General features: G+C 45.4%; 1 protein-coding gene across 3 annotated transcripts; it reads right to left on the minus strand.

Moving 5' to 3' along the window:
• Positions 1-10,784: 10,784 nt before the first annotated feature.
• On the minus strand, positions 10,785-48,051 carry Tgm6 (transglutaminase 6). Of its 3 annotated transcripts, XM_074074468.1 has the most exons (13): positions 47,883-48,050; positions 37,038-37,211; positions 36,315-36,557; positions 35,476-35,594; positions 33,715-33,843; positions 31,999-32,176; positions 31,355-31,493; positions 30,281-30,384; positions 29,964-30,206; positions 27,787-28,128; positions 23,819-23,973; positions 23,448-23,581; positions 10,785-21,768 (listed from the first exon to the last, which is right to left on the minus strand). In XM_074074468.1, exons 1-13 carry the CDS (start codon positions 47,887-47,889, stop codon positions 21,615-21,617), a joined length of 2,121 nt encoding a protein of 706 aa, XP_073930569.1. In that variant the 5' UTR covers positions 47,890-48,050; the 3' UTR covers positions 10,785-21,614. The 3 variants fall into 3 exon arrangements, 1 of the variants encoding a protein (XP_073930569.1); XR_012448195.1 differs by lacking the exon at positions 10,785-21,768 and having other exon boundaries at positions 23,819-23,938; positions 47,883-48,051; XR_012448196.1 differs by lacking the exons at positions 10,785-21,768; positions 23,448-23,581 and adding an exon at positions 24,070-24,155 and having other exon boundaries at positions 23,849-23,973; positions 47,883-48,051.
• Positions 48,052-62,863: the final 14,812 nt, after the last annotated feature.

Below are 62,863 nucleotides of genomic sequence, written 5' to 3' on the forward strand. Positions count from 1 at the left end.
TGAGTGGGGAGGGGCATGGGTGGTTCCCAGCCAGGTGATGGCGGTTCTTGAGCCAGAGAACATGGGTAGTCTGAGATGTAATATTTTTCTATGAGTCCTGAACTTTCCCTAATTTTAGCATACTTCAATTTGACTTATTTCTTTGCCAAAGGAAGACCCTAAACACTAGTGTACTTGAAACATGAAAAGCAATGAACATTGTAACTGAAATATTTAACAGATAAATATAAACCTGATTGGCTAGCAGCTTAGGCCAAAATGTAACAATTTTGAAGCTATCTTTACTTTTGTTTTACCAACAAATTTAAATTATTTAAATTAGATCACATGATAGCATGTGATCTAAAAGGCATTTAGGCTAATCTAACTTTTAATTTTCATGAGCACTCACTTATCTATAAGCCAATTAGGTATCATACAAACACAATATGAACATAAGCGTATGTATAGATATTGTGTAATACACGTATGCACGTGAACACACAGAAAAATACTCAAAACTCCAAAGACTTTATACCTTTATATAGATTCATCATTTGCTGGTTTTCAAAAGATAAGATTGTTGATCTGATTATGTTCTCCTTAACCCTGAGCAATGCTTGAGCTTTCAAATCTGTTTCTCTCAGTTGAGACAAGGTAGAAAATTTATATCTCAAAGATGCAGCTCTGAAACTAACCTTCACTAACCTTCATTGAGAAGGGCTTAAGGAAAAGCTGAGCGAAAGCAAAAGATCAAAAGATGAGGCTTGTTATGTTGACACCTTTCTGTTTTATGAGCTAATCAGCAGAGAGGGAGCTGCCCTTACAAACAAAGATTTCTTTTATAGAATTTTAAAATGGTCAACCAAAATGTCAGTCATAAAGATTTATCTAGGCAAATCCTTTTCATCCAAGGAGTAGGGCAAGGAGACTTTCTATGCCCATTCAGCTGGAGAAGCTTCCCTTCACTTTCTTTTTTCAGTACTGAGAATCAAACCCAGGACTTCAATTTTGCTAGGTAAGTGCTCGACCACTTGAAGTGTGACCTTCACTCCCTCCCTTGACTTTTTGCAGCTTTTCCTTCCTGTTTTTAATCAAATCAGAGCCCAAGCAGATATCCCCCAAAATATGCAAGTCCATAGGTTGGGTGTGGCCTGGCAAATCAAGGAGGCCTCCAGTCTTACAACACAAAGAATTTCTCAGCTGGAATATCTACTGTGGACTTTTACCCCACAGATGCCATCTAAGAATGCTCTTCTGCCCCCTTTTTTCTACGAGAATGGGTTAAGATAGTATAACCAGAGGGCTGGGCATGGTGGAGTATTTCTGAAACTCCGGAGGCCACAGGGTTGTATTAGGAGGCTGGCCCTGAGCAAAAACCTGAGGCCCTGAGCAAAAAACTAGTCGAAAAATAATGAAAGCAAAGGAAGGGCTGGGGTGTGACCCAAGTGGTATGGAGCCACTGCTTACCAAATGCAAGGCCCTGAGTTCAAACCCCAGTACCGCCCACTCCGCCCCCCACCTACTGCCAAAACCCAAAACACCCAACACAGAAAAATCATAGGCACACTGGCTTTTGACAGCCACTGATCAAGACAAAGAACAAAAGGAAAAGTCTTCCATCAGACACCTGGGCCGTCAGACCATTGTGTCTTTATGATGACTCCCAAGGCCCTGTGGTGAAAGAGGTTTGAGTAGAGAATTCGAATGTGCGCTGCCATTCTAGTTTTCCCAGGCCTCTAGAGCAAATCATCTCAGGGATTTGCTCTGTGGCTGGGAGAAATCATAAAGACTAGATCTGCTGTTGGATTTACATCTAACTTGTACTTGGTCAAACCCACGCACATGCTATTCCAATTTATGTATTTTGCTTGTTCCTTTAAAAAATATTTTATTACATAAACATGCTCATTAAAGAATGAGAATGGGGAGTTGGGAGTCCCTAATACCCCAAATAGTCAGTACTCACTTTTTGTCTGCTTGTTGCGTTTTGGGATCTTACTCAACTTTCCATTTCTTTTCTTTTTTTGGCAGTTCTGGGGCTGAACTCAGGACCTTGTGCTTGCTAGGCAAGTGTTCTGCCACCTGAACCATTCTGCCAGTCCTTAACTTTCTATTTCTTTTAATGTCAAAAACATATCCCCCAATCTTTACAAATGTAATGACTTAAGTCATTAAGTCTCATTAAGTGAACATATCACTTGATATGTATTAAGCCTGTTTACTTACCGTTAGTATTTAGTTAACATATTAACCCATTCTCTGTACTGGACATTTAGCTCAGTTTTTTTCACTAATAATGTGATGACCATATTTTTTGCATAAATATTCTATATTTAGATAATTAAAAATGGAATTTGTGAGTCAAAGGCTGTAAACATTTTAATTAACAAGAAAGTTGATTAAAGTTAATTAACTTAAAAGCTCAAGTCAATTTGCCCTGTTGCAAATCAGATGCAACTTACACTTTTTACAAAGTGCTCTTCAGAACTGGTAATTATCAGGAAAAAATGCTTTTTTTCTACTCTTACAGGTGAAAAGTGGTATATCATTGTTATATATACACTGTGTTTTTATCAGAAGTAACAAATTGTTTTTTTTTTTTTCCTTTGGCAGTGATGGAGTTTGAACTCAGGTCCTCACGTTTGCTAGGCAGGCACTCTACCTCTTGAGCCACTCCATCAGCCCTTTTTTTGTAATGGGTTTTTTTAAGATAGGGTCTCTTAAACTATTTGCCTGGGATTGACTTCAAACATTGATCCTCCTGATCTCTGCCTCCTGAGTAGCTAGGATTACAGGAGTGAGCCACCGACTCTGGGCTTAACGAATTGCTATTTTTACCTATTTCTTCTTTTGAGTATTATCTTTAAAAAAGAAAAAATAACTCATGATTGACATTTCCTGTGTTGCTAGAAAATTTCTCATAATGATTTCTAGTGTGAAAACCTAACTTGATCATTTCTCCATTGTGGGAATTGGTATTATTTTTGATTTTCCATGATTACAAATCAGAAGGTAATGAATTAATTTGTGTAGAAATATTTTTCTTTGGACTTTTCTGAGCCTGTATTTTTGGCAGTTCTGAGGTTTGAACTCAGGGCCTTGCACTTGTTAGGGCAGGCGATCTACCACTTGAGCTATGCTACTAGCCCTGGATTCTTCTAAGTTTTTAGGATTCATAACATAAAGGCAGGAGCTAAAAAGGAGGAAACTGTCACTAAATCCAGGTGCCTATGTCAAATCCCTCTGAAAGGCTTTGTCCAAAGAATTGGCCCATTTGGTTGCCTATGGGGAAAGAAGTCTGGTTTGAAGGGAACAGGAAGGAAAGGGAGAGTTTTCACTGAATACCACTTCGAACCTTTTAAATATCGAATGTGTAAGTGCATTATATACTTCGAAAAATTAAATACATTAAAAAAAAAAAAAGGTGAAATAACAAAAAAGAAGTTAAGAAGGCCTGGATCCACCAGGAGGCAGCATTGCTCTGTAGGAAGGAAGTTGAACCACAAATTCATGGGCTGCTGAGACTAGGAGTCAGTTTTTCTTTCTCCTCACTTTCTATGTTGTCCTGGTTTTGTACAAAGACGCATATAGAAATAAATACATTTTGTATAAGGAAAGAAGGCAGTGGCAGGCCCTGCCCTGCTTCAGCTGTAGGGTCATACCTCTTTATACATCTGTAAAAGTACAGTTACCGAGGAAGACGGGAATTACATTTAAAATGTTGATATGGGACTGGGGAGGGCTCAGTGGTGAGTGCTTGCCTAGCAGACCTTGACTTCAATCCCCAGCACTGAAAAAAACCAAACAACACAACAAAAGTCCTCCAACTGTATTTTCCTGCACCACCAATAACAGTATGCCTACTGCTCTGTCATTCCACACATGATGTCGAACGAGCGAGTGAGAAATAACTTTTCTGCACTCCAGTTTCTGCATCATTAAATGGGAAAGTGTCTTGCAGTTGTCTCCTGGGCTGTGTGTGGGTGAGGGTCTCATTAGCGAGTCAGTGCTTGACTGTTGTCTAGGGAGGGAGCCTACAAGCTTTCTTAGGGGCTTGCCCAGACATGTGACAAGAGAGGCAAGGGGCAAGGTGGTGCTTGAAGACTGACAAGAGTCAAACATAAAAAATGAAGTCAGGCTGGGCATGGTGGTACATGTCTGTAATTCTAGTTACTCAAGAGGCAGAGATTAGGAGGATTGTGCTTTGAGGCCACTCTGGGCAAGAAGTATTGAGACTCCATCACAACAAATAAATCAGGTGTGATGGGGCGCCTCTCATCCCAGCTACGTGGGAGGCATAGTGGCCTGAGGCTGGCCCTGGGCAAAAATGTGAGACCCTACCTGAAAAATAACTAAAGTAAAAAGGGCAAGGAGGTGTGCTTCAAGTGGTAGAGTGTCTGCCTAGCAAGCACAACGTCCTGACTTCCAACCCCAGTATTGCCAAAAAAGAAAAGAAAAAAAACCGAAGTCATATTTTTTATTACAAGATCAAAGCCCTTCATTTCATTAAAGATTCAGCAAGGCAGTGCAGGCAATTTGTCGTTTGTCATCCCTAAGTCTTTCAACTCTAATTTTTTTGGCAGCACTGGGGTTTGAACTCAGGGCCTCATGCTTGCTGGGCAGGCACTCTTACCACTACAACCACTCCACCAGGCCTTTTTTGTGACTTTTTTTTTTTTTTTTTTTTTGAGATAGGGTCTCTTGAACTATTTGCTTGGGCTGGCTTTGAACCATGATCCTCCATATCTCTGCCTCCTGAGTAGTTAGGATTACAGGCATGAGCCACTGGCCTGGCTTTCAATTCTAATTTTGTAGAGAGTTTTCTTTTAAACCTTGCCTTATTCAGTTTTCTGTTTTTTTTTTTTTTTTTTGAGTGAGATCTAGGGTTTGGCTATTCTTAGGCATGACGTATTCGTCTTTGTTTTTCCCCACTGAGCCACGGAGAGTGTTTAGCAGGGAGGCAAAGAAAGAATGTGTCCATTTCCAGAATGCCTTGTGTGGAGGGCCATGCTCAGTGCTGGGGCTGCCCCTGTCACATCGGGAAGTGCTAAGTGACATGAGTAGAAGTCTGTCTTTGGAGCGGCGACTTGTTTGGTAAGGCTGGACACACACATATCCTAGGATCTAGCAATTCCATGCCGACATACATACCCAATATAAATGCTGATATGATCGCATAGGTCACGTCCATAATAACCCCAAACGACATACCACCCAAACACCTATCAGTAGTGAAGTGGACAAGTTTAGTGCATCCTCACAGTGGAATATTACACACTGGAGTAGTGCCTCAGGTCTTTCGAAACACACAGCAATTTGGATGAATCTTCTATAGAGACTGTCGAGTGACTGAAGCCAAACACCAAACACAAAAAGGACACACTATGTAGTTCCTTTCACATGAAGGATAAGAAGTAACTTTGCTACGTAGTTTAGGGTAGTGGGTACCCTGGGAGGGGCGCAGAGGTAGCGTCTGGTGATGTTTTATTACTTTATTTTGCAGTGCTGGGGATCAAACCTGAGACCTTATGCATATAGGCGAGCTCTCTTTCACTGGGCTACATCCCAGCCCCTTGTTTTATTTTCTCTTTTGTTTTTGGTGGTACTGGAGTTTAAACTCAGGGCTTCACTTCCCGTTTGCTAGGCAGGCCCTCTACTGCTTGAACCACACCTCCAGACCTTTGTTTTCTGGTGAGTTTTGAGATAGGGTCCCACTTTTTGCCCAGGCCTGCTTTAGACCACAATCCTCCTATTTTACGCTTCCTGCCATAGCTGACATGATAGGTGCACAACACCACACCCAGGCCTTTTTTTTTCCTGTTAAGATGGGGGTCTTCCAAACTTTATTTGCTTGGGCTAGGCTTGAACCATGATCCTCCCAACCTCAGCCTCCTAAGTAACTGGGATTACAGGGAGGAGCCACCAGTGCCCAGCTCAGCCCTTGTTTTTTTGACACAAGATTTCATTATGGAGCTCAGGCTGGCCTTATTTAAGATCCTTCCGTCTGTCTCTTGAATGCTGGGATTATAGGCATGAACCACCAAGCGCAGCTTGTTTTATTCTCGATTTGGGTGCTGGTTGCCTGGGTAAGCTTAATTTGCAAAACAATTCAGTGAGCTGCACACTTTTGATACAAATAAATTTCTCTGTGTTAAGTCCCTATAAAAGTTGAAATACAAAACAAAATTAAAAACTTCTGTTAGGTAGCTAGTAAGAAATAGAGAATACCAAAGAACACAGAAACTTCAGATCTAAGGATCCCCTAAGATTGACACAGAATACTCTCCCCTGCCCACTTCTGACAAGGTGGAGACCCAGACCTTAATGGCAAGGGCATGCTGTGGCTTGGTGGATGGAAGAGAAGTCTCTGTGGTGCTTCACTAGTAGAAACTGCTAGAAATCTGCCCTCTAGGGTTCCAGGGAAAGCCACTCATGAATTATCTATCTTCCCAGAGGCACCGTTAGAAAACCACTCAAAAAGGTGCCAGAGAGAGCTGCTGGGTGCTGAGGCAGAAGCAGGTTGCCTGGGGTGGTGTCTGGCTATAAGACCGGCTTGTGTTTCCCCTTGTCTTCCTGCATGCTCCTAATAAGAATTTATTGAGCACCTACTGTGTGCAATGAACCTTTTTATTCTATTCAACTCAGCTGCCTATACAAGAGTGAACAAAATAAAATTCCCTGTACTCAGTGAGCTTACATTCTAGAAAGAGAAGACGAACAATAAAAAAATAAAATAAATGTGTAGCTGGGTGCTGATGGCTCATGCCTGTAATCCTAGCTACTTGGGAGGCTGAGATCAAGAGGATTGTGGTTTTAGGGCAGCCTGGGCAAACAGTTCTCAAGAGCCCATCTCCAAAATAACCAGAGCAAAAATAGACTGGAAGTATGGCTCAAGTGTTAGAGCACCTGCTTTGCAAGAATGAAGTCCTGAGTTCAAAGTCCAGTCCCACCCCCCAAAAAGATAAACAAAAATAAAAAATAAGCAACATGTAAATGAATGATGTCAAATGGTAATAGTTGCTATGGAGAAGAATAAATCAGGGAGAAGATGGAATTCGCCAGGAGTATATTCCTACTGAGAGTGGTTAGGAAAGGCCCATTCCTATAAGGGTGTGATTGGGAATTGAGAAAAAGATTTCCAGCTAGAGGCACAGCAGTTGCAAAGGCACTGGGGCAGGACTGTTTTCTTTTTCAGAGAATATCAACAAAGTCACAGTCAGTTATCAGTTTATTGCATCTCCACTGGCCTGTGGGGTTTTTTTGTTGTTGCTGTTAGCTGGCATGATATTCAGGTTTGTCAGTAGAGGGCACTGCAGAGGCATTGCTGGAGGAGAGGCTTGCTTTCCCTGTTCTGATGTGGTCTCTCAGGAGGCTTTCTTAAGGCTCAGCTCACATCCTGGGTGATTCCTCTGGCACCAGGCTTCTGCAGATGGCTGCAGATGGCTTTTGCAATGCACAGTGGCCATCAGCACTCAGCAGCTCCCTCTGGCATCTTTTTGGGTGCCTTTCTAATGGTGCCTCTGGGGAGATACCTCTTGAGTGTCTTTCCCTGTAACCCTAGAGTGCAGGTTCCAGCAAATTCCACTAGTGAGGTGCCACAGAGGCTTCTCTGCCATCCACGGAGCCACAGCGCGCCCTGGGTCTTGTTGGGAGTGAGCAGGGAGAGTGCTCTTCCTTAGGCAGTCTTTCTGAACCCTATGGGTAGTCGGGGCTCCTGAAACCTGCAATTCCTGTGTTCTTTGGTGTTTTCTATTTTTAACTAGTTCACCTGTAATTGTTCCAGCCTCCACTTATAGCAAACACTTCTTTTTTTTCAGGGCCTACACCTTGAGCCACTCCACCAGCTATTTTTTTGTGATGAGTTTTTTTGAGATAGGGTCTGATGGACTATTTGCCCAGGCTGTCTTTGAACCGTGATCCTCCTGAATTACAGGTATGAGCCACAGTGCCCGGTCAAACTCTCCTTTGTAGTACACTTTCCCATACAAATGACAGCATAGTTTCTGTCTTATAAATAGACCCTGACTGATACAGCTACCCTGGCTATAAAGGAATAAGTAAGATAGTATAAGATGAAGTCAGAGTAGCTGGGGTCCCTGAGGGATATTTGCTTTCACTCTGAAGGGGATTTGAGCAAAGGAATGACATGTTGTGACTCTGAATGATTCTGAAAGGCTCTGACTGGCTGCCTAGAGAAGGGACAGGGGAGGGAGGGCCAGAGCAGAAGCAGGGAGAGCAGTGAGGAGGCTGCTGCAATATTCCAAACTAGAGATGATGGTGGCGTGGATCAGGGTGGGGTTGGTGGTGGGAATGGAAGGCAGATGGATTCTGGGTATCTTTTGAAGGTAGAACAGATGGCATTTACAATTGGATTTAGTAAGAGGAGGAAGAAAAATAGGAACAAAGGGTAAATCCAAGTATTTTGTCTTGAGCTGTAAGGAGAGTTTCCAGTTCTACTGGGAGGGGACAGGAAACGGGGATTTGGTTTGGATGTACAGTGGTCCATGACTTAAGATGGTTTGACATATGATTTTTCAACTTTACAATGGTGCAAAAGCTATTCTGTACTTCCAAATTTGAGTTTTGACTTGTTCTTAGGCTAGTGACATATTGGGTGATCCTCTCTCGAGATGTAGACAGAACTGCAGCTCCCAGGTGGAGTAGGAACAGGGAACAGGAATGACAGAGACTCCACAGTGTACTGTGTTGCTAAGCTACCGTGTTCAGTAGGTTAGGGCAGTAAAAGGCATTTTTTTCTTTTTTCGGAACTGGGGTTTGAACTCAGGACCTCATGCAGGCTAGACAGACACTCTTGACCACTCCTCCAGCTCAGCTTTGTGATGGGTTTTTACAAGATAGGATCTCAGGAACTGTTTGCTCTGGGCTGGCTTCAACCCTCCTGATCTCTGCCTCCTGAGTAGCTAGGATTATAGGTGTGAGCCACTGGCGCTCAGCTAAAAGGCATTTTCAACTTGTGATATTTGCAACTTTGTTTGTTGAAATGTGCTGATGAGTATCTGTATGAAGTTAGACAGATGAATGGGAAAAAAGCACTAATTTAATAAAATCTACCAAGCCTCAGTAAAACAGCAGGAATCTAGGTGGTCTGGGCCGCACCCAGCTCTGTTGTCCTGCCAGCACAGGGCAGGCTATGAGGACTGCAGCTCTGCAATGAAGAGACTGTTTTTGTTTGGAGAACATTACATATTCAGGGTTGTTAAAACAATAGCAGTAGCCATGGCAAACAGCCAGAGAAGGCCAATGTCACAGCTAGCCTGTCTCCATACTGTTGGGGTAAATAACAGTTAGACCAGTCAGAAATTTAATCAGGCGTATCTAGAAAGTGACAGCAGAGAATTTTTTTTTTGGGGGGGAGGGTTGGGGATTGAACCCAGGGCCTCAATGCACGACCTGTATTCTATCACTGAGTTATATCCCAGGCCTAGAGTAGATCTTGGATAAGATCCTACCTATCCCTGGTAGATGGCTGTGCTCATGCCCAAATCTGTAGGTAACTAGGGAGAGATGAGAGAGGACACCAGCTAGCTAATTCTTCTTGGATGAATGTGAGGTTTTGAAATCAGTAAAGATGGCGCCCACTTGTCAGTCACCTGGACTTTGACTGCCTTCTTAAAACCAGGCATAGATTTCTTAACAAAGATGGGAGATTTGCTAGCTCCAGGTGTTTAAGGGCAACCTCTGACCAACTACATGTTGACCTGGGAGTTAATAATAAAAGAGAGAGAAAAAAAAAAAAAGCCCTAAGTAGAGAAATCAGCTACCACAAAGTAGGAAGGAAATGGATTCTATAGGAATAAATAAACAGTATAAACAACCACCCCCTTGGTGGACCAGAATTTCATATCATATGAAATACCTTGTCCTCAACAAAAAATTATGAGACATACAACACATGCTAGTACACGCACACACTAATGTATACTCACAAACCAGTAGTATGGTTGGGAGTGGTGGACCCTTTAAGAGGTAGGGCCTAGTGGAAGGAAGTTAGCTCACTGGGGCCTGCCCTTGAAGGTGATATTGGGACCCTGGCCCCTTCCTGTTTTTCTTTTTGCTTCCTGGCCACTATGAGTTCAGAGATCTCTGTCATGCACTCCTGTCATGATGTGCTGTTCTGCCACAGACACAAAGTGATGGGGCCAAGGACCCTTGACTGAAGCCTCTGAATCTGTGAGCCAAAATAAATCTTATCTCATCATAGGTTGAATGTCTCAGGTATTTTGTCACAGAGACGGAGAGCTGACTAACTCTAAAGTCACTACTCAAAATCTCTGAGTGGGCCCAGATGTCTTAGCAAAGACTTCAGAGCAGTTTTTGTGACTCTGTTGAACTATCAAATCTATAGAACCCAACAACAGAATACACTTTCCTCCAAGCATGTGCGGGATGTCCTGAGGCTAGACCTTATGCTAGGCAGTAAAACAAATCTCAAAGAATTATTTTAAAATTAACCTTTTTATTTTGAGAAAACTATGGAATCACATGCAGTTATGAGAAACAATATGGCAATCCTCTGTACCCCTTACCCAGTTCGCCCCAATGGTGACATCCTGCAAGACCCAGTGCAGTATCACGACAGAATGTTGTCATCGACTCAGTCAAGACACAGCACATTCCAACACAGCAAGGACCCTGTTGGCTTTCTTTCTTTCTTTCTTTTTCTTTTTCTTTCTTTCTTTCTTCTTTCCTTCCTTCCTTATTTCCTTCCTTCCTTCTCTTTCTTTCTCTCTCTCTCCCTCCCTCTCTCCCTCCCTCCTTCCTTCCTTCCTTCTGTCTCACTTTCTTTTTATATTTTATGTGCAGGATTTCTTTATGTTCAAGCATATATATAAAATGGACTTTGATCCTATTCATCCCATCACAGACTCTATTTCCCTTCCCCCTTTTATTGGTCCTCCCCACAAGATAGTCCCCTGTTATAATCATATCATTAATATTACTGTTTTTGCTGTTGTAGGCCTAGATTCCATAAATGGGAGAAAATGCATGATACTTGTCTTGCTGAGCTTGGCTTCTTTTGTTCAACCTGATGATCTCCAGTTCCATCCATTTTCCAGCCAATGACCTAAGATCATTCTTTTTATGGCTGAATAATAATCCACTGTGCCTATGTGCCATATTTTCTTTATCCACTTATCAGTTGTTAGACACTTAGGCTGTGATTCCATAGCTTGACTGTTGTGAGTAGAGCTGCAATAAATATGGGTGTGCAGGTGTCTCTATTGTATACTGACTTACAGATATATGCCCAAAAGTGATATGGCAGGGTCATAAGGTAGGTCTGTTTTTGGTTTTTGAAGAACCTCCATACTGATTTCCATAGTGGTTGCACCGGTTTACCTTCCCACCAACAGTGTATGAGGGTTCCTTCCCCCCGCCCCATCTTCACCAGCATTTGTTGTTTTTCTTGATTGACATTCTGACTGGGGTGAGATGAAATCTCAATATAATTTTGAGTTGCATTTCCTTTATAGCTAAAGATGTTGAGCATTGCCTCATGTGTTAATTGGCCATTTGCACTTCTTCTTTTGAGAACTATCTGTTCAATCCATTTGCCCATTTATTAATTGGATTGTTACTCTTGGCGCTTAGTTTTCTGAGTTCTTTATATATTCTGAATGTTAATCCTTTGATGAATAGCTTGCAAAGATTTTCTCCCATTCTGTGGGTGGTCTCTTCGTTCTGGAAATTGTTTCCTTTGATGTACAGAAGATTTATAACTCTTTTTTAATTTTATTTTTAATAAAATTTTGGCAGTACTGGGGTTTGAACTCAGAGCCTCACACTTGCTAGGCAAGTTTTCTACCACTTGAGCCACTCCACCAGCCCTGAGCCTTGTGTTTGCTAGGCAGCCACTCTACCCCTTGAGCCAAGCCTCCAGCAGCTCCAGCTGTTGTGTGTGTGTGTGTGTGGTACTAGGATTTGAACTCAGGGCCTACACCTTGAGCCACTCCACGAGCCCCTCTCACCCCCTTATTTTTTGTGATGAGTTTTTTTGAGATAGGGAACTATTTGCCTGGGCTGGCTTCGAACCATGATCCTCCTGATCTCTGCCTCCTGGGTAGCTAGGACTACAGGTGAGAGGCAACCCCATTTATCAATTCTTAATTTTTTTTTTTTATCCCCAGCATCACTGGGGTTTGAGCTCAGGGCCTCATGCTTGGTATGCAGGCACTCTTATCACTTGAGACATTGCCAGTCCTTTTTCTTGTGATGGGTTTTTTTCAAGAGAGTGTCTTCTGAACTATTTGCCAGGGCTGGCTTCGAAACACAATCCTCCTCATCTCTGCCTCCTGAATAGCTAGGATTATAGGCCTGAGCCACTGTCTCCTACCTAGCTCAATTCTTGCTCTTATTTCCTGAGCAATTGGAGGGCTATTCAGAAAGTCATTGCTTGTGACTATGTCTTCAAATAGTAGTTTCAATGATTTTCTATAGTAGTTTCAAAGTTTCAGGTCTTAGATTAAGATTTTCGATCCATTTTGACTTTTGTACAGGGTAAGAGATAGGGATCTAGTTTTAGTCTTCTATAAGTGGGTGTCTAGTTTTCCCAGCACCATTTGTTGAAGAGTCTGTCTTTCCTTTAATGTATGTTTTTGGTACTTTTGTTGTAGCTGTGTGGATTTATTTCTGGGTCTTCTATTCTAATCCACTGGTCTACATGTCTCTTTTTGTGCCAGTACCATGCTGTTTTTGTTACTATTACTCTGAGTATAACTTGAAATCAAGTATTGTGATACCTCCAGTATTTGCTCATTTTTCTCAGGATTGCTTTGGCCATTTGGGGTCTTTTGTGCCTCCATATGAATTTTAGGATCAATTTTTCTATTTTTGTGATGAATGATGCTGGGATTTTGATGGGACTTGCATGGGGTTTGTACATTGCTTTGGGTAGTATGGCCATTTTCACAGTATTAACTCAGCTGCTCCATGAACATGGACGATTGTTCCAGCTTCTAGTTCTTCAATTGCTGTTTTCAGCATTTTATAGTTTTCATTGTAGAGGCCTTTCACCTCCTTGGTCAAGTTTATTCCTAGGTGCTTTATTTTATTTATTTATTTTTTTGTGAATGAGATTGTTTTCCTGATTTCTTTCTCAGTCTGCTCATTGTTGGTATATAGAAAGACTACTGAGTTTTGTATGTTGATTTTGTATCCTGATGCTTTGCTGAAAGTGTATGACTTGCTTTTGTGTGTTTTTTTTTTTTTTTGGGTGGTACTGGGACTTGAACTCAGGGTCTCATGCTCACTAGGTAGGCACTCTACCATGTGAGCTACTCCACCAGCCCTTTTTTATGTTGGGTATTTTCCAGATAGGGTCTCTCAAACTATTTGCCCAGGCTGGCTTCGAGCATGGATCCTCCTGATTTCTGCTTCCTGAGTAGCTAGGGTTATAGACGCAAGCCACTGGTGCCCAGCTATGACTGGCTTTCTTAACTCAGTGTGATTCCGTGGAGACTCTTCTAGGTGCTTTTGTGTGTTTTAGTTCTTCCACAGTATGGTTGTGCTACAGTGTGTTTAATTAGTGACAAGATGGAGGATATCTAAGTTGTTTGTTGTTTTGGGTTATTGTCAATAAAATCTATATATACATTCTTGTATAGGTTTTTGTGTGGACACAAGCTTCATCTCTGGGTTAAATAAGCAGGGGTACAATTGCTGGGGTGGGTGTGAGGAGACAGACCTCTTCCAGGGTCCTGGCTGGGCCTGTGAATTAGATTGGCATAAGGTAGACAGATGATCAGGAGTTAAGCATGCACTTTATGAAACATGAGCTGCACAGGGAGCCCTCAGGAGGAAATGACGGCCCTAACAGTCTGATTCTATCCTCTGCCAGCTTAGATCTGCTGTTGAGCCCCTCCAGGAAGGTTTTCATTATGTGTAATTATGTTTCAACTCCAGAATTTCTGTCTAACCCTCTCCCCGGATGTCCATTCCTCAGTGGTACTGTTCTCATCCTTGTTTAGTTTTCTATGCCTTGTTTCTTTTAGTTCTTTGATCATATGTACATATACATATACATGTATACATGTACACATGTGTGTGTGTGTGTGTATATATATATATATATATATATATATATATGGTTTTTCTTTTTTTTTTTTTTTTTTGTGGTACTAGGGTTTGAATTCAGGGCCTACACCTTGAGCCACTCCACCAGCCATTTTTTGTGATGGGTTTTTTTGAGATAGGGTCTCTTGAACTATTTTCCCGGGCTGGCTTTAAACCCGATCCTCCTGATCTCTGCTTCCTGGGTAGTTAGGATTACAGGTGCGAGCCACCATAGCCTGGCTCTTTGATCATATTAAAGCAGCTGAGTGAAACTTTTTGATTTTAAACTCTATGTCTATGCTTCCTTGGGGACACTTTGAGTTCTTTTTTTCTTGGACATGGGCCATGTTTTCTTGTTTATGTCTCATATATATATATTTAAAACAGACATTTTAAATAAATAAGTATCTCCATAATCTGGAAACGAAGTTCCTCTCCCTCCCCAGTGTTTGTTGCTGTGCCTTTTTTTCTGTTTTTTGGTTGTACTGGGGTTTGAACTCAGGGCCTCGAGCTCGCTAGGCAGATACTCTTACCATTTGAGCCACTCCACCACCCCAATTGCTGTGACTTTTTGTTGTTTGTTTAGTCTATTTCTTGTACTAATTCTGTAAACTTGTGATAGTCACTGAAGTCTCTGCTGGGTTAGCTTATTAGTTGGCAAATAATTGGACAGAGAGTCTCTTAAATGCCTTGAATGATAAGTCCCCCGGGCCTTGTGGAAGGGCTCTTTCTGTGTGTTGGTGCATACCTTCGATTCGCAGGCAGGAAGCTTGCAAGTCTTCTCATCCGTCACTTCTTGTGTATGCAGACTCCAGGTCAGCGGAGGTGAGAGTTTCCTACATCTTTCCTGCGCATGCGCGTGCCTCCCTAGCTTTCCAGGTAGAAGTCGCAGCTTCTCAGAGACCCCTATGAGCATTGCAATTCCACCTTATAAGATTTTTGGTCAGTTTTTTGTTGTAGGTAGCCATGCTGTTTTCTTCCTTTATTGCCCTGGAGGTCTCCAGTACAATGCTGAAGAGAGGTAATGATAATGTGCATCTGCCCCGATTGCTGAACGCATCACAGCTCCTCCATTTACCCAAGAAGCATAAATAATGCAAATGCATCACCAGGGCATCTTTGTCTATCCAGACCAGCCCTGTGGCTCTGGAAGGACTTGGAGCTCTGCCTTGCCTAGAGTAGAAAATGGCCAAGCTGAGCTTCCCCTCAGCATAACCTCCCTTGTTCACACAGCTCTCAGGGCTGCAGCTGTTCCCTATGGGCACCTTGGTCTATGACCTCTCCAGGGAGAGGACAGTGTGAAAAAGGGCTGATTTTTAGGCTGGGCAGTATGCCTTGCCCCAATCCTAGTGAGGAAGATGTTAAAACCTACCCCAGTTCCACAGCCATCCTAAAATTGGGGATTCTTGGGAGGTCTTGATCCAAGTAAGTTCCATTGCTGAAACTCACTCCACTAATCTAGAGTAAGTCTTGCCCTCTCCAGTTGTCTTTCTAACAATGCAAATGCCTTTGAAAGTGGGAAGGAATGAGGCCATTGTCACATAGTGAAAGTGGCCACTGTTGCTGTAAAACCAGCAAAACACATGCACATACATACACACAAACGCATGCCCACCCAGGGGAGCCCCTCTTTCATTACAGAGAGATACTGGGGAAAAATCCCAGGGGAAGATAAAGAAATAGGCCCTTTGATGGTCCCCATGGCTCTGGAGCTGGGTTGCCTGAATTCACAGTCTGCCCAACCGTTACCAGTTATTAACCTCTGAGAAGCTGCACAACATTCAGAGATGGTAAAATAGAGATAAGAATATTGTGTATCCCCGAGGCACATATAAACAATCATTATGTGTCATTGTTGTTATTAGTCAATATTGACTCCTATACCTATGTTTGATGAGCACCAACTTTACAAATGGCAATAGCCAAGCTGTGTAACACTGCTTCCTGAGGGCCATGCAGTAGCTGACTGGGATGGTTCATTTTGTGTTCACTTGCCCAAACATTTGGCCAAACATTCTGGATGTTTCTGGATGAGATTAACATTTGAATCAGTAGACTGAGTTAAAACAGATTGCCTTCCTTAATGTGGGTGGGCCTCATCCAACCAGTTGAAGATCTGAATATGACAAAAAGGTTGACCTTCCTTTGAGTAAGCTGGACACCCCTTGCATGACTGCCTTTAAGCTGTGCTTTCTCCTGCCTTTGGCCTTATACTGAAGCATTGTTTCTTCCTGGGTCCCACCATATCAGCCTCCATAATCACATGAGCAAATTTCTCATAGTAAAACCTATTCCCTCAGTGTGTGAAGCCTTTTGGATCTGTGTCTCTGGAGAAGGCTGATAGAAGCTCCACCATTACCACGATGACCCATCACTGTGCTTGTTTCAACTTAGGAAACACTCTATAACCCACTCTGCCTGACCACCAAAGGAGAGGCCAGGGATCTCTCTGAGAGACAGCCTCTAAGACCTGCAGAGACTGCAGAGAGGCCTCAAGTGAGAGGCTACTGGAGGGGTCAGGGTCACGGTACCAGCCTCAGACTTTGTTGATTGCCACCTTGGAGGTCAGGGCTGCTGACCAATGTCAAGAAGATGGCCATGAATGTGGTGAAACAGGAACCCTTGGAGCTCTTGGTGGGAATGCAAATCAATACAACCATGGGGGAAAGCAGAATGGAGATTCCTTAAAAAACTAAGAATAGAACTGCCGTATGATCAAGTGATGCCACTCCTGGGCATCTACCCAAAGGAACATAAGTCAGGACACAACAGAGACACCTGTGCACTGATATTTGCCATAGTACTATTCACAATAGCCAAGCTATGAAAACAACCCAGGCACCCTACAACTGATGAATGGATCAAGAAAATGTGGCATATATACAATGGAATTTTATTCAGCCATAAGGAAGAATGAAAAGACATGGTTTGAAGGTAAATGAATACAGCAGAGGACATCATGTTAAGTGAAGTAAGCCAAGTTCAGAAAGACAAAGGCAGCGTGTTTTCTCTCCTATGTGGAAGACAGATGCAAAAGACAAACGTATACACAAAAACGAATGTGTTCACATGCAAACTCATATGGAAAACATGTCTGTAACAGTGGAACTTCTCTGTGGAACTTAGGCAAGGGGGGAAAGGAAAAGAGAATGACAGAGTGTCAGCGATATTGAAATACATAACATCTGAGCAGGCAGAGGATGTAACAATCCATAATGAAAGCTGTAGAATAATGGGTGGGAGGGAGAGGGTAAGGGAGAGTGACAGAAGGGCTGAATGGACCAAAGTAAAGAATGGTCACAGTGGAGACACATCGAGAAACCCCTTTGAGCATTGACCTTGGAATTAATAATGAAGGACAGGACTGTAAAATGGGCACAGTGTGTGGGGGCATGTGGGAGGGGAGGGTGAACGGAGGAAGTGAAGGTGAGGGAATATGGGTGATGGGCTTCATCTACATGCATGGAAAAGAACGATGAAACTTCTTACAATTGCTTTAAGTGGTGACCTAACCAATGTACAATATAAGCCTATTTGGAATCGTCACAATGAGATCCTCCTGTGCAACGAATATATCCTAATAAAAATGGGGAAAAGGAAGAGAGCCATGAGCCCCAGGACACTTGGGCCACTTTGACTCCCCTCCATGCCTTAGACGCATCAAGCTCACCTCTTCAGGGTCTGCATGTAGTAGGGTTCCTGGCTGCAATCAAAAGAACCCCCTTTCACTGGCTTAAGCAAAAGTGCAGAGAGAAGAAATTAAGTACAAAATGCAGAGGATGCTGAGAGACAGAGCGGATCCAGGGGAAAGTGGAATCTCATGATATCCAGAGGGTCAAGACCCAGGCAGCAGTGGACAGTATGGCAGACTGTCTATTTCCAAAAACAGCTAAAGCATTCTGGTCCCTCAGGTTCCTCTGCAACCTTCCCATGCCTTGTCATAAATTGGAGTCTACTTCCCCTCTTCTTGAACCTGGGAAGTTGATAAGTAGATGAGGTAGATATGACACTAGGTGACTTCCTATGCTCAGCCATGAAGGCAGTATGTCTTCTTTGGCACTTGCTCTTTTGAGATGCTCACGTGGCAATGAGCTGCCCTGACTGGAGAGAAGTCCAGGCCATGTGGAGAGATTGTGGGCAGTTGTTCCAATCAACAGTGCCAGCACAGGGCTCTGTCAACACCCAGTAGCCACCAGCATGGTGAGTAAAGGATGATTCCAGGCCGGAGTCCCTGAGATGGTCCAGTGGTTGCTGAGTTGAGCAGGAAGGAGCTATGCCCACCAAGCCCTGCCCCAATTGCAGATTCACAAGCAAAATGATGGTTGTCGTTATTTTGAGCCTTAAGTTATGGGACGGTTTGTTATATAGCTGTTGGTAAGAGGAACACAGCAACTCTATCATGGAAGAACTCGCCTGGTTAGGATGCTGCCTAGGGCTCTGCCACCACTGCCACCCCTTTCATGCCCTTAGCACTTTCCCTCCATACTAATCTCTAGGAGGCGATGTCCCAGAAGGCAGCCTGGACTGTGCTGGAGGCAGACTGAAAAAGGCATGGTATTCCACAGCCTGAGGAAGAAGAAGGGGCTGTTGGGGATGGGAGCCAGGAATTGATCGCCCCACAAGACTGCGTGAGAAAGGGGACCTCCTATAAGGGCTATTGAGAGTGCTATAGTTTGGGTCAATGTCCCCCAAAGGCCCATGTGTTAAAGGCTTGTCCCTGCCCAGGTCAATATTGGAAAGTAATGGAGCTTTAAGATGTGTGGCCTAGTTGGAAGACTTCTGGTCCTAAGGGGGTATGCCCTTTGAGGAGGATATTGAGACTCTAGCCCCACCGTCTTACTCTCTATTCCACTTCCAGGCCACCAGGAGGTGAGAAACTGTTCCATCATGGGCTCCCCACCCTGATGTGCTGCCTCACCACAGGCCCAAGAGCAAAGAGGCCAATTGATCATGGCTGAAACCTCCAAAACTGTGAGCCAGAATAAACCTTTCCTCTTCATAAGTTGATTACCTCAGGTATTTTGTTATAGTAACAGAAAACTGATTAATGCAAGCCCCAAACTAGCATATCTATTTCTATGTCTGGAACACAGTTTCCAAGACTTTTGCACAGCTGGTCCTTCATGTAAACAGTGTCTGAGAAAGCTATCACTGATGGCCTGACTTCAAATGCCACATATACCACTCAAATACTGTGCAACTATATGTAAGAGACTTAATGTTTTTGTACCCTGGCTTCTTCATTTGGAAAGAAGACAGAATAATAGTACCTACTTCATAGAGTTATTATGAGGATTAAATAAAGTAATAAATAAATAAATTAATATGAGCAAAGCACCTGAAACAGTTCCTGTTATGCACACTAATTTAATCATTACTTTTATTGTTACTATGAACATTTCAGCCTTCTTAGATCTTTCTCTCTCTAAAGTAGGGCTATCCTAACCTCACCCTTCAGGGAGAAGAGTCCGTCACTTTTTCTTTTTGGCATGTATCACTAAATTTAATAGCTTATTTACTGAAAAGTTTATTTACTTGTTTACTTTTATCTCTCATTTTGCTTTCATGTCTTTTAAAATGTTGTTATTGAACACCTGTCTTCACCAGCTAGAGGTTAATCCCCGTGAGCACAGGTATGGAGACCTTATGCCACTGTCCTGTCCTTGGGGCTGAACAGAATGCAGGGTGGGAATGTGGAGATGCAGCCCAGACCCTCAGCAGTGTGTGTGTGTGTGGAGGGGGGGGTCCTTGCTCCACTTGATGTAGTGCAGCCAGCAGATGCCCCTCAAGCTGCCCTCCAATTCAGGGATGTCCCAGCCATGGAGCACTCCCCTCCCTACAGTCACACCTTCTTCTGGGTGAATCAGTGACAGATGCCAGCATAGAAAGGCCCAGCCATCTTGGCCTAGCCTGGGCAGCTCTGACAGGCCATTCCAGCTTCAGAGCTGCCTGTGAGGTCCCTGAGGCAACCACGGGGATGCATCATGGTTTGACTTTCCCTCTGCCTACTCCTGCTTCTCCCATCCCCTGCTACAGTGGTTGGTCCCCAGTCAACATTGGACATCCTGAACTCCAGCTTGGAATTGGGTTCCTGGGAAACTCAACCTGTGGCAGGTGGAGCTTGAGGAAGACAGGCAGCTGCACTTACTGGAAGAGCGAGGAGTGGGGGGCAGCACCAGGGGAGACCCCTCCTGGCTGTCCTGCAGAGCCTCCCTTCTGAGATGACCCCTTTTACTGAGTGGTGCCTGGCTTCCTCTAACTTTAACCCTGAAAAAATGGTTGCCCACCCTGTACCTCCAGCTGCTCCTCTTACATGGGACCCACATAAAAAGCCTGGGTGTGGAAAGGGGGTTCTGGAGCCGAGGCAGCCCAAGGACCCGACTCTAAACACATCTGCTCATCCAGTCTGCAAGGCCCATCTGCACACTCTGTGGAATCATCAGAGGCAGGCCTGCACAGAGAGCTCAAGGACCATGTATTGCACATGTCCGTGCCTTTGCCTGATCCCCTTTCTTGGCAAAGACCCTGTACATAAATTACTCTCATCTGAATTGGTGTCCAAGAGGCGTCTTGGCTCAGATGGGCCTGTTTTGTTGCTGTTGTCCGGATTTCTTAAATTATAGGATTAATTTTAATTCCCTTGGCTGGCTAGAAGGTTTTAGAGCTGAATTACACATCCAGTGCACATCACCTTGGCCTAGTGGTGTCTCCTGTGGCCCCTGTCCCAGGGGTCTGTGTCCTGTATTGATGCCAAGTGCATGATTGATTTGCATAGTGCAAGCTGCTGGGGTGTTTCCCAAAGTCAGTGTAGCTGGTTCCAGAGAAAGAGGCATCGGGTGAATGGGGATGGTCGTTGTGAGCTCTGTGATGATCTTAACCAGATTAGATCAAGGCTGTGGATTTTAGAGAAATGCAACCTGATTTGATGTCCCTTCTTCATCTTCAGTTGCTTTCAGGCAGCCATAGTCACTTGAATACAGAGCTTTCATCTCCATTGGGAGAAAATCTCCCATCGCTTAAAATTGAATAATTTTAAGAACCTGATATTGGGGTAACACTTAGATGGGGGTGAATGGCCTGCACATGGTCCCTGACTCTGCCTATCACTTGCCTATGGCCTTAGCAAACCCCTCCTTCTCTGTCATGGGGGTGCTCAGGGATGTTTAGGTTCCAGATCTAATATTCTGGGTCCTCAGTCAGGCCTCAGGGAGGATTTTTTGGGTCTGGATGTAGCCAGAGCACTTGAAGAACCAAGAGAGAAGTGAGGAGAGGTTAGCTGGCTGGACAGATGGCAGAGCCAGATGGTCCAGGGCTCCTGTGATGCTCGGCGCACAGGCCTCGTAGCTGCGAGGTAGAGGGTAGAGGATCTCTAGGTTCCTACATTGTCCATTTGTCCAAAAGGTTAAGCATGACTGGCCCAGGAGGGAAGGGAATTGCCTAAACTCACAAAGTAGGGAAGCAGGACTAACCCAGGCCTCTTGGCTCTCCACATGGATAAGACAAAGAGATGGACAGGAGGGCAAGGGGGCTCCACCCCCCCCTCAGCTCCTCCTGACCCATCACTTGGCTGTGGCCACGTGGACCATCACGAAGCCCTTGATGTCTGGGAAGTGGGGGCTGACAAGGTCCACCTGCAGCTGCCTTGGGCCACTCTTGGAGGGAGTGATGTTGAACTGGACCAATGCTCTCTCTTGGGACTCCAGGCTGGGGACCCTGGAGGCAAGAGCAGGGGGAAAGGCCTAGCATCAGTCCTCTCTTCTTCCTGAATCTGGCTGTCTAGTCCGTGGCTTCCCAGCACCCTCAGGATCAAGGTCACTTCATGGCTTAACAGTCAAGCTTCATCTCATGTTTCCAGCTCACTCTTCCCAGCTACCACTCACACTCTTCACCTCCGGTGAGTTCCACGAACATACCTTACACTTCTTCCCCCCAGAGTGCCCTTCGTAAAGGTAGATCAGTTTCTTTTCTTCAGGACACCTTCTCTGACTACCCCAGCCACAGAGACGCTGTCCTCCTTCCCTCTTGATGCCAGAAAAGCTCCTCATTTCATCACCTAAGGCCTAGCTCAAATATCAGCGCCACCTTCTCCCTGGCCTCACCCTGCCCTCACTCAAGAGCTGCCTCTGATCCCCTGGACTTTAGAGAGCCATCCCGGTTTGCACAAATCACACTCCTCTCCTGGGAAAGGCCATTGGTCCCTGAGAGTACTCCAAGCAGAGCCCCATCTGCTTATCTTAGTGTTCTTAACAACTTACGCGGGACTCAGAACATGGGTTGGCATGATCAAAGACTAGATGTTAGAGGTGAATGGAGGGAAGAATGAATGAGTGAATGACTGATGAACAAGTAAATGAGTTCATGAGTGAATGGAATGTGAGTGAGTGAGTGAATGAATGATTTGGTGAGCAAATTAAAGAATAAGTGGCCAGGTGCTGGTGGCTCAAACCTGTAATCCTAGCTACTCAGGAGGCAGAGATCAGGAGGATCGTGGTTCAAGGCCAGCAGGGCAAATAGTTTGAGAGACCCTATCTCAAAAATACCCAACCCAAAAAAGGTCTGGTGGAGTAGCTCATGTGGTAGAGCACATGCCTAACAAGTGTGAGACCCTGAGTTCCTGAGTTCAAGCCCCAGTACTACAAAAAAAAAAAAAAAAAAAAAAAGAGTGATGTTGGAACCAGTAGTGAGGCAAGGAGGAACAATTGGGGGACTAGAGGTATGGCTCAAGCAGAGTGCCTGCTTTGCAAGCACAAAGACCTAAGTTCAAACTCCAGTACTGCCTGGTGAGGGGGGTAGAGAGAAGAAAGAATGATGGAGGTAAATGTGATTGAAGTACATTGTATACATGTACAAAATACAAAAATGTCATAATGTAACCCATTATTTTGTAAAAGTAAAATGAGTGGATGAATGACCAATCAAAACTGAATCAAGTAGATGAATAAGTGAAGGAATGAGTGAGTGAAAAATGTGAATAAAAGTTTGGATGAAGCTGGGCATGTTGGTACATTTCTATAATCCCAGCAGGAGGATCATGAGTTATAGGCCAGCCTGGGCTACCATGTAGGGAGACCCTGTCTTCAAAAACCAAACCAAACAAACCAAAACAAATTAAAAGATTGTGTGAATGAATAAATGAACGAGCAAGTGATGACCAAGTCAATGGGAAGTGAGTGGAAACACGAGTCAATGCTATGAGTGGGAGCAGAGTTGCTGTGAGTTTGAGCAAATTATTGATTAACAGATCAAAGGCTGCCATGCTGGGCAGTGGGCTTATTCCCAGGGATCCAGACAGAACCTCTCCTGTGCCCAGCCCAAGCTGCTTCTCTCTGGCCCATCCCATGGGGAAGGGGAAGGCAGCCCCTCTCCTTCCCAGCCCCCAGGCTGCCACTTACTCAATGTTGAGCTGTCCTTGGAGCAGGCCACTGCCCTCCACCATCAGCACACAGTCCTTCACGCTCTCCGAGAGCGGGTTGACCACTGTCACCTCCACCATAACCGCCAGTCCCACCACGGCTGGGCCCAGGACCTGGGGAGAGCACCGTGAGCCACCTCTTGTCCTCCCCATCACCCCAGGGAGCCTGTGGTCCTGGCTGGGCCAGAGGATGGCGCATTGCTCATGTGCTACAGAGTGCTACTGTCATACCCATCCCCCTGCACCCACATCCTCCCCTCCCTTGAGAGACAAAGCCTGTGCCCAAGGCACTGGCTTCTGGTGCCCTCTCCAGCTCTGCTAGGAATGGGCTGTGGATGTGGATGGAGTCACCTTGATGGTGATGAAGTCTTCCAGAGTGATGTCCTTTTCCACCAGGAGCTTCTCTCCTTTGGTGACAAGACACATGGCAGCCAGCAGGATCTTCTTGTCCTCAGTCAGGTCTTCTTTGTACTGAGAATAAGATATTGCAACTGGGATCTTTTTCTCTGAAAGGGAAAGCAGAGGTGAGACTTGGGGGTTCGATGTTCTTTTTCAGTGGCACCCAGGGGGAGGGAAGAAATGCCCAACTAATAGATGTATACCCTGTGTACTTGCAGTCATCCTGAGATGGGCATTATTCTCCTCAGTTCATAGATGAAGGAGCCAATGGCTCAGAGAGGGTAATTTCCTGTCCAAAGTCACACAGCAATTACATTAAGGAGCCAAGATGAGGTGGGATTCAAACTCAGGCCAGTAAGATACCATGGCACCAGATGGGCTCCCCAAAAGCTCCCGGTGATCTGTCTCAATTTTCCCTAATTATTCAGGAAACCTTTAATCCACTGATAATTCATCTCATCAGGAATTGACTCACTCCAGCCACAGAGAAGAGGGAGACCAAAGGACCACCTCAGGCTTCCAGTTCAACGAGGCCAGCTTCCTGGCAATGTCTCCAAATTCCCCTTCTCTGTGGATCCTGGTCAGCCCATGGGCTGTGGGAAGGCTTCACTGATACCCCAGCTTTTGTGATTTCTGAGCATCCTACCTCCCGCTCACCAACCCTAAATCTCTTTTCTTTATAAAGTTAGCCTGCCTCAGGTATTTCCTTGGAGTAGCACAAAAGGGACTAATACAGGTCTTTAAAGTAGCCTTATTTATAAGTGCCCCAAATTGAAGGCAGCCAGGATGCCTTCACTACATGAATGGATAAATAAATTGCATTTATAAATAAACTGTATATATGTCTATATTTATGTATATAAAAATAAGTTGTATTTATATACACTAGCATACAACACACATATATGTATATACTATACATACATTCTTCAGTGGTAAAAGGAAATGAAAAAACAAAACAAAACATGGAGGAGCCTTAAATACCTATTGCTAAGAAACCAACCTAAATGGCCTACCATCTGTATGATTCCAACCATGGTTCTGGAAAAGGCAAAGCCGTGAGAGGGTTAATACAGCAGTGGAGGCTGGGATCTAGGGACAGGAAGGGAGGGAGGGATGAGCAGTGAAGTTCCAGAGTTTCAGGATAGTGAAACTATTTTGTATGATTCTCAAACAGTGGATGCATTCTAGGATGCATTTCTCAAAACCCACAGGCTGTATATCATGAAGAGTGAGCCCCGATGTCAACCATCGACTTTGTTAAAAGTAATGCGTTACAGTGGCTCACCAATTGTACCAAATGTACCACACCAACGCACAGCACGTCATTAACAAGAGGAGGGAGGGGAAGTGGTGAAGAGATGGGAACTCTCTGTACTTCCATTCAACTTTTCTGTAACCCTGTAACTGTTAAAAAAAGTCTATTAACTTAAAATATAAGTTATGTATTCTAGTGAAGTGTATATTTTGATAATCAAACCACTGGGTTCAAGAATTCCACTTACAATAATGTATTCTAACAAAATAGTACAAAATCCAGAAAAAAAAATGGAATGTTTTTGTAGCAAGATATTTATTTTAGTGTTTTTGTTTTAATTGAGGTTTGAACTCAGGACCTGTGCTTGCTAGGCAGGCATCTACCCACTGAGATTTTTAATAGCAATAAGCTGATAACTTTAAGTGTTATTTTTAATAGCAATAAGCCGATAACTACCAAAAGATAAAATAAATCACCATTACGTATCTATCAAATGATATTTATAAGGAATTATACAATATTTAAATTACGATATGAAAAGGGCAAGGAACTAATGAGTACTTGCAATATTTAATTAGAACCATGTTTTTCAAAACGCAAGCAGGCATTCAAACTTGGAAGGAAACTTGTTAACAGTTCGTAGGTGGTGGTGAGATCGTAGGCAATTTTTCTCTTTTGCTCTTGAAGTCTTTAATGAATATGTATTACTTTTAAGATGAAAAAATCATTAAAAGCCAGGGGAAAGTGGATGTTAATTAATATTTCATTATGAAGTGTTATTTTATGATTTAGATTTTGTGACACAAAGAGCTAAAAAAATGTGTGACACCTCCTTCATGTGTTTTTGTGCCTGTCAAAACTCACAAGGTGCACTCGCCAGGAAATGGTCTAGAGGAGCGACAGTAATTAAACTTTGTTCAATTGAATTTTCAGAGTTCAGATGGCATGTGAGAGGAGAGAGAGAGAGAGAGAGACAGAGACAGAGACAGAGAGAAAGCTTGATAGATGGATAGATAAGTATATATATATAGAGAGAGAGAGAAAGAGAGAGAGGAGAAGCACACATAGAGAGACAGAGAGAGGACAGACACACATGTGTGTACAATGGACTCTGCATCTGTGAGCACCCGCTTCCAAGGACAACCGTTGAGGATAACCGTGTAAGCTCAGGGCGCACAGACACTGGTGCTGTACTGAGTGCCTGATTCATTTCCCCAAAACACTGCCCACCTTTCGCTAGGGACAAGCCTCCTTTCAGCAAATCTCAAATTTTCACTTCGTCACTTCAATTAAGCACATTCGTTTTCACCTTGCTTTCTGGGGACCAAAAGTAAGGGCAGAGAGACACCCAGAAGATCATGCAATTATTTAAATACAACAGGCCATAATGCGGGATGGACTGAGAGCTTTTTTAAATTTATTTTTTGACTATGAATAATAAATCCACGAATAAGACATATATATATATGTCATATATATATATATATATATATATATATATATATATACCTTCAAAAGACCCAAGGCCCTTCATGTGGCAGTGAAATTCCAAAGATGGATTTTAGCCAATGTCCCATCAGGCTGTTGAAGCAGCTGTGGGCAACCTGCCCCATGGTGCCGTGTGCAGTCACCCGTCAGCTGAGGTGAGGGGTCCTGAGGCCCAGCATTCCCAGCCTGGAACCCGGCCTCGCCCCTTCCCTCCCCTTGTTCAGGAGTGTGTCTCTGGGACCAGGTTGCCTGGGAACAGGTCCTGCATCACCTGCACTGACTGTGATTTTGGCCTCTGGGTGTGAGGCTCCTCCTCGGAGGGATGGACTACCAGGTGGCTGGGCTCCTGCCCTCACATCAGAGGTCTCAGGACAGCCTGGAACTTAGTGAACAGCTCTTACGGGTCTATTCCTCTCATGCAGGACACCTGGGTCCGGGTGGACTCCAGAGTGTTGTGGATTTGAGGAAAGTCACACAAGGCATACTCTGGGTTTTTTGTTTTGTTTTGTTTTGTTTTGCTTTAGTGATATAGGATTTGAACTCAAGACATCATGCTTTTGAGGCAGGTACTGTACCACTTGAGCCATGTCCCCCCCAATGTTTTTTTGATCGTTGTTTTTCAGGTAGGGTCTCCAAGTTTTGCCCAGGGCCAGCCTCAGATTGTGATCCTCCCACTTATTCCTCCCATGTAGCTGGGATGACAGGTGCATGCCACTGTGCTTGGCTTATTGGTTGAGATGGGGTCTCCCTGAATTTTTGTCTGGGTTGGCCTTGAACCATGAGCTTCTCAGTCTCTGCCTCCTGAGCAGCTGGGTTTACAGGCAGGAGCCACCACACTCAGCTTGCATACTCTGTACTTTATGAAATGCTTCCAGAATGTTCCATCTGTAAACATTCATACAAGTTAGGATGATTTAGGGACTATAAGTAACCTCACCATCATGTCAGTTTGCCACCAGATGTGGAATTTTATTATCTTTATAGCACTGTGGACTGTATTATCATTATTTGCCCTTCCAAGGCTCTGTTTTCTTGTCAGGCAAGGCACTGAGTACCAAGTGCAGGAATGCCCCTTTCCTTCCTGGGAACCAATGCAGCTCCAGGGAAGCCCACCCCTCCATACACCTGGAAAAGGGGGTAGGTTACCAGTCCCACCACGCCAGGCTGTTCTTACCTTCTTGTGGCCCCAGCTTTACTGCATGGGATTCATGCAGGATCTCGGCCACTGGCTTGCGGGTGTAGAGGATGGTGGCACCACTCAGATTCACTCGAACCCTCTGGGCCCGGTTGGTGAGGTTAGCTAAGCACAGAGCCAGCTTCAGGTCATGGCCCAGCCTCGGTGGCTCCAGCACCTTGAACTTGCCAGTGATGCTGGGTTTGGTGGCCGGCTCCAGGAGGTCATCACGCCAGAGGCCACGGCCACCAACCCTGCGGATCCACGTGCGCCTCCCCCAGGCTTCCACGCTGAGCATCTTCTTCACCGCCTTGCTGTACACCTGCCGCTCCTTCCGGGACCCTGCAGGGCACCACCATCATCAGTGACAGCAGCCTCTTCCTCCTCCACCAGGCCCACACCTTACTTCTCTGGGCACAACTGCCCCTCTGTCACCACTTCAGAGGCCTCACAGTGGCAGATCAAGAGCCATATGCAGATTGTATTTGTCTTTCTATTTAAATGACTTTTTCCCCTGTGGTGCTGGGGATGGAACCTAGGGCCTTGTGCATGCTAGGTAAGTGCTATGCCACTGAGCTACACTCTCAGTCTTCTACTTAAATAAAAATTCAACCAGGTACAGGGCGCTTATACCTGTAGTCTTAGCTACTCAGGAGGCAGAGATCAGGAGGATCTTGGTTCAAAGCCAGCCTGGAGAAATAGTTCACAAGAGGGCTGGTGGAGTGGCTTAAGGTGTAGGCCCTGAGTTCAAACCCCAGTACCACAAAAAAAAAAAAAAAAAGATTTAAACAAAAATTTACTTATTTGTCATCAACTTTGGATCAGGAAATTTCACATAAAAATGCTGACAACTAGCATCTCGCCAACTGGGTAAGACATCTCACTATTGTCATGTAATAGGATGTTGAATTTTTCTGAGGCTTTGGCCAAAACTTAGGACCAAAGACTCCAAAGACCCCCACATTCTAAATTCCAGAATCTAACTGCAGATGTTACCAGACTGCAGGACCTATGAGACAGGTGCCAGTGCAGAGAGGCCTCAAACCCACCACCACCTTCCACTGCCACCCCAAGACGGTAAGGGAAGACAGAAGAGAGGCAGTCACTCTCAAGCAAACCCCACGTTCCTAGAGACGGGAACCAAGGGGAGGTGGTGCCTATGAGCTGTGTATGGGGGCTTAATCAATGTTCAATGTGTACGGCTGTGTATGGCTTCAATGAATCAATGTTAGGTTTGCAACAAGAAGGGGCCAGCTGGTAAAGCCTGGGAATGCCTACCAGAAGAGGAAGAGGAAGTTGGGATTCTTTCCCTGTGGGAGGTCTGTTTGCCTGTCTTACTGAGCAGGGGACAGACCTGAAGGGGCACACTATGGTAGAGACAGTCAGTCAAGACCTCTCTCTTTACCCCTGGTGGAGATGCCCAGAGCAGACCTGTCCCCTCTTCCAGCAACCTTCTGGGGTCACTGTTCTGGTTTGTGTTTAGTGCAGGGGAGGAGACAAGCTCTGATTTGAATTTGAACTGGAAGTCTTATTGACTTGGGAACATTGTCTTAACAAGGAGAAATGACTGGAAATACATGGATCAGAACACAGCACGGCTCAGGGCCCTGTCTATCTGTGGAAGGAGAGACTTTAAAGTATGTATTTGGAGTTAGCTATGAGAAAAAAATCCACCTGTCTTGTTTTTATACCTTAATAGGTATAGGCTCTTCTGTATGCCAGTGACCACGAATGAGAGACTATGGCAGGAGCCCTGGCGGGTGACAAAGCCCAGGATCTGCTATGTCTAGTGCTCTGTGGTCTGCACTATGCCTTGTGCCACATTTCCCAGGGGCTCAGTATGTAATCAGTGCTGTCAGCATCACTCTTGTGACTGGTAGTATTTACCGTTATCCTGTGTGATTGCCCTGCAGAGCCTGGTTATTGGCGAGTGGTCAGGGAAATGGAGCTGTGATCATTGTACATGGGAAATCTCCTAACTCAGAAGATGTACTTAGCGAGCAAAGCAAGCTGTTCATTTAACCGAAATAAAGACACTTGGCTCGCAGCTGAACAAGAAGCATCTGTCACCATCCTAACATTATAGAGAGGATCTGGCCCCAGGCCACCTGCACTGGCTCTCTGCAGGCCACAGGCCATCCTGGGGAAGCTGATAAAGGCCGCCACATGGCCCTTACCTTCTGGGTACTTGTAGAGGCCTGTGATGTCCACGCGGGAATCGCTGCCCACAGCTTTGGTACTGATGCATCTGCCGATCTTCTTTGTGTCCGAGTACACACGCTCCCGACTCTCATCCTTGTGCCACAGCCAGATGATGTAGTCAGCATTGACCTCCGCGAACACAAAGGGGCCATCGTGGGCCAGGTGCACGTCACCCTCGCGGATGGCGGTGACTGAGGCTGGGCCACACTGGAACACACCTGGGCGGGTGGGGTAGGTGTGAGCAGCATGGGGGAAGAATGGTGGGGTCTGGGACCCACCTACTGAGCCTTACCTTCACTCTCCTCCTGGGGCGTAGCATCCAGAACCTGCCAGCCATTGTAAGAGGGACCCAGGTCCTGCCGTGCAAACCAGCTCTCGTTCCAGACGTGAAAATTCCTGGCACACAGAGAGAATGGACCAGGTGGCCGCATGTGAGCAAAGAGTCCCAGAATTGGGAGGCTACTGAAGCAGACCAGGGGCTGGGTGCCTACTTGGCCTAAGCCCTGGGGCTACATCTTGTGAATGTATTCATGAGTGCATCCCATTCATTTCTATGTTTGTGTTATGTATTGTGTGTGTGTGTGTGTATGTGTGTTATATTGAGGAACCTGTTCTTCAAGGTACCAGAACTGCAACTGCAAATAAGTCAGAAGATCTTTGCCCTCATGAAACTTACATTCATGTAAGACAGATGGGGAGACAACATTAACTTAGCAGACAAATCAAACAAATGCCAGTGACAGTGCTGCAAAGACAAAGAGGGGTTTGCACTAGAGAACACCTGCTGGACACCTACACCAGGTAAGTGACATCTAAGTTGATTCCCAAATGCAAAAGAATTAACCAGGAAGGAAGAGTGAAGGGAACAGTGCTCCAGGAAGAAGGAACAGCACGTGCAAAGGTCCAGAGGCGAGAAAAAGCTTATACACTCAAGGAAGGGAATGTGTGTAGGTATCTCTGGGTACGTCAGCTATGATGGTAGATAAGGTATCAGTTCTGCAGAGCTCTGCAGCTCTGGTAAGAGTTCTTAATTTGTTTTCAGCTTCCTATGTTCACTAGGAATGTGAGACTAAGAAAAGTGACAATACCAGCACAAAGGCATACAGTAAGGAAGCAGCAGAGGGAAACCCAGTGTCTGCTTTGCCTGACTTGGCATCCTCAGAACTCCTCTCAGGGAGGCCATTTCTTTAGGAAAATATCTTAGTAAGCATTTGGGGGCAAGAGGGGAGACCCTGACAACCTGGGTGGTGACAGCAACCCCACACGAAAGAAATGTCTGTGAGGAGAGGAGAGGAAAACTGAGCATTTGGGGCTGGGGTGGGCAGCTGCTGGCCCGGACCCTTGGACACAGTGGCCTGGGACCCACCACATGCTGTCTTCTGTCAGGTCCTCCAGGGTCCGCCCAAAGGAGTCCACGTATTTGTCCACACTCAGGTTCTTGTCAGTGTCATGGGCTGAGTTGAAGTTGGACACGACCCGGGTGGCGATTCCCAGGCACCTGAGGACTGCAGAGCAGAGGGCTGGGAGTCTGTAGGAGCAGGCGGAATCCAGGCCTGGAAGGGGGCGTCTGGCCCCTAGCAGACTACTGTATCCCACTGGGGCCACAGTCCCCCAGTGTTTGTCTGCTTTGGCAGGTGGCAGGGCTGAGACTCTGCTGTCTCAGAAATGCCACCATTTCCTGTGCATTCTCTCAGGGGACTTCTGGAGACACTACTGTCACTCCCACTTGGACAGACAGACTTTGAGGCTGGCAAGGTTTTGGGGCCACACACGTTTCTGAGGGGACTGGAGGCCTAAAGGGATCAGCCCAAGCCGCTCTATAAGCTCTCTAGCTTATAGGCAGAGGGGGATGGATTGCCAGATGAAAGATGAAAAGTTAAATAAACGGACTATCAGGTTTCTCCCTTCATTTCCAACTCATCAATGAAGACTGATTACACATATGCAAATGCATGCAAATACGTGCAGGCGAGGGAGATGGCTGATGAGAGGGGCCCTTCTTTGCGGTACCTGTGCACATGACTCCAGCGAAGACCCAGCACTGGCCGTATTTGACCGGCTTGTACCTGCCTTTGAACCACTTCTGCAGAATGGCCACACTCCCGCGCCAGTGCAGGGGGCTAGTGCCACCGCCATACTTGCCTTGCCACTGGCCCTGCACCACGCCCCGGTCATTGTTGCTGTTCACCTGGGCAGAGGAGGAATGGGTCTGCCACCAGGCAGAATTCCCACTTTGGGAACCTCCCCACAGTCAAATCATTTTCAACTTTGGACCATCAGGTCAGTAGGGGCCATGCCTTGCTTTTAAATTGCCTGAAAATTGTGTCTTAAAATACCTACTTTTCTTGGTCTGGGGAGAGTGCAGCTCAGTGGTACGGCATGTGCTTAGCATGCCTGACACCTGGGGTTATCCCCAGCACCGCCACCCACCACCACCACCACCACCACACACACACACACACACACACATACGCACACACACACAGCAGCCCCTCTTCCTTGAAACAAGACCTACTTTTTGGCACTATTTCTAATTTTCAGTTATTTTCCAGTTGCATAGTGTGGGGTTAAAAGTCATCTACGATTTCAGAATATTTCTTATTTTGGGCTGGTGGTGGTATCATAATTACAGAGACAGCTAACATTTATTGAATGCTGTTCTAAAGGGTTTTGTGCACACATTAACCTGTTTTAAGTCTACAATGTAAGTTCTATATATATATTCTCTCTCTTTTCTTTCCTTTTTGTTTTCAGATGGGAAAACTGAGCTCAGAGGGATTAAGGAGCTTGCGCAGATCACGTAGCAAGCTAGCTTAAGGGGGTAGGTAACCCATGAGCTCAGGACTTGTGGTTCACTGATGCTCTTTTGTTTGGGACCTGTCACTGCTGTTGGTTTTCTGTGCTCCATCTCTCTGAGGTCTTGAGGAATTGAGAGGATTAAATATGGGAAATACAGCTCCCCATCCATGACCTTACCACGTGCATGGGATAGAGGCCACTAGTGGTCTGAGGCCCGAGATCAATTAAAGTTGGTACTCTTTCCCCAGAGAGGTGGGATCTGTACCTCTTCCCCTTGAGTCTGAGCTGGCCTGGAACTGCTTTGACCACTAACTGTGGTGGAAGTGGTGCTGGGCCAGTTTCCAGACCCAGACCTTGGAAGACTGGTAGCTTCTACTTCCTCATTCTTGGAACAGTCATTGAGGTGGGGGGAACAGGGGAGAACGAGCTGCCATGTGTGAATCTGCCATGCTGTGAGGAGCCCCAAGTTAGCTATGCAGAGCGGTTGCATGGAAAGAAAGTGTGTTAACTGGCTAGTCCCAGCTGCTCCAGCCATCCTAGCCCTGAGTGAGGGCAAGGAAGCCATCTTGGATATTTAGCTCTATCATACACTTCAGGAGTGGGAAACAGGAGCTGCAGACAACCAGAAGCAAGGCCCCGGATGTATGGTCCAGTCAGACCACCCCAGACATCTGCAGCTGTTTGCACCCTCCCGCCCTGCTGCACTGAAGCATCCTGGAGCAGAGACAAGCCATTCTCATGGTGCCTTGCCCAAATGACTCATCTGTGAAGCTGTAAACAACACAGGATGTTTTATACCACTGAGTTTGGGGGTGACTGGTTGTGCAGCATAGAGAATTAAAACAAAGGGTGACTTGGGGGGAGTCCCAGGCTGTAGCTCTGGGAGTCCTCAGATAAGGCACATGTAGAGACTGTGGGGCGCCTCACCATGGCACTGATGATCCTGGTGACATAGACAGGGTCGTGGCGTCGGGACACATCGGTGGCTGGGTCGCTCTGGTGACTGGGGCTTCGGTCCAGGATGGCGAGGCAGATGTCCAAGATGTCCTCCTCAAACTGCTCCCAGAAAGGCGGTGCTCAGAGGATGAAGCTCACCCATATCCCAGCCCCTCCCACAATCCCACATAGCCAGTCACTTGTGTGTGCAGGGGAGTTTTCCCTGACTCACTCCCTAGGTGCGTCACAGGGCATGCCCAAGCATCAGAAACGCTTCCCGAAAGAGTCCCTGGAGCAACAAGAGGCTCAACCTTAATCATGCCCCTTCCCTGCTCAATAACCTCCCATGGCTCCCCACTACCCCTAATAAAGTCATAAACCTTGTGACTCAAGAGCCACATCTATCTTACTGAGACACTCTTTTGATCTACATGTTTCAATCACGTACACTAGATTGGTTGACAACACTTAAAAACTGGAAAATTTTTCAAAAAATAATTTAGATTTTTGTTCTCTGAAAATTTGGAAGGCCTGCTGACCCTGGGCTCACTTTCTCTCATGGCAACAAGAAGTGGGTAAATAAATAGAGGTTACCCCTTATATAGACCCTAAAATTGTCAGTGTGTCCTCCCTGACCCCTAAATGCTTTCAACTCCTAGCCTGCAGGACAGTACTGGACTCTGCAGCTGCTTCTTAGCTTCCTGACCTACCTTCCTCCCAGAGCCCAGACAAGCAGTCTCTACCAGACTCAGAACTCCCTTTCCTCTCACCTCCAGCTGTTGTGACAGCTCTCCTCACTCCCTGTCTAGGTCCTGACCAACATTGGAGACCCATCCTGATATCAAGAAATCTTCCTCAATCCTGGGAAGCTCCTTCCCCAGGGGGAGGGGTTCCTTTCACTGCTTCTGGGCCCCCTTTGCTCCCACCCTCATTTTCCTTCCTCATTGCGACTGGTTTCTTAGCAACAGTAAGTCCTCTGCATCCGTGGGTTCTGTATGCAGTGAGTCAACCAACTTCGGATTGAAAATATTCAGCAAAACCGATTGCGTCTGCACTGAACAGGTACCGACTTTTTCCCTTGTTATTATTCCCTAAACAATACAGTTTAACTCCTTACATACATTTCCACTGTATTAGGGATCATAAGTAATCTGGACACGGTTTAAAGTGTATAAACAGGATGATGGGCATAGGTGAAATGTAAATACCGCCCCATTTTATGGAAGGGACTTGAGTCTTTGTGGGTTTTGCTATCTGCAGGGGGTTCTGGAAGCAATCCCCACTAGAAACGCAGGGATGACTGTTCTTATCTGGGCCAGTGACTCTCAAAGTATGGTGCCAAGCTTGCAGTGTCAGCATTACTGGGGAATTTATTAAAATACACACTCTCAGCCTGGCCCTGCACCTGCTCAGTAAGCCATCTGTGTTTTAAGGAGCCGTGCACATGATTCTGAGGCAGGCTCTGGCTTAAAATCACTGATGGAAGCTATTTGTCATTCCACACAAAACTTACCTCTTTTTCCGAACTGCACTGAAGTACCTCTCCTTCCCCAGGGCCCAGCACAGTCCCAACACAGTGAGTAAGTACAAGTGAATGAATGGGTGGATGGATGGATGGATGTTTGAATGGGTGGATTTGTTCTGAGAGTCAGCCCACCTTGTCCCACCCAGGAAAAAGTGATGGACAGAAGCCTCCCCTTGGCTTTTCCCATGCCCTCGTCCCCATCCCTGTCCAGCTGTGCCCCTGGAGACCTGCCCGTAGTTCCAGCCCTGGGCTCGGATGTGCTTCTCCACGCCTCGGAAGATGATACCACTGTCATTGAGCACGTACTCCTGTCTCTCCTCCTCTGAGGCCAGAAACACATCGTCCTCTGAAAAACAGTCATCAAGTCTGGGAGAAGGCTGCACTATGGCTCAGCAGCAGAACAGAATCCGGAGGCTGACAGGGCAGGACAGCATAGGAGGGGCTTGCCTGCAAAGCCCCTCCCCTCCTGGATGGTTTTTCCCCAAGTAGGGACCAACACCTGTCCAGCCCAAGACGGGAGGACTTGGGGAGTTCTAATCCCTTTGGGGGTGGCCCAACTTTATGCTAACAACAGTGTCACATTCTGTAAACATTAATAAGAATGCTGATCCTAGCTACCCTTCACTGAGATCTGTGACTAACCTTGTACTTGATTGCATTTGCTCTGTGGATTCCCACCATATCCCTGAGAGTTTTGTGCTGTTGTTAGTACCATATCTCAGATGTGGGAGCTAAGCCTCACAGAAGGAAGCAACTTAGTAGAGCTGTGGTTCCCAAACCCCAGCTCTTACCATTCCTGGGCCTTTCTGGACATCAGGTTCCATCTCTTACCACGGGCCTCCAACACCAGAATCCCCTGACTTCCTGCTCCCCTGGCATAGGCTCCATTCTAGCACCTGCTACCAGGTTCCTCTGCCCGGTGCCCACTTCCAGGCAGCCCCAGTGCTGACCCAGCTCTTGGCATTCACTTCCCTGTTCCTTCACCTGCCTCCAGGCTTCTTCGGGGGAAGGCCTGCCCAGGAAAGCTGGCTTCCTGGGACCCTGCCTTAGATGCCACAACTCTTACCTGGGCACCAAGGGTTGAACAGGAGAACAAACTCGCCCAGCTTCCGGTCACTGTGCTTCCGGCGAGAAGAAGGCCTGGCTCTCAGTAGGTAACGGCCGATGATGGCATCCGGAGGGCTGGTGAGGCTGACGGTCACGGTGTTCCCTGACTGTACCTCCTTTGCTGCTGTCCAGGCATCGCTCACCTCCAGCTCCGCTGTCTGGAACACAGCTTTGGTGTGGAGAGTCTCGGATGCCTGGGGCCCTGGCAGAGGGGACAGGGGATCAGGAGACTCTGCCCCTAGAAAACCCAGCTCTAGAGAAGCCCAGCTCTTAGACCTGAAATCCTGGGAGACTGTATGCATGGTGGGGAGACCCCATCAAGCCTGAGAGTGGCAGAGTGGGTTTGTCTCAGCTGCCCTGACTCCTAGCTGCTTCCTGGGAGAAGGAGAAAGTGACAGTGCCCTTCAAAACTAGTCTGCCTTTTGTCTGGCAGGACAGGAAAGGAGAACTTGAGTTCCAAAAATGCCTGACCATTCTCCACACCCTGGATTCTCCACACACAGGGCTCTAGAGAACTCCTCTCACCAATCCCATGGTCTGCAGGCAGCACCTTCAGGCTGGTATCAGAAGCATTCAGGTTCCGATACAGACTTGTTTCCCCTAAAGGGTGGGTCGCTGATCACAGGGTCCCGCATGGCTCTCCAACTTCCCACCAGCAGGGGGCGCAGGCGAGCCTAGCTACCTGTCTCCACCGTGAAGATGAGGGCTTCCTCGCTGTCCAGTTCTCCGCTCAGATCCAGGATAAGGTTGAACAACTGGCCTCTGCGAACCACCAGCTCAGGGCAAGGGTATTCCTGGGTGTGGTGGGCAGCGCCATTCTTTGACCGCTGCCAGTCTACCTTGGTGACTCTGACCCCTGTGCAGGGAGAGGACAGGGAGATGAGGCCAAGAACTTCTGGTTTGTCCTTCCACACACTTCTTGCCAGCTGTGGTTCCTCCAGTCACTATTTATACCTACCAGTTAGTCTCATTATTTGCAGTAGTTAGCCATCTTTGAAATCCCTGTGATCACTGAATTAGCGAGTCCTGAACCCACTGCTCACAGGGGAAATGCAAGGGTAGATCTCTGAGATCCTCAGGTCACAATTCATTCATCAATTCATCAGTACGTAACTTTGCTTCATGTGGTTTTGTTTGAAGACACCTTAGTTAATATGCACCGTGGATTTCTTTATACTGAACTTACTGTACCGACGGCTCAATCATTCATGATGTTTATCTAACATACATGATTTCCCTGCAAGGCACAACACAGCCTTGCACTTGGAACACAGGAGAAAGCCAGTCAGCACTATGCTTGAAGACTGTTTTAAACAGCGAGATTCCCAAACAAAAAAGCATAGTTTTAAATGGACCGAGAAAGGACATTTGCTTATAGCATGAAAGCTAAAATCAGAAGGCAGAGTGTTGCCTGCTCAGCTTCCTCTGGGAGTATGAATGCTGGGTGCCTTTTTTCTTTTTGCTAGTCTATACATGTCTGTGAATGACCAAGAAAACGCCAAGGGAATTGATTTTGGAGGTAGAAATAAATTTTAGTGCTATGCCAATTTGCACATAAAGAATTTGCCAATGCTGAAGACAGACTGTATATTCTCTATGCCAGGCTCTGAGAATACGTTAGTGAGCAAGATAGACATGGCCTTAATGGCATGGTGAGGCTGTGTTGCTCAATGGTTATAAGCAGGGTCTGGGGTCAGCTGATTGAGTTCAAATCCTGACTTGCCCATGTACTGACCCACCTTCTACTTGACTTTTCTGTTCTCAGTTTCCCCTTCTACAGAATGGGAATCAGGATGACTCTGAAGGGACTGTGAAGAAGCTGCCTGTCACTCAGCTCCCTTAGAACATGGGAGGAAAGCATTAATTATTGTGTTCTAGGTGGGTGTGGGTGGTACCTGAATGGGTGAGTCCACATCTGACTAATTACTGTTTTGATACAATAAGTGCAGGAGCTGAAGGGGCACACGGCAGAAGGGCTTGGCATGGTCTGCAGGGTGGCAAACAAGGCTTCCTAAGAAGGTGGCATTGAGGCCGAGACTTGAATTGGATGGGTATCTCCAGGGGAGAGGAGCACGAAGAATCCAACCTCAATCCCGGCATCCTCTTCCTCTATCTATTTTGAGTTTATTCATTCAGGTGTTGGGTGTCACAGTAAGTGTCAGGCAGCAGACTTTCTGTGAAACATACACTGGTCCTGACAGCAGGAGGTTGACAGTCAAGCCGAGGAGACGAGTACTAGACAGTTAGATCTCAAATGTCTGAGAGTTGGCCTTGACAAGTCCCCTAAAGGAGAGGAATAGGGAACCCAGAAGCACAGAACACATGACTTGTGCCGTGGTGTGAGGCACAGGTCAGGAGGAGCCCGGGGACTTATGACATTCCAGAGAAGGCATCTGTGTGACGAAGACAGAGCCAGACCACAAGACTTGGAGGGGGATGAGGATGAGGAGTGCACCTTTGCCTTAGGGACCATGGGAAATCAACAGGCGCTCCAAACAGGAGCAGAGACAGGATGTGGTCTGATTTGCACTTAGGAAGACCGCTCTGCAGCATGGAAGATAATTAGTGATGTTACCTGAGAGGCTTCAGGGAGCAAAAGGATGCTGTTCCTTAAACTGCTTTCTCATCTTGTCACACACCTGCTCCCACATCCCTGCTGGAAGTCCCTCTTATGATCTGTTCAAACACCTTCATGTTGAACAAGAGACCAGGTAGGATTCCCTGCCTTCTATTCCTACAGCTCACCTCTTCCTCCCGCTGCTTTACCCTTTGACCACAGCTCACACTGGCCTCCTGACCTCTTGCCCACGTGACTCAAGCATCACTTTCCTGCCTTGTGCTGTCCTAAGGCCCCTTGTGGTCAGGATACGGTTAATTGTCTTCTGAGAAGATGTCTCTGCCGTGAGCTACCACTGGAGTTCATCTCTCCTTTGTAGAATCAGATGTTAAGTTTGCAATAATACAAATACAATAACAAAATACAATACATTAACAAAAGCTTCAAACAAAATGGTACTGTGAGGGAGGTCCTATGATCTTGCCCATTTTCTAGATATAGTCACCACTAGCTGCTCCTGCTCCCCGCTGGGCTCCCCAGGGCCCATTCTCAACACAGCAGTCAGAAAGATCCTGTTAAAATCTGAGCCTACTTCATGTCTCTCAAACACTTGCTCAGCAGAGTTGAAGGCCTGACAAAGACCCAAGCCCTTTGTGAGTGAACTGTTTGGTGTCTTTTTGGGTCTTTGGATTCTTGTCTTCCTTCCCATTCTTTTTAGTCACACTGGCCTTCTTACTGTTCCTTGAACCTGCTCCCTCCTTAGGGCTTTTGCACGTGCTATTCTCTCTAGTGGAGCACAGAGGAAAGATGGAGGTCTCTAAGGGGATAATTTAATCCTCCTGAAAAAAGCCATTCTCACTGGGGATGGTTCAGAAAATGGTACCACCCCAGGAACTTTTTGGATATTTGTGTAAACATTGTTTGCTCAGTGCAATAATGGAAAGAGGTGAGAGGAGGCAGACATCCTGAAACGTGAAGGATGGGACAGTTGTTCCAAGTTCTGCACAACGATCACCTGGTCTATGGGACAGTCATATAAAAAAGCCATGGGCTGGTGGAGTGGCTCCAGTGATAGAGTGCCTGCCTAGCCACCATGAGGCCCTGAGTTTAAACCCCAATACTGCCAAAAAAATTCTAAAAAAACCTATTTGTTATTATCTGAACCCCAAATCCAACTCTGTTGTATTTTCAGCAAGCTTTGTGATATTTTAAAATTTACTAAATTCATAAGAATGAATTGTTATGTAAACTGAAGATTATATGTATAATATATATATGTATATATGTTATGGTTTGAATATGAAATGTCCCCTTCAGCCTCATGTATTGGGGGTTTGGTTGCCAGCTGATGGGTTTTTAGGAAGTGATCGGGTCTTGAGGCCGCTGACCTAATCAATGGATTAATCTGTTGATGGATTCATAAAATGATGACATTATTGGGAAGTGGGGAACAGTAAGAGGTGGGGTCTAGTTAGAGGAAGTAGGTCACTGGGTTGTGCCCTTGGGAGTTACATTTTACCCTGGTTTCTTCCTATATTTTCCCCTCTGTCTGCTTCCTGTCTGCCATGAGGTGAACAGCTCTGTCCCACTGCACACTTCCACTGACATGTGCTGAGTGCATGGGGCCAAACAACTGAACCCTCTGAAAGCATGAGCCAGAATAAATTCTTCCTTTTTTAAGTTGTTTGCATCAGGTATTTTGTCATAGCAATGAGAAAAGTATCCAAAGCACTTATTTCATTTGGAACTTTCCCAGCCTCCCCATTTAAGTTTTGAAAAGTCTTGTCATAATGGTAGTGTTGCTTCATTTGTGGCCCCAGGGCAGTCCACAGGCAGCTAGTGACTCTATGGCATTCTCCATGCAGTAGCATCTCTTCTCTTTGTCACGTCTTCTGGTAAAGTTGAGGTCAACATTTGCATGCTCAATTATAATTAATTAATAGATTTCCTCTTATTTACCTTTTATAAGACAGGGCATAATAATTTTTAAAAGTGATGCTTGGAGATCATAATATGTATCAATTTAACTTCAACTTAATTTGTTGTAATGAGAGGATATTAGGGACAGAGAGCTGATGTTTTAGTGACCTGTTGCTGCTTAACCCATTTGCTTAAGCCAGAGTTTAGTCAGGAAAACCGGAATCTATGTTATCGTTCATGGTTTCTGTGGGTCAGGAAGTGCTCAGCTGGTCAGTTCATATGTGGAGTTCCTCATGCAGTTGCAATCACACATCAGAGGGGCTGCACTCATCTGAAAGCTTGCCTGGGGTGGGGGAATCCACTTCCAAGATGATCAACTTACACAGTTGAAGAACTGTGCTGGATATAGGTTGAACATCTTGGTTCCTGTCTACATGGGCCTCCCCTGGGACTGCTATGTGTGTTCTGGTGACACAGTGGTTTCCTTTTCTCTGGACAAGTGATCTGAGAGTGGAAGTCACAATGCATTTTATGACCTGACCTCAGAAGTCACACTCTGTCACCTCCACCATATTCCACTGGTGAAGGCCATTATAAGAGTCTGCCCAGATTCAAAGAGAGGAATTATACCCCACTTCCTGTTGAATATGTATCAATGTCACCTTGTAAAAGGAATATAGGATATGAAATAGACATTGATTTGGCCATCATGTGAAATTGAAGTAATGTCGTTAAGTACTTACTCCCTACCTAAGGGTACTTGCTATGGAGCTCTTGCTTCTATTTTATTTGGTGTCAAGTATACAGCAGATATCTAGCAATTGTGGTCCAAACAACTGAATAGGTTTTATTTAGTCAGACTTCCTGTGAACCAAGCAGTTTCCTAAGTATTTTATAAATATTATCTTCTTTTGTCTTCATAAACCATATAAGGGACATATTATTATTATCTCAACTCCACAGATGAGAGTTTGGACCAGAAGTGTCAAGACAGAGGTCTGGCAAGAGCCACAGTCTGAAGAAGGAAGGCCAAAATGCTTGACTTTTTAAGGATCACAGCACCTTCATATGCTATTTTAGTTAACGGTATATGTAAACTGTACTTTTTTTTTCTTTTGGTGGCATTGGGGTTTGAACTCAGGACTTTGTGCTTGCTAGACAGGTGCTCTACCACTTGCCCCCGGCCTTCAGACTGTATTTTCTAAAGATGGTTGCAGTGATTTCTCCTGTCTCACATGCTCTTTTACAATATTTTTCTCATTGAGGAGCTGAATATATAGACCTACCCCTGAATCTGGAAGAATTGAGGATAGAACAGAAGGACACTCTGACTTCCAAGGCTAGATAATGAATGTGGATACAGCTTCTTCCTGGCTCCCTTGAGTGGCTTGTTCTTGGAAACCAGCCACCATGTCCTGAAGAAGCCTAAATAGTGGTGGAGAAGTGCCTGTGGAAGGGAACCAAGGCCTCCAGCCTGCTGAGCTCCCAGCTGACAGCCAGCCCCAACTTGGCAGCCATGTGTGAACCATCTTGCACACAGATCCTTCAGCCTTCCCTCACGCTGCCTCAGCTGGTACCAAATGAAGCAGAGATAAGCTGTCCCTGTTGGGCCCTGCTCAGATCACAAGAGAATGATTGCTGTTGTTTTTGAGCTCCTTAGTGTGGGGGTGGTTTGTCACACTGCGGTATATAACTGAAACACAGAACGGGGTGGGAGGGGGGGCACATCTCTTTTCTAATATGCAACAGTCTGGTCTCCATTTGTGAGTTGTCTGGACTGGTGCCATGGATGATTCATGAGAAAGACTAGTTTTACCCTGGCCTATGTTGGAAGCTCCAGCCTAGCATCATGACTGGGGATAATGACTGGGAAGCTCCTGCCTCTCTTGCTGTGGTGAGCAGGACTGCACAGAGCCTGCCTCCAACAGTGCTCCCATATGCCAGGAGCTGGAACAACGGAGTCAGGGGCTTTCCTGTTGCCTTTCTAGTTCTTAGGTTGGAAAGCAGACCTGAAGCCCCAGTAGTTCTTGGACAGGTGCCTGCCTCGAAATCCCCCGAACTTTTAGTTTAGATGGCCTCTATTTAGTCTGAAAACACAGACAGAAACCTGTTTAAGTCTTTACAGCAGAGCTGGAAGAGCCATTAGAAGCCTGTGCTTCCAAAAGGACTTGGGAAGAGGGGGCTGCTTGCCTGAGGAAACCTTGCATCTGAGGTCTAGGAATCCATGTCACTACTTCCCAGCCCAGTCTTCAGGGAGCAGGACACTGTTGTGTTTTGTTTTCTTTGGGGATGAGTCAGGAGCAGGAGGTGATGTTATTGGTGGTAATTATCTCAGCCCTGGCAGGTTCGGAGTGCTCATGAACCTCATGAGTCTCAGAGGTCATGTCTTTCAGAACTTCCTGTCCAGGATCAAATTCCTGTCCAGAATCAGCCAGATTCCTGGAGGACACTTGACTGTGGTCCCAGCTTGCAGCCCTGGGTGAGGTATCTTCTCCACCCCCACATTAGCAAGTCTTCCCTCCTGCTGACCCCAAGGTTTTCTTCTTGTAATTCCTCACCATTCATCTGCACTCTGCTCCTCCTTTACCCTCAAAGAATGTCCCTCTTCCTTGTGTTCTTTAGTGGTTCTGCGGAGATATAACCTAGAAATCCTGACCTGTCATCTCCTGTTCCAATTCTAAACCTCCTCATATCCCGGGAGGCCACTGGAGCTCTGGAGCTTCTCATTAGGCAACTGAGTCATCCACACCTATTAGCCTCATTAACCTAGACCCTCATGACCTGCCATTTGTGGGATGGTGGTCAGAGCTGGGGGACCAGGGTTCCTCAGAGACAAGCTATGGTTCTGCTGATTGCAGCTCAATTCTGTCCTAACCAGTATCTTCCTGGCTCTCCAGGGGCAGTGAGTCCAATAGGCACAATGGCGGTAGTGGGGGGAGGGACTTATGTACTGGGCAGCCCATAGCAAGGAGACAGATGTGGGATGGTTTTCAGACTCCTTGTCAAAGTCATCTGAAAGTCACCTCCCCATGTGCTCAACTGATTCTACTCTCTGAGACCAAGGCTTCTGTCCCTAATCAGTGATCAAGGATGCTTACCTGTTTCTGTTCTTTACTGAGAGCTCTAGTAAGGCCCTCTGGGTTGTGAAGCCTGGCTCAGGGCCCAGGGCTTAGCCGATGATCAGTGAACGTTGCTTGGGTGAATGAATGAAAGTCTTCCCCTGTTCCTTGACTCTCATACAACAAGGGCGCTGATGCTCACAGCATCCTGGGCCTGCCCTTGGTGATCAGTGCCCACACCCCACAAACTGACCACGCCCTACTCACCCCATAATCCTTCTCTCTCAGGCTGTCACATTCCAAAACCCTCCTTTCCTTCCTAACTTCCTTCACTCACAGTCATGGGGCTGGGATGAGGGAGTATGTGTGGCCTCTGATAAGGGGGACAGACCTGCTACTGACCCCTGGTGGGACTCAGGACAAGCTGCTTTCTCTTTCTGAGTTCAGTTGTCCTGTGAGATGATCCAGCAGAGGTTCCTTATGGTCTGGAGAGGCTGTAGCTTGCTAAGACAAGGCCTTGGATTCCTAAGGGCTCCTCCCCCAGAAAGTGTAGAAGTGAGCATTGTCACCCAGATTCTGTGGGCACCAGGGAGGGAATGGGAAAGGCAATATCAGATCTGGGACATTCTGGTTGACAGTGAATCTGAGGCAGGAGGATAGAACGGATGGCACAGTGTCAGCCCCTGGGCCTCCTCCCTCAGGGACATGCAGGGTGAGCTCCCAGAACTGGGCTCAAGACCCACAGAGTCCAGACAAGAGGTTGCACTCACAAGGCAGAAGGAAGAAGGATACAGTAGCAGTATTTCTGCTACTTGCTCTTACCCCATGCCTCACAGCCCCTCTTGCTTTCCTGCCCCCTTCCCTCCTCCCTGTCAGCATCTTCCCTTGATCTTCTATCCACCCTTCACAGCTACTAGGAGCCTGATGTCAAAGTCAAACCCTCGAATTCCAATTCAGGCTTTGCCACTTGTTGGCTGTGTGACCTGAGGCAAGTGAGCGAACCTCTCTGAAACCCAGTGTACTGCTGAAAATGAGGATGATGATAGCGTTCAATGAAATAATTCACACAGGACAGTATCTGCCGCATACTAGGTACTCAGCGAATGTGTTATTAGTCATATTACTATCATCAGTATTTACACAAGACCTCCTGGCTGCCCTTCCAGTGTTCTGCCAATTCATGCCATGCTGAATTTATTGCCTGTGTGGCCTTGGGTAATTCCTGGGCCTCTCTGAGGCAGTAACAATGTCTTCCCCATGGGACTGCGAGGAGGGCTAAGTAAGGTAATGATTATAAATAGAGTAATGATAAAATGTACCACCTATACCAGGAAACTCTGAGAGTGGAAGAGAAGCCATTCACAAACACTTCAGACCAACAGGGTCCGACCAGGATGGACGGTGTCCTGCATATAAGCAGCTTAGCGCAGGTCTGGGTCCCCAGTTATGAGCTAATAGATGGGCTTTTATATCATCACCTCCTTTCCACAAGTATCCCTCGTCAAGGCCCTCCCATCCTCTGCTTCTGTACACATCGTTTTTCTTTTTGTTTTCCCCTCTTCACCTTTCTTTCTTTGTTTTTCTTTTTCTCTCTTTCCTTCCTTCCTTCCTTCTTTCCTTCTTTCTCTTTCTCTCTCTCCCTCCCTCCCTCCCTCCTTCCGTCCCTCCCTCTTTCTCTCTCTTTCTTTTTCTTTGATGGCATTGGGGCTTTGCACTTGCTGGCAGGTGCTCTGCTACTTGAGCCATGCCTCCAGCCTCCCTCCTCACCTCTTGCTTAAGTAACTGCATGATCTCAACAGCCCTGGGATAATTTTCAGCTCATCCCATTCACTCCATCCTGTTGCTGTGGAGAGACTGAGGCTTAGACAGGGGAAGGCACTTCCATTGCACACGTGTCAGTGTGTCATTCCCCTGACTCCAGAACCATGAAATCCACAAACATCCTGCTGGCACTGAAGGGCCCTCCCAGTCTGGCCACCACTCCCATCCCTGCCAATCTCACCACCTCCTCTTCAGCTCACTTTCTCACCAGCTGGCCCAGAGCTCAGTCTAAGAAGCAGTCCTACCTCGAGGACAGAGGTCTCTCACTTTCCACCACCACCCCTAACCTTGCCCTAGTTGCTATAGCTTTCTCCATCTTGCCCTTGGGTCACACGAAAGAGCTGGACGAGCCTCTCCCCAGTTCTCTGTCCCAGCATGGGCCTGGACCCAGGAATCTCTGTGGAAGCCAGCAACATCTCCCAGACTCTGGACTCAGTATAATTGGTTTTTAATGGGCCCTATTATGACTCGGTCCTTAGCATGCATCATGGGTGCTTGAGCTCCATAGCTAAATGATTAATTGGGGAGTTGCCTGGGGCCTTCCTGGGGCCACTGCCCAATCTCCCTTTCCTTCCTGGTTCTGTTGGAAGCTGCTGGCTTCTCCCTCACCACTAGACAGTGGTTTATCAGTAGCCAATGGCCTACCCAGAGCCAACATTGAACAGACATTCCACTCAATTCTTTGAATTTCTGAGCTGAAAGATTGTTGTATTCAGTAATGGTAAAAGGTTTTATCTCATTTGCTAATCCTGATCAACTGGTAGAGATGACTGAATTATGTTGAGGAGAATTCTGGGGCCACATCTAATCTCTTAGGTCAATCAGTAATGTCTACCCTGAATGGAGGGGATGATGGACAAACTTTCCATCTGGCGTCTCATTAATTCATGCACCATGTGCATAGTAGGCGTGGCCTGCTGCTCTGAGGAACAGATCCTCCCAAGAAGCTAGGAGGACCCAAAAACACTGGGAAATTGAGTTCAATCCAACAAAGAATCAATTTATATGGTAGGTGTGATGGATCCTATCTCAACCTTTTACAGATGGAGAAATCAAGGTTCAAAGAGAGGAGTGGTTGCCCAACAAATTAGTTACACACCTGACTCTGGAGCCCCTATCAACAACTGTGTCCTTCCTCAGCAATTAAACTTGGTCCTCCCAAGTTTAAGACTGACACTTTATCAAATGCTTGGCAAAAATGGAGCATCTAGGTGGGCCCTGAAAACCAGATCCTGGCAAAAGCAAAACAAGCCCTGTCCACACCAGGGCTGATGGGGTGGCAGCCCTATCCCAGGAGCCAGGTGGGTCTGACTGCCCAATAATAATATCAACTGCCAGGAGGAATGTGAAGAGGAACTTAAAATATAACAAGGAAATTAAATACCTGCCACTGAAGGTCAAAAATAAACAAGAGTTGACTCATAGAATTGTCATGTGATACTGAACAATTGAAAACATCAGGCATAGAACTAGAGACATTTCTTAGAGACCTCTGAGCATGAGGCCCTAGTTCTGTTGGCTGACTCCTTCCAGACCCTGGCATCTAAGAGACAAGTTCCTAGACTAGTGGGATGGGAGGAAGTTCTGAGGCTATGTTGACACATTTTCTGAGTCCACCGTTCACAAGGCTTGCATGAAATGCTGTGTCGGAGAACAGCACACTGGTCTCCTCACAGTGGGTCTGTGAGGTAATTTGTGTTATACCACCCATTGTACAGATGAGAAAACAGGTACCAAGGGCAAATTCCCCTGTTCAAGCTCTTTTTATCTTAGATAAAGTTGCAATTGTCCTCATCTACATAGGGCAGAAATTAGGAGAATGTAGCACATGAGGTCTCTTTCTTTTTCCCACGATCCCCAAGTGTGCCCAGAAATGTCTCTAGACACACATGATGTGCATGGGGGTGGGGTGAGAAGCTGAGTTCTGCCCCTGTCTTTCTGCTCCTACCTCCTATAGTGCAAGGCATTGGGGCAGACCTGGCCCCAGCCCAGCCTTTACCATGGACTTGTTGGGTGTTCCTGGGGTCTACTCTTTCCATATCTAGTCCTCCATTTTCTGATGAACATAAGGGAACTGCTGAAATCCTAATGAACAATGATCATAATTTCACCCTACAGACATCCCCCAGGGGCCACCATGCCTTGAGGACCCCAGGTCCTGCTCACTCACCTGCCATGCGACAGCCCAACAGACTCCTTTCCTTCACACGGTGGTGTGTGGACGGTCAGGATAGTGTGTCAGAGCAGCCAGCCAGATCCGCATTAACGAGGAAAATCTGGGGACACCCTAGGCAGGAAAGTCAGAGCTCAGAAGAGGAGGCGCGGCCCTCCTCACCCCAGCAATGACACCTACGAGCCACATAATCACTCTGTAATTGCCTTGGTTTGCACCTAGAAGATGTCCAGAGTGGGAGGGGTTCCAGCCAAGGTGGAAACATGGAGTTCAGAGCTGCAGTGTGGGAGAAACTGAGGCCGGGAGAGGTCACAAGGCATTCAGGAAGTGGAACAAGGAAGGAAGGGGAGCTGGGAGAGAGCTAAAGGTTAAGGTCAGCCATTCTTGCCCCTGAGAAATGGAGGCTCAGTGAGACCTGAAGGTGGAGAGGGATAAGTGGCAGAGCTGGCACCCAGGCACAGGAGTCACAGTGCCCTGTCCCATCTATCCTCTTGGGTAAGAACACAGAGACCTAGGGCCACAGTTCTGTGGCCTTCTTCAGGGTACAGGCCTCCCAGAGCTCCATACCTTCCTGCACACCAGCACACACACCAGTGGGATCAGTAGCTTCAGACCTGTACAGCCTGTATCCTCCCTACCTGCTTCACGCTGTGACCCAGCAAGGTCCCGAGTTCCCCCTGAACCATGGCAAAGTGAAGAAAGTGTCTCCTCTTCCAGGAATCACTCAAAGCTGAGTCTGGCTGCTTCAGGAGCCTGAGTTGCCTGCCCTTCCCTCAGTGGATGCTGTATACTCTCGCCATTATTAATAATTTGGGAGTTAGACCAGTCCTCAGAGGAGTTCTACTTCTTTCAATGAATGCAGACATTCCCACTTTCAATCTCTGAGTTTTGAGGTGGGAAGATGCTAATGCCATACTCTTCTGCCTCTACCTGGGGTACAACTTACCTGGAAACTGGGAGAAGACCCTCACCTGGCTTCTCACTTGTCTTCTGCCCTTTGGATACCTGGTAGGGCGTCCCTCACTCAACCCCCTTGACAGGGGTAGTAGTGGCCTGGGCTCTTGGGAGGACATAATTAGGAAGAAGAGGAGAGGAAGCACTTTGATTCATGGGTACACAAGACTAATCTGCTAACTCTGTGAGCTGACTCTAGCCTGGAGTTTAGAGACCTGGCAGTCATGGGTGTCCATGACCTTGGGCAAACCCTCTCCCCTACCAGAACCTTAGAGGTCTCCAGCTGTAAACAGAGAGGGTGGGGATTATTCTTCAGGGCCATTCCAGCTCCAAATCTAAGACTCTGGGCTTAAAGACTGTAGCATTCAAGAGTCTAAGTTCTTATGTGTAATTAAACAGAGAGATTTTATTTTTATAGAAGCTGGTCAGGAAATTTCTCTTTGTAAGGGAAATGCTTTGATGGATGACTTGGAGCTCCATGAGGCTGGGAGTGGGCTGAGCCAGGGTGGAAGGAGAGGAAGATTCTGTGAGAAAGGAGCAAAGAGGGGCAAGGAGACCACTACGTTCCAGTGGCATGTGATGTGACCCGTCCCTGGGACCTCCTGAACACTCAGCAAAGTATAAAAACTTGAAAGTGTTTGATGTGGTTGAATTTCTTAGGGAAAGTGGCAACGAGTTTGAGTTCTGTGCACTGCAAACACACATATTTAATGGGCTATCTCGGGCTCACACTGCCTGTAATTACTGACATCTGGCCCCAGCCCAGGGAAGCTCCTTCCCTATGCCCTGCAGCCTGCTGCCTGGTGGCTAGGCAGACCCTGGGCCTTAATTAAGTTGCTTTTCTGCCTGTGCAGGATCAAGCTCCGCCCCACTAATGACAGTCTTATTGAGGGCTCTTTTATGTTTCATCTTGGGTTTGCCTGGACAGGGTCTCCCAGAAAGCAGGGTATTCCTCCTCCCCCAGCCCTACTGATTCATACTCCGACTTAGGGAGAGCACTGTAGCTTAGCAGTAGAGTCTTGGGCTCTGTTATCTCTGGACCAAATGACTGTGTGATCTTGGGTAGGTCACTTACCTTCTCTAGTATCCTCATCTGGGAAGTACAGTGTGAGTGGTTCCAGCATTCTCTGATCCTAAACGATTGGGTTAGAGATGACAGATGACTGCCAAAGACTGGGGGCTGCTAGGAATACCCCAAAGTAAACACCTGGATTAATGCCCGGCATACAGTAGGTGCGTTGTGAATTAAAATCTGTGCCTACGAAGCAATTGGATCTTTAAAAGCAGTTTAATAGCTGTCATGACTATAAAGATAATGCACAGAAAACACAAGCAGCACAGACACAGAAGAAAGCTTACATGCACATCACCACAAACACACAAGTACATTTACATAAATCCAATAGCACAGAGGAGCTGTGTTATCATTCGCCCTTTGCGCTTAATCACCTTTTGTGCTCCCGTTCAAGAGACAGTTGCCATCATTATTAGTGTCATCTAATGCGCATTTATTTGATTTAGCTAACCCTTCCCAAAAGCATGAGAATTTAGTTTGTTTCATTTTTCTGCCTTTATAAATAAATTTAATATTTTTGTATGTGTTGTTTTTCATTTTTTAAATGATTTTATTAGCATATAATAGTTGTACAGCCGGTACACTATGATATTTACATACGTGCTTCCAATGTCTCTTAGTTAGATTTACTGCTCCATCATTCTCCCTCTTTCCCTATCGCACCCCCGCCATCCCCGCCTTCTTATAACAATTTCAACAGGTTTCATTCTTCCATTTTCATATATGGAGCAAAACACATTGTATGTGGGGTTTTTTGTTTTGTTTTTTTTTTTTTTGGTGATAATGAGATTTGAGCTCAGGGCTCAGGGCCTCTGCTTGCTAGGTAGCAAACAGTCTTACCACTTCGGTCACACCCCCAGCTCTCCTTGCGTTATTCATTTTTCAGATAGGGTCTTCCATTTTTGCCTGGGGTGGGTCTGAGACTGAGATCCTTCTACCTCTGCCTTCCACATAGCTAGAATTACAGGCATGCACCATCACCGGGATCTCACTAACTTTTTTTGCCCGGGTTTATCCTTCCATCTCTACCTCCTGTGTAGCTGGGATTATAGCCATTCGCATCAAAACCAGCCCCAGTGTATTTCTTTAATATAACAGTTGTGATCAGAGACTGATATACAAGTGTTTATTACAACGTTGATTATAACAGAAAGTGAAAACGCTCATGTCTCCCATCAATGAGTTAAATTATGATCTATCCATGCAATAAAACACAGTGCAGGTATTCAATAAAAGGAGGCAGATTGATACAGGTTGATACGAAATAGTCTCCTACACGCGTTGCTACATTACAAACAAAAAGAAAAGTGTGTAAAAAACAGGTGGTAGAAGCCAGAAGCGGAGAGAAACTTGATTTTCACTGTGGCTATAAACTCTCTTTTCAAAAAGATTATCTAAAAAAATAATAAAACAATGTCATATTTTGCTAAACTCCCCTCTATGTCCACACGCATTTTCAAAGCACCGCTTTCCTTATAGAGCGGCTGGTCCTGAATGCTCTGTGGCCTCTTTTTGCTATCAGGTCGAGTACAAACCCTATGTTGGAGCCTTCAATGACTTTTGCAGCACAATCCTAACTTTTCCCAAGGGTTTTTGTTTCTCTGCATGAATACTTCACCTCACATGGGCTCAGCAGTATCCCTAGTGCACCCCAAATCCTCCAATCCCACAGTGGCGTGAGAATGATGAATTAGTTATTTCTAGAGGTAACTGTCTCCTAGTCTAAGTGCTCAGGCGGGAGACCCCAGCACTCACGAATCTGGAATTGAGATGAGTACCGGGCATCCAGCAGGTGCTCAATGTGTTTTCAGGTCAGGGGTTAACTGTGTTGCAGGTTTGATGAAGATCTTGGCTCTGGACTTGAACTTTCTGTGTCAAATCCCACCTCTGCCACTTAGTTCCCTGTTGGCAGATAGTTCTCCATGCCTCGGTTTCCCCATGTGTAAAATGGAAGATAAAAGCAGCACCTGCCTGCTAGGGCTGTTGTGAAAATCAAATGCCTGTAATGTGAGGTGCTTAGAACAGTTCCTGGCTCCTAGCTTGCTAGTATTAATTGTAATTATTGACACTGCTTTTCTCTTTTCATTCTTTGTGTCATTTGACTCTTCTGTAAGAGTTTGTCCTTTTGCTGGAGCTGGGAGGAAGAATCAGCAATGAGGGTTTTTGCACATGTCAGGTCTTGCCTTCCTGTTTCTCAGGCTGGTCCTGTTGTCTGAGGGCCTCTCTCATTCCTGGGCTACAAGTTGCAATCCAGCTATGCTCTCCTGTCCCAGAAGCCTGGCTTGGCTACCACAGCCTGCAGGTCACCTGCCTTCCTGCTTGTCCACCTGTCTGTCCATGCTCCTCATGCGGTGGTCTATTTCTTCCCACTCTGGTTTCTATGGGCAGTGGAGGATGAAAGGATTCTTCAGGGGGCAAAGCTGCAGAGGTCAGTGCAGGGTCCCTCCCCTTGAAGTGGTGAGGGTCTCTTCATGTGCTTAAGATGTCAGTAAAGTGTAGGCACCAAACCAATTGTTTAAAACAATTAAAACTTAAAAAAATAGTTTCTTAAAAAAAATTTTTTTTTCTTAAAAAAAATAGTTTCTGCTGGGTATTGGGGGGGGAGAGGGAGGGGGCGGAGTGGGTGGTAAGGGAGGGGGTGGGGGGTGGGGGGAGAAATGACCCAAGCCTTGTATGCACATATGAATAAAAAAAAAAATAAAACTAAATTCTCCCAAAACTAATGAACCAATAAAGAAATGGGCAAGTGAACTAAACAGAACTTTCTCAAAAGAAGAAATTCAAATGGCCAAAAAACACATGAAAAAATGCTCACCATCTCTAGCAATAAAGGAAATGCAAATTAAAACCACACTAAGATTCCACCTCACCCCTGTTAGAATAGCCATCATTAGCAACACCACTACCAACAGGTGTTGGTGAGGATGCGGGGAAAAAGGAACCCTCTTACACTGCTGGTGGGAATGTAAACTAGTACAACCACTCTGGAAAAAAATTTGGAGGCTACTTAAAAAGCTAAACATTGATCTACCATTTGATTCAGCAATACCACTCTTGGGGATATACCCAAAAGACTGTGACACAGGTTACTCCAGAAGCACCTGCACACCCATTAAAAAAAAAAAAAAAGCCAAAGTGGTCCCCTTGGGAAAAATAAAACTTGCTGGAGTGTACTTACTTTCAGGTTTACTGTTGTTTAATTATATGGATTGAGAGGGCTCTAGGGTAGTTCCAGGGCTGAGGACCCGCCCCTACCTTGGGGTTCAAGGAGCGCTGTGAATCCATGAGGAGGTGGCCCTCAAACCAGCAACCTTGGCAAGGGGAGGGCAGGGCACAACTTTCTACCCAGTTCTCCAGTGGGCAGAGGTTGGAGGCTAGCAAGTTCAAGGCCAGCCTGAGCTATGTAATAAGGAAAAAAACCCCACAAAACAAAAAACCAAAACTAAAAACCTGGGCGTGTGCCCCTGTAATGTCAATTTCTCAGAAGGCAGAAACTGGAGAGGATCATGGTTTGAGGACAGCCTGGGCAAAAAGTTATGGAGACCCCATGTCAATCAGTAAGCTGATTGACCTGCCAAACTATGATCCAAACTATTTGGGAGGCCCTAGGTAGGAGGATCCAAGTCTGAGGTCATTCGGGCATGAAAGCAAGACCTTCCCTGAAAAATGACTAAAGCAAGAAAGGACTGAGGTGTGTGGCTCAAGTGGTAGAGCACCTGGCCTGGCAAGTGTGAGGCCCTGAGTTCAAATCCCAATACTGCCAACAAAGAAAAAAAAAAAGCAAATAGACTCTCAGGCCCTGCCGCAGACCTCCAGCTAGCTCATATCTTAAATGTCCACAAAGTTCCCTGTGTTAAAGGCTTGGTCCCCAACTTGGCACTATTGGGAAGGGTGAAAACTTTAAGGGGTGGGGCCTATGGGGGGTGTCTTCAGTCTTTATTCTTGAATGGGATAGTGGGACCCAAGACATTTTTTTTTTATGTACTGGCCATGAGGTGAGTGGTCTTGCTCTGCCATGAGCTCCTGCCATGATGTGTTGTCAGCTGACCATGGATTGAAAACTCCAAAACTATGAGCCAAGTAAACCTTTCAGGTCTTTGTTACAGTACCGGAGAGCTGTCTAGCACAGCCCCCAAGCCGATTCATTTGAACAGTTCCATAGATGACTTAGGTACACATGAAATTTTGGGAAGCTCTGTCTAGAGCAGTGATACTCAAATGGAGGTCTGGGTGCCCTGAGACTCTTTAGGGAATTTTGTACCACAATCAAGGTTATTTGTTTGCCTATTTCACACTCATTCTCTACTGCGTAGAATTTTCTAGAGGCTTTCTAATATGTGATATGCCCCAAATTGAATGCAGAAACTCCTAGCAGAACTCAGCTGTTTTCTATTTAAGCCTTTAGTCATTAAAGGGATTTGCAAAAAAACTCAGTCCCTCCAAAAACCCCAAACCAATCAACCAATCAAACAAATCCAGAAACATAAAACGATGCCACTTCTCTTTTTGGTACTGGGGTTTGAACTCAGGGCCTCACACTTGCTAGGCAGGTGCTCTGCCACATGAGCCATGCTCCCAGCCCTTTTTGCTTTACTTATTTTGTCTTGTGTATTCAGGTGAATCTGGACTTGGATCATTCTATTTATGCCTCCCATGTAGCTGGAATGACAGGTGTGCACAAGCGTGCCCAGCTGTTTTCTTTCCTTTCTTTCTTTCTTTCTTTTTTTTTTTTTTGAGTTGGGGTCTTGCTAACTATTTGCTGGCCTCAAACTGCACAATCCTCCTGATCTCCATCTCCTGAGTAGCTGAGATTACAGGTATAAGCCGCTGTGCCCAACAAAACAAAGCCTCTCTAAATAATCCCGTGTTAAGAGGCAATGGACTTATTATTTTAAAAATGAATTAATGAATAAATATTTTAAGAGTTCCTCAGAGTTAAATTCCAATTTGGTAAATATCCATACATATAACTCACATAAACAAGTGTTCTTTGGAACTCTCAATGATATTTGAGAGTGTCATATCTGAGAAAGAACTGCTGGCCTAGAATCCACTTTCCTTTCGGGATTTTAGTTTTTCCCAGTAAGAGAAAGCTGCAAGGGGGTGCTTATCATCAAAGTCTATTATATGTATGTATAGAAATATCACAATGAAATCCCCCGCATTATACAATTAATATGCATTAATAAAAATATGAAAAAATGAGATCCAAATCACTGGGGAGGGGGCTTGAGGCTAAAGAAAATTCCAATGCAGCTGTACCCTGCAGGAGCACCCCAAGGTACTGGAAACCTTATTTCCATGCCCTGTGGCTCTAGCAGCCATGGACCTGGTGTTGTCCATGGGCAGATTCTAAGGTCTGAGCAGCCAGCTGGACATAGGATCCTCTGTGCTCCATCCAGCCAGGAGTCACTGGCATCATCTTGGGACTCACCCTCACAAGACAATGAGTCAGAAGGTCCCATCAGAGCTGGGTCTGGACCAGTCAGGTGACAGGTGTCTCTCCCCCTCTGTGGGCCTCTGCTAACCCAGCTGTTTTTTTTGAGATAGAATATGGTACTGCTCCCTCCCATCCTGGGCAAAGTCACGGGGTAACTAATGAAAGACTGTGAAGCTCTAACTCATCTCTGCATCACCTTGTTCTGAGAGTAATGACCTTGGTTCATGACCTAGGCAGCCAGGGTTCACACTCTTGGAGGGAGGTGCTCGCTCAGTCAGAAGGTAAGAAACCCCGTGCCATCTTCAACAGAACTAGTTCCTGCCTCCTTGTGGAACAGAAGCCCTGAGGCAAGCCAGGAGGACAGTGATGTCTCCACTCTGTCCCCACTGTTCAGGCATTGTCTCTGGTCATCCATTTGTCCATCTAGCAAACATTACCAGCACCGACAAGCTGCTATGAAACCACAGAGTTCAGCGCTTACTGTGTTTTTGCTTTGGATGCTCAGGAGTTTCCTTCCTTATGACCTCTTCATTCATTGATCCATCCATTCTTCAATTGCTCTTTCCAAAATTCATTCAACAAAGACTTCCTTGTGCCCCCTAAAGGGCGAATCATGGTGGAGCTTACTGAGAAGTCAATGGCTATAGCAGTTTTCCTATCAATGTCTACATCTCATCTGAATCTGGATTCTTTCCTTGGTTCATATTGGCTCACTCATTCTGTGAAGAGGAGAGAGTGGTTTTGAACACTCAGCTATAGATTATGTTGCCCTAGAATTCACCACTGAAGTCAATTATTTCAATAACTCAGGAATAGGGCAGAGGGCTAGCATTCTGACCTCATTGCCAGGCTAGGTGGTTTTTTTTGTTGTTGTTTTGTTTGTTGTGGTACTGGGTTTGAACTCAGGGCCGACACCTTGAGCCACTCCACCAGCTCTTTTTTTTGTGTAGGGTTTTTTTGAGATAGGGTTTTGTGAACTATTTGCCCAGGCTGGCTTTGAACTGTGAACCTTCTCATCTCTGCCTCCTGAGTAGTTAGGATTACAGGTTTGAGGCACCGGTGCCTGGCTTGCTCTGGTTATTTTTGAAATAGGGTTTTGTTTTTCTTGAGCCAGCCTGGACCTCAATCCTCCTATTTTAAGCTTCCCACAGTAGCTGGGAGGACAAGTGTGTGCAACTACACCCAGCCTTTTTTGTTGAGATGAGGTCTTGTAATCTTTTTGCCTAGGTTGGCCTGGAACCATGATACTCCTGATCTTAGCCTCCTATATCTAGGGTAATAAGTGTGACCTGCCAGCGCCTGGCATGGTTAGGTGTTTTAGTTTCTGGTTTTTATTTTTTGTCTCTCCAAGCTTGACTTTGCCTAGGAAAGGTCTGGTAAACTCTTTAAACTCCCACCAACAATCTGGAGACAGGCCTAATGGACTTGATCATCAAAGTCAAGTTATAAGCCACGGCCAGAGATCTCTGGATATACCATTTAAAGGACCCCCTTTCCATCAAGGGGGTGATGGAAGCCCACATCTACTGACTGTGGGAAGGGGATGGGAGCCCAAGAGAGGAGAATTGGTCAGATTCTCTATCGGCTTTCATTTCTCTTCTCCAAATTTTAGAAGTGGGAAGTGGTGGTAGCTACATAGTTGCAGGGAAAAGCCAAAACTCAACAGGGCTTGGGCAACTAATTATTATATAGTAGAAAACTATTAGACCAGTGGTTATCTTTGAGGATGGTGTGGGGTAGAGAGTGATTGGGAAGGGGTATGCAGGAAATTGCTGTGTTGGTTTGTTCTGTATCTGGATTCAGATCTTGGCTGCAAATGCATTGTTTAAATTCAGCTGATGTACACTTAAGATGTATGAGTTTCACTGCATGTGAATTTAACATCCAAGAAAAAAAGCTGTAAATAAAATTAGAGTTCTAGTTAATGATAGGCATACTGAAATATTTAGAGGGAAGCATACCAAAGTTACAATTGACTTTGAAATGCACCGAAATAATGTTGGGTGGTTGGATGGAAGGATGGCTGGATTCATGATACAGAAAGTCTAGCAAAGCGTTAATGGTGGAACCTTAGGTGGTGAGTAGATGACATTCATTATTAAATTCTTTTAACTTTGCTCTATGTTTGAAAGTTTTCATAATAAAATAAAAAAATGTCCTTGGTCCCATGTGGTGTCCTACTGTTTAGCTGTCCAGGTCTTTTGGAATGCCCTTGCTATGTGATGTGAATTTCCAGACTCAAAAGTCCCACCATCCAAAGTTAGAACAGAGAAATCTCGCAGCCCAGTGTCTCTTGCAGGTAGGACATGGTCCCATGACCTGTACTTGTCACACTGGACCCAGGCAAGCTGACTCCTGCCCAGGGCTCGCAATTGAACATGAACTCTGCACAGCAGTGTTTGCTGGTTCTGGCAGAGCAGAGGCAGAAGCATCAGTAGCAGCTGCGGTTTCACCTTGAGGCCAGTTCTGAGCTTATGATGTCATTCCTGGAAGCTGGGTGCTCCTGATGATTCTGTAGACCCTCCTCACGCTTTTCTTTCTCTTTCTCCTTCCTTTCCTTCTTACTTCCCTCCTTCCTCCTTCTTGCCCCATATCCTAGCCCTTGTTTGTGCTAGTTATTTTTCAAATGGGGTCTCACTTTTTTACCTTGGCCAGCCTGTGATCCTACCTATTGCCTCCTGTGTAGCTGGGATTACTACCGTGTCCATCTTATTGGTTGAGTGGGGTCCCGTTAATTCTTGTTGCCCAGGTTGGCCTTGAGTTTTGATCCTTCCTTCTCTGTCTCCCGAGTAACTGGAATTACAGGTAAGAGCCAATGTGCCAGGCAGAAAATGTGTTTTTCCTGGGATGCAACAGGACCAGGGCTCATACAGATTATATAGGTGGTTAAAAAAATTTAAAAGCCACATCTTCTTTATTCTTCTGAGAAATTATAATGCAATTATTTGCTGTGTACTGTGTGCTCCGTGTCAGGGGCTGCTCGAATCTGTGTCTCCTGGGTTATTGTCACTGAGGCTCAGAGAGGAGACACCTGTTTTTGAGGTTGCTAATTGATCGAGTCAAAATTAGAACCTAGACAGCCTGGCTTGAGAGCCATATTCTCTTTTTTATTAGTGTGTATTAACTGTACCATATTCTTAACCATGGTCCCATACAGCGAATTAACTTTCCAGCTATTACAATTCTTTTAAAATTCCTTCACTTCTTTAATACACAACTTGTGCTGCCCTGGGCAAGGACAAACACAAGGAAGTTGCCACTCTCTGACTTTGCTGATCCAGTCATTACTTTGTTCAAGATTCTGCATTTCACCTTGCCAACCATCAAGGTATACAATGCAGATGGCAATGCTGGGAAAGATGTGGCGGCAGGTTGGGGAGTTAGATACACGCCTGCCACCAAGGGCCTCTTGTTCAGAATCTGTCTGCTCGTTCACTTACTCATTTGCTCACTATTACATGTTTATTAACACCTGTCCATTGGTAAGATGATATGGGGAGGAGGGGATGAATAAGACATAGTCCCTAGCCTTAAAGGAACTCACTGTTATAAAAAAGAAAAGCAAACACACATAATAATTATGCCAACATGGGGTAGAAACTGGTGATTCCTAAGGAATGCATAAACAGAGCTCTGTTAGCTCAGAGCTGGGAGAAAACATTTCTAGCAAAGGTTTCCTAGGAAACAGAATAAAAAGAATTTAATTCTGTTGGGAGAATGAGGTTCTTCTTGTGAATCCATTTTTATTACATCTCAAATAGGATCAGCTGGAAGAAAATATTCTTACAATCTAATTCCCAATATTTCTTGCCCCTAAAGAATCCTTCAAACTCGTAAAAAAGATGAAACAGGAAGAGAAAGATGAAACAAGTAGCAGTGAGAGTCTTCCAGCTTGGATTGCGTGCTCAGCCTTCTCACTCCAGAAAGCCAGACAGGAATGTCACCAGCCAAAATACAAAACCACTTTACTGAGAGATTTGTAGGACAGAGAGGGAAAGAAGGCTTCCAGCTTCAGATGCTGGAGGGAACACCTGTGGTCATTTCTAAAACCTCACCAAATGACATGGAAGTTTCACTGTTGTATGTATCACACAGCACGGTGGCTGTAGTTAAGAACAACTCATTGTCTATCAAAAGAGCCAGAAGAGGGGACATTGACTGTTCCCAACATAAGGAAATGATAAACGTGTGAGGGGATGGTCATGCTAATTACCCTGACTTGATCATTACAGGCTGTATGCATGTATCAAAATATCATATTCCACCCTATAAATGCTGTATGTGTGCACAATTACCGTGTATCAATTAAAAATTAAAGGTGTGTCTATGCAAAAGACAGAAATGCTAGGAGAAAGTAACAGCTGCATAATCTTGACAGCTGGAGAGCAGAGGGAAGACTGGAAACTCACTTAGCAGATCTGAAAAAACTGTACCTCACCTGGCAACAGAGAAATCCAGGCGGCCCAGTATTCATGGCAGAATCCTCTGGAAGTCTTGGGATTTGATCAATATCTCTGTAAATGGAGGTTGGGGGATGGGTTGATGGAAATAAAAGAATTGGTTGAAATGTATATATATATATATATATATATATATATATATACGCATGCTCATATATGTGTCTCTCTCTCTCTCTCTCTATATATATATATATATATAAATATATATAAAACTTTTCTTTTGTCTGGCTTCTTTCACTTAGCGTGATGTTTTCAAGGTTTGTCCATGTTATAGTGTGTGTCAGTAATTCATTTCTTTTTGTGGCTGAATAATATTCCATTGAATGTCTAGCCCACAATTTATCTAGTCATGTGCTGGTGGACACTGGGGTTGTTTCCCTCTTTCATCATTGTAAATAATGTTAGCATGGCTTGTGTGTACGTGTACTTGTTTGAATCTCTGTTTTTAAGTCTTCTCTCTATATAAAATAGCTAGAACAGGTAAAAGCTTAGAAACCAAAAGTTCATGGCTGCCAAGGGCTTGGGGAGAGAATGGGCCATAACTACTTAATGGGTATGGTGTTCCCATTTAGGGTGATGAAAATGTTTAAGAACTACTTGGAGGTGCCAAATGCCACTGGATTGGTCACTTTAAAGTGGCTTTATGTTATGTGAATTTCGCCTCAATAAAAAGACCCATATAATCTAATTGTACAGTATCGTTCTGAATTAGCAAGTATAGCATTTTACTGATCTAATTAAGAGAACCTACCACACCTCCTTTCTTCTTCTCTCTTCTCTTCTTCTTCTTCTTCTTCCTCCTCCTCCTCCTCCTCTTCTTCTTCTTCTTCTCTATTCCATTCTTTTGTCAGTTAAATTTCACTCCAAAAAAATGAAGTTGGACACACTTGCCTTTAAAAAGCCTTAGCAATGAGGGGAGGGTGTGCTCATTAGTGCTTTTTGAAAATGTCCTGGTCCCCTTTAACTTATCAAACTAAATCTGACAAGCCTGTATTCCCCAACATTGGTGGGCATCCAGAAATTCTGATCTTGCATGTGTGCAATAATACTGGGTTTCTGAAAACAAGACAGAACAAAATAAGAACCACCCTGCCCGTTACTACTTCACAGTTTCTGAAGGTGTGGTCTCAGTTTAGCTGGATTCTCTGCTGAGGGCCTCACGTGGTAGAAACGATGATGTTGACCAAGCACTTTCTCCTAAGGCTTGAAGTCCTCTTCCAAGGCACTCAGATTGTTGGTAGAACCTAGAAGTTGCAGGACTGAGGTCTGTGTTTTCTTTCTCATCAAAAGCTTTGAAGTCAGAAAGTAGTAAACTGATGTATTCCAAGAGCTAAAAGAAAAAAAAATCCTGCTGACAAGAATCCTGTACCCAAAAAAATTGTTCCTCAAAAGTGAGGGAGAAATTAGGACATTCCCAGAGAAACAAAAGCTAAGGAATTCGTTAGCACTGTCCCCGCCCTGGGTGAAATGAAATCTCATGAGACAGTAATGCAAAACTGTGTGAAGAAACAACAATCTCAGTAAAGGTAAATACACGGACAACTATAAAAGCTGGTGGTATTATAATAACAATGGTTTGTATCTTTATTTTTGTTTTCTACATGATTTAAGAGACTAATAAATTTTTTAAAAATTATTGGTCTGAAAGCTAGTATTCTTGTAACTGTAGTTTGTAATTATACATTTTGTTTTTTCTATATTTTAAGAGACTAATGGATTAAAAAGCATTATTAGTTATGGTTTTGAACACATAATGCATAAAGATGTAATTTTGAGACACTAACAACTGACAGAATGAATTTGGAGCTGCAAAGGAGCAGTTTTTGTATGTTACTGACATTACAATGGTAGAAATTAAAATTAGAGTGCTATAACTTTAGGGTTTTAAATGCGATCTCCTTAGTAACCACAAAGAAAATAGCTATCTAATCATTCAATTTCTATTGAGTACTTAACGTAGTCAAATTTGTAGAGACAGAGTAGAAGGATGAGTGCTGGGGCCGGGGGAGGAGATAATGGGAATTACTGTTGAGTGAGTACAGCGTTTTGGTTTTGTAAGAAGAAAAAAGCTCTGAGACAGATGGCGGTTGCACAACATGAATGCATTTTATTCTCCCGATCTGTGCATTTAACAATGGCTAAAATGGTAAATGTTATGCTATGTATACTTTACCACAATAAAGAAGATGGAAAACCATCTTACTTCCTGAAGAAGATAGAAGTGCTCTGCATCTTGATTTGCATGATATCTGCATGAGTGAATAGAATTATCACAACTCATCAAACTCAACACTTAAGATTGGTGTTCTATTTTCTGTTAATCATATCTCAACAAAAATTAAAATTTTAGGTAAAGACCAAATCAGTAGTTCTCAGAAAAAGATGAAAAATCATGGAGATGGTTTGTTTACCTTTCACAGAAATTCCGGGTTCATAGATGGATGGCAGCAGGCCCTCATCCTGAGTTTTATAGACAGATGCTTCAGTGGCACAGCAGGCTGAGGCCTGTCTTGGGAACTGCCCTCCGAAACAGCCCAAAGGCACTTAGACAACTCAGGTGGTGACTGAAGAACAGGTAAACACTCTGCTCCGAACAAAACCCATGGTGTGTGCTGTCTGCAGTGCGGGTCAGGCCTGGCATAATTAATGTCAGGGTGCCCACTGAGCTGGGCACCCTGCAGGCAGGTGATCCCTCCAACAGGTGCTGCAAGGATGCCAGTAGATGCATCCAGCAGGTACCACATGGGGGAACCACATCCTTGTCTTTCATTCTCTTCTCTCTCTCTCTCCCAACCTCTACAGACAAATGCATATAAAACAACAAATCAAAATTGTCTCAAGTAAAATAAAAGTTCCTTCATTCCACTACCACTAAAATCTCAGCCTCAGAAGTCACTAGGTTTATGTTTTAAAACACTGATTCTTATGCTGCTGGGTGTGGAGGTGTACATCTGTTATTCCAGCACTTGGGAGGCTGAGGCAGGAGGATCATGATTTTGAGGTTAGCTTGGGCTACATAACAAGATCCTGACTAAAGAAAACCCAAAAG

The sequence above is a fragment of the Castor canadensis genome, chromosome 5 (assembly GCF_047511655.1).
Source record: "Castor canadensis chromosome 5, mCasCan1.hap1v2, whole genome shotgun sequence".
Classification (NCBI taxonomy): Eukaryota; Metazoa; Chordata; class Mammalia; order Rodentia; family Castoridae; genus Castor; species Castor canadensis.

Excerpts from the sequence above, each read along its gene's own strand:
- Tgm6 (XM_074074468.1), bottom strand. Across the intron at positions 35,595-36,314 it reads GTTCAACCCTTGGTGCCCAG|AGGACGATGTGTTTCTGGCC; the intron begins GTAAGAGTTGTG and ends ACTGTTTTTCAG. Across the intron at positions 30,207-30,280 it reads GCCCCAGGAGGAGAGTGAAG|GTGTGTTCCAGTGTGGCCCA; the intron begins GTAAGGCTCAGT and ends CCACCCGCCCAG.